At 37.1% G+C, this 70,553-nt stretch overlaps 5 protein-coding genes and 2 long non-coding RNA genes across 8 annotated transcripts; 1 reads left to right on the top strand and 6 right to left on the bottom strand.

Annotated features, from left to right (window-relative positions):
- The first annotated feature begins 1,096 nt into the window (after window positions 1-1,096).
- On the top strand, window positions 1,097-1,438 carry LOC137728614 (uncharacterized). The gene has a single exon (XM_068467346.1). The coding sequence runs from the start codon at window positions 1,097-1,099 to the stop codon at window positions 1,436-1,438; it is 342 nt and encodes a 113-aa protein (XP_068323447.1).
- A 366-nt stretch (window positions 1,439-1,804) lies between these two features.
- Window positions 1,805-2,379, bottom strand: LOC137728615 (uncharacterized). The gene is made up of 2 exons (XM_068467347.1): window positions 2,376-2,379; window positions 1,805-2,172 (listed from the first exon to the last, which is right to left on the bottom strand). Exons 1-2 carry the CDS (start codon window positions 2,377-2,379, stop codon window positions 1,805-1,807), a joined length of 372 nt encoding a protein of 123 aa, XP_068323448.1.
- Window positions 2,380-3,677: 1,298 nt separating this feature from the next.
- On the bottom strand, window positions 3,678-11,205 carry LOC137729558 (protein DETOXIFICATION 40-like). The gene is made up of 7 exons (XM_068468533.1): window positions 10,767-11,205; window positions 9,915-10,546; window positions 6,562-6,618; window positions 6,158-6,396; window positions 4,657-4,775; window positions 4,401-4,487; window positions 3,678-4,056 (listed from the first exon to the last, which is right to left on the bottom strand). Exons 1-7 carry the CDS (start codon window positions 11,091-11,093, stop codon window positions 3,991-3,993), a joined length of 1,527 nt encoding a protein of 508 aa, XP_068324634.1. The 5' UTR covers window positions 11,094-11,205; the 3' UTR covers window positions 3,678-3,990.
- A 4,306-nt stretch (window positions 11,206-15,511) lies between these two features.
- LOC137729676 (uncharacterized GPI-anchored protein At1g61900-like) lies at window positions 15,512-19,503 on the bottom strand. 2 transcript variants are annotated; one of them, XR_011068026.1, is made up of 8 exons: window positions 19,267-19,503; window positions 18,324-18,503; window positions 17,610-18,218; window positions 16,824-17,069; window positions 16,593-16,701; window positions 16,312-16,449; window positions 16,133-16,177; window positions 15,512-15,909 (listed from the first exon to the last, which is right to left on the bottom strand). XR_011068026.1 is itself a non-coding variant. In XM_068468680.1 (8 exons), the coding sequence occupies exons 1-8, from the start codon at window positions 19,310-19,312 to the stop codon at window positions 15,839-15,841; spliced, it is 1,347 nt and encodes a 448-aa protein (XP_068324781.1). In that variant the 5' UTR covers window positions 19,313-19,503; the 3' UTR covers window positions 15,512-15,838. The 2 variants fall into 2 exon arrangements, 1 of the variants encoding a protein (XP_068324781.1); XM_068468680.1 differs by having other exon boundaries at window positions 16,690-16,701.
- Window positions 19,504-21,550: 2,047 nt separating this feature from the next.
- LOC137728616 (uncharacterized) lies at window positions 21,551-21,931 on the bottom strand. Its single transcript, XM_068467348.1, has one exon. The coding sequence runs from the start codon at window positions 21,929-21,931 to the stop codon at window positions 21,551-21,553; it is 381 nt and encodes a 126-aa protein (XP_068323449.1).
- A 3,587-nt stretch (window positions 21,932-25,518) lies between these two features.
- On the bottom strand, window positions 25,519-29,492 carry LOC137727239 (uncharacterized). Its single transcript, XR_011067769.1, has 6 exons — window positions 29,340-29,492; window positions 29,064-29,121; window positions 26,675-26,735; window positions 26,345-26,565; window positions 26,023-26,126; window positions 25,519-25,913 (listed from the first exon to the last, which is right to left on the bottom strand). It is a non-coding gene; the product is annotated as an uncharacterized lncRNA (long non-coding RNA).
- Window positions 29,493-29,620: 128 nt separating this feature from the next.
- LOC137727240 (uncharacterized) lies at window positions 29,621-30,750 on the bottom strand. The gene is made up of 4 exons (XR_011067770.1): window positions 30,592-30,750; window positions 30,095-30,338; window positions 29,888-29,981; window positions 29,621-29,700 (listed from the first exon to the last, which is right to left on the bottom strand). It is a non-coding gene; the product is annotated as an uncharacterized lncRNA (long non-coding RNA).
- Window positions 30,751-70,553: the final 39,803 nt, after the last annotated feature.

Consider the following 70,553-nt stretch of genomic DNA (forward strand, 5'->3'; position numbering starts at 1 on the left):
AATTAAGTAAAAGGAAAATTAATGAAAATGACTTGAAAACTTTAAGTTTTAACGATAAAGATAAAATAAAAGGTAAAATAAATAGTACTAGAATTAAATTTTTAGTGTAAAAGTGTGGTTTTTCGTTAAAATGAACAGTACCGCAGACTTTTCGTTAAATCTTCCTTAAGTAAATGCATGAACTAATTCTTAATTTATGAAAAGGTAATGCTAATAAGACTAAATTTACAAACTAAATTATGTGTTGTCAATATAAATGAACACATTTATCAATTCTTAAATAATAAACTAATCATCAAATTTCATATCCTTTAATTTTTAGAATTTATAATTCAAAGCTTTATCCTTTTTGAAATGAGATTCCCCAAGTTTCCATAAGCATTGCTCTGATTTTCTTGATCATCCAATTAATTGAACCCACATGGTTTCACAGTGACAGGACTCCTTTTTCTAATTTTTAATTAACTCACATCCATTGGCATCTGATCCAAAACCAAGGGCCCAGATCCTTGGATTCCCCATTGATCTTGGATTTACATTACACTTGAATATTAAATCATAGTGGCACGCTCGCATGTAGTGTAATTCCTTAACATTTTCCCTTTTTAAATCATATGATCATAAATAAACAAAAAAGTTTAGTTTAACTGGTTTTACTAATATAGGTCTTACTCTTCCGAATATGTTTATACGGTATTGAAAGGTTAGTTTGGCGCGGACCTGGTTGTTCGCAAGGTTTCTTGCTTTACCTCATTTCTTTTTAAACAAAAAAAAAAAAAAAAAAAAAAAAAAAAACTGGTTTTTTAATTAATTCACACAAATGAGATGATGAAGAAAGGCCAGCTCAGTGCCTGCAATTTTTCTCTGCATTATTTTTGCACCGAACATTAGTAGTGCACATGCATTGCTTCATCAGCAAACCAACTCTTCAATGCTCTCTCTATAAATTAAAACGTCACTTAATTATAACCCATCTGAGCTCACATAAGCATAACTGATATTACAACACCTCTCTCTTGCTCTCGCTCTCTCTCACTCCCTCTCTCTCATCTCTCAATCAGAGTGAGTGAGCGGATATTTTTTTCCTTCGAAGAAAATGGCTGTGATGATGAGAAAGTCTTACGGCGGCTACTCGAAGTTGGACAGGGAAGATCCCGAAGATGTAAATCATCGACGGGCGCAGTTCCTGATCTACAAAGTGTTGCAGCAAGCAGAAACACGGCGAAGGCCTTCGAATTTGAGGATTCGAATACGTAAACTGAAGGTGAAGATTGGGAGGAGATTAAAGAAGTTGAGGAAGAGCATGCTTCTAGGTATATCTGCCGCCAGGGTTTGTGTTTATAAGCGAGTTTTTAATCAACTAAAAACTTGCATGACCTTGTTTGGCCGCGGAGATCAGGGAACTGTCAATGCAACTCTTCCAGTTTTGCTTACCTGATTTAAATAGTTTTAATCATATCTCTTTACTTTCTTCTCATCCATCTATTTTCATATAAATACCAAATTTCGATGGGCTTTTGAATTTTGTTCCCATATATGATATAAAACCATAGAGTTTACTTATTTTCTTATATAGAACAACTTGAGAATGTCATATGAGACGTATCTCAGTTTGGTTTGATTTAAAGCGATCTCATGGGTTAATTTCATTCAATCATCTGTGTTCGAGCGATCACCAAAAAACGTACATTAAACGGGCATGTAAATTTTTTTTTTGAAAGAAGCGGCACGTTCTAATTAACAAAAGTCAAACGGCAAAGTTAGAAATGAGGAAGACTCTCCTCCAGAATCAGGCCTGATATAACTAGAGGAGGATCCCCAATCCAACACAACTCTCATCAACCTGAAGAGCAATCCTGTCAAGACAATGGGCCACTCCATTAGCTTGGCGGTAAACGTGGGAAGGTGTGACTCCAGTGATCAATCTAAGCAAGGCCTTAGCATCTTCTACAGTTGGACCAACCATTCTCGAATTGCTAGAAGGCTCCAGCAACGGCGAAGTGATCTGGAGAGAATCATTCTCAAAGATAAAATTTTGGAAACCGCTTTCCGCCGTCCAAGCTAACCCCGCATGAACCGCCATAGCTTCAGCCTGCAAAGGGGAGAAAACATTGGCCAACTTTCTGACGAACGAAGCCAAGAAAACACCCTCTGAGTCTCTGACTACTAATCCTGCACCCCAAATGTAATAAAGTTTAAAACAGCGACATCTTTAAAATTTTACCTATACAAAATGATCGAGTTATACTAATCAGCAATACAATTCAGGAGGTCCTTTATCCTTCGTTTTGTACGTTTCGAAATGACATGCAAAGCACAAAGTAATTAGTCAAGCACCAAATTAAGCCATATATAACTTATTAATGTCCACTCACCCATCGACAAGAAAGATATTCATAGTTTGTGCAAAGAAGTCAACTTCCCCTCTAGACACTCCTCGCATTTACACATTATACATCCAATTCCAAGTTCCCATGATGCCTTGCAGTAGTAGTACTGCTGTCCTAATTAACTGTCCATTATTTCATATAATTTTGGAGAAGTGGCCACTAAATCCAATTAGCCAAATTAATTAGTGTCAGGAAAAATGTCCACAAATAAGTCAACTACGGGTTTCTAAAATTACAAGTTGGATTGTCCAGGTAGGTTCGGTATTTTCGCTTCAAATCACTGTGTTTCATGTTCAAAACACTTCTCTTTCTTTATTGTAATTTAGTGTATAATATCGTTTGTAATAAGAAAAAAATGTATATGTTTGGGTCTTTAATTATTTACCAATTACACGAATCCTACCCCTGGCCGGCGGCCCTGTTATAATTAACATGACATATAGATTTGGTAGGTATACAATTCTTAATGAAACTTGTGTTGCCTGAGGTGCTCCAGAAAATGCCAGGAGACCATGTTTTTAGATTATATTTTTAAAGATTACATGATGTGATGGTTGATGGTTAAATTATTCCTTTAATGAAATAAAGGAGTCCAACTATCAAAATATGGTTTAAGTAGATGGTCTCTTTCAGCATCATGTATCAGCCGAGATGCTCCTAATTTTGTTCAGACCCGTGAGAATCCCAAGTCTCTGCATTTAGACAAACATTAACGAGATTAATCCAATGGATATCAAATACTACACGTACGTTTAGATTGAATTACTGTTCACACACTATACCACTAAACCCTCAATCTCTTTTACCTCGCCACCCCCCAAAAAAAAAAAAAAAAAATTTGAAGATGTGCCAAGGGTTCGCTATTCTGTTAGGGAAAGGGGACTCTAGCGGATGGGTGATACCTGGAGTAACTATTTATAATACTATGCAATTTGTGTGGGGACATACTGAACGCAACCACTCCCTTGGTTGGGGGATGCGCCAGCCTGCCTTTCGTCGATACATAATTGAGTAGGACGATCACAAACTAACGAAAAACTTCTCATGGCGGTGTGGTGTGGTTTTTGTGCAATATGCTATCTGTTTGTCTTTTATCTGTATTCGATGTGCGAATGGGTCAAGCCCTAATTTCTTAGTGACTGACATTAATGAATCTCAAAAGTTACGTATTCTTCTGAACAAGACACCCATTTTCTTCTCCTCTATTTGTATCTGTTCATGAAGATTACCATTTCTGTAACTCTATATCTTTCTCTAAGAAAAGGGAAAATTGAATATGATCAGAAGTTGAAAAGCATGCATTAAAACAATTTGAATCCGTCCTTATTACAATGACATTGGGTGTGCCGAGCCAGCAATTATGACTTGTTGAAAACTCGTGACCTTATGGTATGTTGAAAGAACCTAGCTTGACTGTTGAAAAATCAGCAGCTAGCGAATCACGGATAAACATGTGTCCAAATTATGATTAAAAAAATCAATTATTTGAACATGTGTTAACCTATAATTCGCTAGCAACAAAAGCTGCTACTGATTTTTTTCAGCATCCAAGCTTTCTCCATGTTGAAAACTCGTGGCCTGTTGAAAACTTGTGACGCCATCAACTTTTTAGTAGAGGCTGCTTCTTGTCATCCCATTTCTCCACGCGACTTTTGGCTTTGTCCACCTGAATAACTCAGTGCCCCAAAAGTACATCTTAATTAAGATTTGTAAATGAACTATTGAGGAGGCTATCTTAGGGGCTTATCAAATAATCTGCACAAATATATTATAAAAAAATTTCTCTGAGCTCATTTGTTAGTATACAGCACACCAATCATGGGTTTTTACATATCAATATTTTGCGTCTCATTCATAATTTGAAAATGTACAAGTATAATAATTTTACATCGTAGTCACAATTCTAATGTAAGTTTTTAGTACTAACACAGAACAGAAATGTTATATTTAATATTTAATCTTCAAGCTGCCTATACAGAATGAAATGAGCATAGTGATTACTGAAATTACCTCTTTCTCCCAGTCAGTACGAAATGTTACCCACAGTAAAATTAAGGTCTGCATTAGAGTTCCTCCTATCATCCCCGACCATATTCCCTGTATAATACATATGTGTGTCGAAATCTAATTAATTCCTTTTTCATTTTTTGAGAAGATGTTCACTTGCCCCTGTTTCCTTGTCGAGCAAGATTATCTTTTGCTTCATTTAGCTTCTTATTTTGTAAAATATTATATATTCCGCAATAATTGAGTTGGTAAACTGTACCTCAGCACCAAGGTCGAACACAAATCCAAGAACACAGCCGCATGGAATTCCAACTACGTAATAACATCCCACATTCACATATGCCACAAATGCTTGCCACCCACACCCAACCGCCACCCCTACAATGATCACCATATATATTATATCCTTAATTATGTAAATACAAGTTCAATTATCATGAAAAATGATTTAAATACAGGTTTAATGATTACATACAAACAAGAACTAGTGTTAAATAATAATCACACAACATATTTTCAAACGCCCCGTGGTTGCTCCTTGTGTTTATTTCGGTTTTGAATAGTTTCTGACTCATCATGAGTGCTATAAAAACGGTCTCTCATTTCACATTCAAGATAAGTGACTTTCCATTAAGAATATCCAGCAACACCCTACTTGGACTTTTAAGTATTCCAAGCTATAAGAATCATTAAAAGCAAAGTTTAACCTACTCTCAATGCCAGACAACACTGTTATCAACACAAGACATGGGTAGTAGAATATATCTCATTTGTGCTACTTCGAGTTGTCATAATTTAGTTGTTCCTTTTGAACTTAGATCTTGAGATCTCCAGTTAATTGGTTGGGTTTCCACTATGATTACTCTAATCACAAACTTTTATGATTTTATCTCATTCTCCTTGATGATACAACATATGTAATCTCTAGTTGAACCTTTACAATTGGTACCATTAGGTTGACTATTTACAATCTAGAGCCATTACAAACTTCATATCCATGCATGAAAATTGATTTCACCGAGAGCAGTTTATCTCTAACATAAAGACCTCCAAACATATATTGAGACTTAATAAGTAATTTGCCTATATGTTTGGATAAACTCCCCCACATTTAAAGTATTTTTCAAAGTTCTATAACCTTTCAATACCTTAAACTAACTCACTCTAAGAGATATTTGAAACCCGTCTTGTAAACTAATTCACAACATTATCTTTTTCTAAAAGCAATTTTTTTTCTTCTTTTGAAGTGATCATTTCTCAAAGATAACTAATCTACTCCCACAATTCCCTCATTGTGATTGCTTTTAAGCCTAATGACTAGTCCTTTCTATGAGAAGCACTTCTAGCACCTGTTGCCTTTAGACTCTATACTTACCCAGATTTCTTAGTTAGGACACTAAAGACAACCACAACTTTCTTTGTAACATATATGTGCACTATTAGTATGATTATTTTGTAGTGCGATAGCAATGACAACACGGTGGAATATCTCACATTACATACTATTGTAATATCATATGTGTTCAGTAGGACTTGCCTACTTATAGAAATAGAGATGCCTTTTTTTGAACGCATGTGTTTATTTTTATGAAGTTTTAAAATTGCAACTCTTCATTTGGGGAGACATTTTTCCACCCAAAGACATTGCTTCGAATTTTTATTCAACTATTAATTTTAATATAATAACAAATATTAAATTTCCAACAATATGTGTGTGTGTGTGTGTGTGTGTGTGTGTGTGTGTGTGTGATAGCACTTACCGGATAGGACTGGTTGAATCCCATTGAGGATTAGAGTGACGGCCAAATATGGAGTGAGGTGCGAGACTGCCTTGGCCACAGTTTCACCGCTGGTGAAGGCATAACTGATTACGTCGCGGAGGGAGAGCACAACCACAGCTTCCAGAACAGCAAAAGCTAAGGACACCGAGGTTACTACTATAACCGAGAATGCTGCTGACTTTGGATTCCCAGAACCTAGCTCATTGCTCACCCTCACACTGCATACGTGCATGCATGTATTTTATTGATTAATTCCCCATCAATTAATTTGTAATTATAGATCTACTTATCCATCAATTAAAATTTTTAATTAATTATGGCTTAACACAATAGCTAGATTAATTAATCCAACCAATATTTTACAAAACAATATATGTACGTACCTTGCAGCTGCATTGAACCCGACTGAAACCATGAACAACACTCCATTTAACGACATGCTGCACAAGGGGAAACCATGCACCGTTAAGTAAAACCATGGACAAGCTAATCATGCATTTATACCTATCCCAAGAAATGGGGTTCGCTTTCATTCTTTTGCCACAATCTGAACTGTTTATTCTTGAAAAGCATTGAGCATATATGTTTCTAGGCGTGATATAAAGTTTTGGTAATGACTAATCTCAAATGAGAGAAGAACTTTCATTCTTTTGCAACAATACAAACTATTTATTTTTAAATCTCCAATAATAGATCATTCATTCTTACAAAGGAATTTAATCCAAAGTCTTTTACCAATGTGATTGTCACAATGTAACTTGAATATTTTGTATTTAGAACACTATGTTTATCAATTTATAAAGTGAAACTTTAAAAATAAACCGATTGAAAATAAACGGTTTGAAATCGATAAAATTTAACGAGGTAAGGGGACGTGTATACTATATGACATATGTACGAATTTGATTTGGCCACGCGGTTTTCTTATTACATGTACTATATAATGGACGATAACAAAATAATTTGTCTGCTTGTATGCATCATGAAACTATAGCTGCAGATTTATATATAGGAAAATTAATGAAAATAACTTGAAAATTTTGAGTTTTAACGATAATGACAAAATAAAGGATAAAGTGAATAGTACCATGATTGACTTTTTAGTGTAAAAATATGATTTTTCATTAAAGTAAACAGTACCGAAAACTTTTCGTTAACGTTCTCAATAATTGTCTATCAGCTATCTTGTTTAAATCAGTAAACTATAGCTGCACATTTACGGTAAAAGGCTTTTACTCTTTCTTTTGTACAAATTAAGTAATAAGTTTATAATGTGCAGCATTATGTGGACACAAGAACTTCATACATCACTTCAAAATGGAGTTAGGCAAGGAAGTAATATATATCCAACAGTCAAGGTTAGTCGGAAATGAAAAGTAACAAAGGAAGTTTAGGATCAACTGTTTCTTTTTAGTTTATGCATAGTAAAAATATTGCCGTTGATCCTAATTAGGGTTCATGTAGACATTGTATTATATGATCGGCAAGTAATTAAATATACTCCCCTTGTGGGATGAAATGGAATAGTTGCATGTAATGGGGTCTCAGCTCATAGCATATATTTCTTAGACATTTTTCTTACGCGTGATATGTATATTCCTATTTTATATCGCTCGTCACATCATGCTTTAATAAAATGAGAAAAAAAACAATAACCACACAACATGTAAGTTCTTCTTTCATTAATATTAGGATACGATGGGCGGAAGATGTCTCTATGTCGTTTGGAGCTGCATATGGCAGTTTCGAAAAGGGTTGAGCCGTATATGTTTGATTGATGTTTCTATTTGATAAAAATTTGGCAGTGACTCATGACATGTGTCCTTTTGTGTTAGGGAGAAGGTATATATTCCTTCACTTGTGGACTCGCTCTCCTCAGGGTGGCAAACCCAATTATGCTTGTCCACTTTCTTTTATTTTTTATATTCCTTTAGTCAAACCCAATTTTGACTCGTCCACTTACTTTTATTTGAATAAATTATACAAAACTTACTTTAATTAACGAATCAAAATTTTATAACTTATATTTTAAATATTGTAATGTTATATTTTAATTTATGAATTCGTTGCAATTCCATATTTTAATCAAAATTTTTGTCAATTTAACTGTTAAATGATGACATAACAGAAGCAGAGCCCACTCATTCTCCAACTGAAATATTAAATTAATTAAGTATTAATAAATTTTTATTTTTTATTTAACAATTAAAATTAATTAAAAAAAACTCTCTCCTCTCACTTGTCTCCCTCACTCACTCTCTGCTCTCATTTGTAGAGAAGCAATGGCAGCCATGGCTGCCGTGGGCATAGATCGAACCGGAAAAACGGTTCGCCTCGAACTGAAGATATGAAGAGATGGGTCAAATGGTTCACAGTTGTGGGAATCTCGCCGGATAAGTTGAATCCCTGCACCCGAATACCAAATACGGAATTCCGGTTCGTGGCGGCGGCGTAGGAGAGCGTCGGCTTAGGAGAGCGTGGCATGGCAAAGCTTGTTGGAGTCGCAGGAAGCGGGTATGGTGAGGTCTCGGGTCCAGTTCGTGCAGGTGGATGAGGAGCATGGAACGGGGGAGTAGGAGGTGGACCGGGTCGGATCGAATGTGTTATAGTTCCGGGTTTTGTTGCAGGTGAAGACAGGAGAGCTCGCTTCCGGTGTCGATAACCATCGAATTCCCACTGGGACGGTGACTATGCGGGTGACATTGTGGTGGAAAGGAAGCTTGTTCGGGGACTTTTGGGAGGGACCCAGATGTAATTTGTTGGGTTTTGAAGGGTACAATGAGTGATGAAGTTTGGAGTTCGGATTTAGTGAAGCAAATGAGGAGAGTGGCAGAGAAGAATAAGAGAAAAGATTGGAAATTTAGAGAGAGGTTTTGGATGGAGTTGCAGAATGTGCAGGGTTTCATGGTGGAATTAATATGGTTGATGGGGGTAGAACTGGAATAGTATAAGGGAGGCAGATTGTGGAAGATGGTGTTTTGGGTGGAAGGAGTGGGAGTGAAGGGTGTCTATGGCCACGGCAGCCATGGCTGCCATTGTTTCTCTACAAGTGAGAGCAGAGAGTGAGTGAGGGAGACATGTGAGAGGTGCGAGTGAGCGAGAAAGAGAGTTTTTTTTTTTTTTTTTAATTATTAATTTTAATTGTTAAATAAAAAATCAATAAATTCTTAATAATTAATTTAATATTTCAGTTGGAGAAGGAGGGGCCTTGCTCTTGCAACGTCATCATTTAACAGTTAAATTTGAAAGAAAATTTAACGAATGTATGACATTGCAATGTTTAAAACATGAATTATGAAATTGTAGTTTAATCCATAATTAAAGTAATTTTATATAATTTAAGCTTCTTATTTGCACTAGGTAGCGTGAAACCTAAGCTAAGACACAATGCAAAATCAATTTGACATTGAACTCACAATTTATAAGAATTAAATTTAATATTTTTCTACTTAACTGAAAAAATAGCAATAAACTATAATACTTGCTAACTTACAGCCCGCCATCTGGAGATCAACTTCTTAGATCAAATTTTGTAAATCATATAGCATAGTTTGTTAATAATTGTATTATTACTTAAATGCTGATTTACATATTTATTTTTTTATTAATGACACATCATATAATTTACAAATTTAATTTGAAAAATTAATTTATCTAGCTTTACACTAAATTAAAATGGATAACATTAGATATTAATTAATTGATGAAAGACAGAGTGGTGTTAATTAGCTCTTACCATACGGCCAAAGAAGTTAGGGCAAGCTCAGGATTTTTTAGCAACCCAGCAATCAAAACTAGCACCTGAGTGTACCAAACCTCCAAGCACAACATCACCGCCGATGCAGCCGATAGCTTGAAAAAATCCCACAACCCAGAAAAGGCTTGCACACTGAAACCCTGCCAAGTCAGCTTACACTGACTGCTCACCAAGATGTAAACAATCTGGGCTCCAACTATTATCCACCACGACAAGCTCAAAACAAGAGAAACACCTAGCAACCCTAAACCCAGCTTGTACACAGCAACCCAGCTCATCAATAAATGCACCCCAAAAGTAGCTGCTGATATGTAAGCACTTGGGGCCACAATTCGTTGTGCTTGGAGAAACTTTTGAATGGGAAAGTTTATGGCGTAGGCAAATATTTGAGGGATGAGACCGTAGACAAAGACGGCGGCGGCTGAGGCCACGGCGGTTGGTTCGCCGAGTAAAAGCAACAAGGGTTTTGCGAGGAGAAAGACTGCCAGAAGTGGGAGGCCAGTGAGGGAGAGGACTATGATTGCTCTTTGAAGGTATATGCTTAACATGTCATACTTTTGGGCACCGTAGGCTTGCCCACATAGAGTCTCCACTGCACTTCCCATGCCTAGCTGCAAGAAACAAGAACCAAACCAAAAAAATCATTAAAGAGATAAGAATGACCACACACGATCGCATGTTATGTTGTCATACTCTCATTCTAAAATATTTTTGCATGTGATCACTCGAGCAGATTGAAAACGTTCATCATCTGAATTCTAATCTTAATAATTGACATTCTAATATATAACACAAACCGTAGGGCACATAAAGTTATATTGATAATTGTACCATGAGGCCATAGGCCAAGAGTTGGATGCCGCTGTTGCCGAGAATGGCGGCGGCCAGCTCAAGATTGCCGAGGTGGCCGGCGAAGACACGAGTGGAAAGTGACATGGAGTTGTTAATGACATAAACCAAGACGGCGGGGGCAGCAAGGCGAAAGAGGAGCTTGAGTTCGATCCATGTGGCCATGCGGAGTCGCTTGAATGGGGGCAATTGAGTGTCGGACAGCACCTTCTCGAGTAGAGAGTCCACACCGTCTCCATTGCTGGAGGGTTCTGCTGCCGGTTCCGGTTCGGAGTCTAAGATGGGTTGGTGGAGTTGGTCTTGAGACATTTCTGGACGAAAAACGTGGTGGTATATGTGGGTAGCAGTGTGCCACGGGGAAGTATATGTTCTGAGGCTGCATTAATAATCCACGTTAGAGAACGAATTCATTTTCTCACACTTTTTCCGTGGACACCAGTGTTTAGGCTTCAATTAATACAGTGCGTCGACAAGTACTATGATTTATTAGTATTTTTTTTTTATTTTGTAAACAAATTACGATATAATTAGGGTTTTAGTTTTTCCAATTCGACGAAAAAAAAGAGCGTAATTGATTAGGTTTTTTAGGTCAAAGGAAGACGTCATAATCAACTGTGCAGATTTCTTTTTTCATTATTGGAAGAGAAAATTCGCTAAATATGAATCTCATCTCTTCTATTAACAAAAAGTTAAAAAAAAAAATGTTATTGGTATTCTAAAAATTTTATTCTACATTTCTCACACGTGTATTTTTTAAATATAAAAAATTTGAAATATAAAATGAGATTTTTAAAGTACCAATAACAATTACTTAAAAATACGGTGTAAATACAAAATAGAAATTTACAAAGCAAATGCGGAGAGGACGTTGGCTATGAAAGATTTAAAGTTAATATGTCGGAGCGGACAAATTTCTTAAAGGTCATGGTCCTCGAACCGACACGATGATAGCATCGGAGAAAGTAGGTGTACAGTGTACTTCACTTACTATGTGAACGGGTGAAAGAAGAATCACCCATGAAGGGCGATCACTGTAAGGCCCCAGCTCCGTCATTCTCTCAATAAAATTCGATTTCTATCAAAATTATTGATATAATAATCACTTTTGAACTAAATTTGTTAACAAATTATGCTATAAAGGGTTAAATTTTTTTTTTTCCCACATTAACAGTCTTTTGATTAAATTATTAACACGAGAACCGTTTATCTATTAGGCCTTTATAATAAATGCATGATCATATCTCTATGCATGCATGGCGTAACTACATATTTGTGATCATATCTATTAGGCCTATTTAATTTGTAGTTTTTAAATTTAAATAATAAATTATGTTTGACCTTCGGTTATAGATGGTAAAAAATATAACCTTACACTTTTCATTAAAATATTAATTTCTTGGAATATCAAAGGGCTAAAACGAGCTCTCTGACCCTTCTTCAGTTGGAGATGGTCTAACAGTCTGTATAGAAGTACCTCTGATCATCCCACTCCATATTTCCTGAAAAAAGAAATATATAAACTGTAACTAAAAACAAATACAAGAGGAGAAATGGTAAAGAAAAAACGACATTAAAAGTTGAAACAAACATGTGTACCTGAGCTCTAAAGGCAAACCCATGTTAAAGTTTCAAAGGGATGGGTAGCTATGCAACATTAATAGTATTGGTACTATCTCCCACTAAATTATTTGTGCAATCATTAAGTATGTAGCTTTTATATAAAAGGCAACGATCCAATTAAAAGTGAAATAATTTAATATAAGTTATTATTTATTTTGTAAGATAACTAACGTGGTATATTTTAATTTTTTATACAAAAATATTGACATAATTAAAAGTAAAACTATTTAATATAAGTTATAAATTATTTTATGAAATGACCGATGTGAGGTACTTTGCTTTATTCAACCCCGGAAAGCCAGTGATGTAGTTGGCATCCCGCGTTAACTATGCCAAAAATGCTTTGCCGTCGATGATCCACACCGAACACTCACTCCTTTATTTGCATCCAAAAATGAATTAAAAATCAAATGAAAATTAATGAAAATGGTTTGAAAACTTTGAGTTTTAACAATAAGAACAAAATAAAGGGTAAAATGAATAGTACCAAGATTGATTTTTTAGTATAAAAATATGATTTTTCGTTAAAGTGAATAGAATAGTATGGGAAACCCTTTCGTTAAAGTTCATTTAAATCAAATCCAAGGAAAAGGCGTATATCCGCTGCAACCGAAAATAATAAGAGAAAAAATTAAATTAATTTGGACCACGTACGATTTTGATGTTCTAACTACTAGCCCAACATGTGATGCTGAGTAATAGGAGAAGATCGATACCATCTAATTAAGTAATTAAGCAGCCACAGGACAAGATTTTGCATCATCAAGTACCACCTTCTTTCATAGGGACAAATAGATAAGAATTAGAGAATTTTAACGAAATGCTCTTCCGTACTATTTATTTTAACAAAAAAATTATATTTTTACACTCAAAAATCAATCATAGTACTAGTCACTTTACCCTTTATTTTGTCCTTATCGTTAAAATTCAAAGTTTTCAAATTTTTTTCATTAGTTTTCCTTAAGAATTAAAAGGAAGATTTCAAGCGAACAAAGTTCTCTATTTTGTGAGAATGAAGGAAAGGACGTATATTATACCCTTTTTTATTCTTTTTTAATTTGAAAAGAGAGTGACTTTTCAATCACAAAAAAAGAAAACATTTCCGTACGTAATAAGTCAATTATCGACCAAAAAAAGGATAAGAGGTGGATTGTCTACTCTCACATTTCCATACTCTTCCTATGTTCTTCTGTTTGTGTGGTTACGGTTAAGTTACGTCAACATTTTATATTTTTATTACTTTTTGTTTTATTATTTATATAAAAATTTAATATAAAATATTAACGTGACTTAACCGTGATCACACATCACATAAGAGTATAAGGAGAGTATGGAAATAGGAATGCGGACAATTCACCTCCAAAAAGATAAGTACTCAATTAATAAGTCTTGCTTTAGTGATAAACATAAGCTGACAGAATATTTATCAAGTGTTGTAGGGTAGATTCTCCCAATCAATCAAGTTAATCAAACATGCATACAAGGATCAGCTGCATATTACTGAAGTGAAAGACATGCATGTACGTAAGGAAAGTGACTTTCGTACTTTATTTTGTTGAGTTAGATAAGTTAAAAGAGTAATGTTAAAAAGATTAAATTCGTAGAAATATTTTTTTGTAAATTAAATGACATAGAAGTAATGATTGAATTATTACTTAAACGTTGATAAAAGAGAGTATGATTCTCTCCCTTCTTAGTCTCCCTCCCCTTCTCCTCTCATATTTGAAGGGTTACGGTTAAGTCACATTAACGTTTTGTGTTAATATTTTAATAGTAAGAAGAAGATAAAAAACAATATGTGAGAGGAGGGGAGAAAAGGGGATGTAAATAGGAGGGAAGATAATCATACTTCTGATAAACGAGCTCATTTCCTATCGGTGACATATTATTTAGTTTGCAAATTTTGTTTATAATTTAGTCTTCCTAACATTACTCTAAATTAAATAATAGATAAGGTACATAAACAAAAGAAAAAGTACAAAAGAAGAAAATGGACATGCAAAAATTTCCAGGAGGATCCTCTAATCATGTCCATTTATCGTATATCGTGCAATCAGTTTTCATCAGATACTATTCATATTTAATTTAAAATGATTTCTGATTGCACGATGTACGATGAACGGACACGATTTGAACATTCCAAAAATTTGTTCCCATGTGTTTAACGTGAAATTCTACTAACCTAACAAAACAGGTTCAATGTCGTTGAGAACGGTAGATGCATGAACCTGTTGAGAATGGTCGATATTGTAGGACCAGGCCTCTACTTATTTTTTTTTTTCTTTGTTCTTGTTTTATATGGCATACATCCATCTTATTCTTAATTTATACTAATTATTTTCTTAATTTTTGCTTTTCATTCTCTATTAATCCGCTAATTTAGGTCGAACACAGAAAATAATTAGTATTAAACATCAACGATGTAGAGATAAAAAATTGACGACATAAGTGTCATATATTGAAGACATTAAAAAGCTGAAGTTTTCAGAAATTACGAATTAAAATTTGATTAGTTTGGCCAATTTTCTGTGATGGAATTATTCAAAGTATTTCTCTTGGAACTGCTATGTACGTTTTCGATTTTCTATGTACTATATTTCACTCATGATTTGGCCTGGTTGACCCAATCATGACATTGAAGATGAGACTGATTCTCCAAAAACTCCAGTTCTCCAAAAACTCCAGATCTAGAGGAGTTGAAGATAGTGGAACATCGTCCAATCATGTCGCTTTTCTTTGAGAGTTGTCCATCGATAATGGACAATGTTTGCTATGTGCTTATATAGTTTTGAGCTACTTCTCATATTACCAATTAATTTTATGATGGAACCTCAATTTCATCATGGTATCAGAGCAGGCTGTTCTCGTGTAAAGCCAAACGGGCACACGCGCTCCACATCACCCAGTTGTTGTCCACCTGTAAGCTTAAAATCCACCACACGTGCGGGAACGTGTTGAGAGTTGTCCCAATCGGTGAGGGACAAAGTTTGCCATATGCTTATATGGTTTTGGGCTTCTTTTTATGGTAGAACCTCAATTTCATCATGTGCCACCACTGTAAGCCTAATCCACCATGAAAAACTACAACGTGAGGAGATACATGCAAATTTGGTGGCTGAGTTGGTTCATCACTTGTAAAACAAGATTGTATTTTGGCTGCAATCTAAATTTACATGCAATCTTTATAATGACGACGGTTACAACTTACAATATGATCAACCACGCGCGATTTCCTAAACTTTTTTACAAAAAAATTATTTCAGAAGCAAGCAAGAATCATGAATCTGTAGGATTGGAAGCACAAACTTGAAGTCAGATCGCCGCAGATATAGTTTCACGACAGTCTTGTGTCCATTAGCTGATCTGCATAAACAACGAACCATTCACGAATTCTCCTTCAAGGACTGACACGTTTGCCTCGAGCGAAAAGTTAATTACAGAAGCGTCATAAGAACCATCGCGGAAGCAAGGAGTAGAGAAAGCATCACGCCATCATGGTATAGACCTGGAGAACATCAGAGCATATGCTTTAGCCTTTAATGTGCGTGGTATAAGTGTCGGCATACACTGGTTTTGTATGTACATAATGCTCAAACTGTTCTGCGACTAGTTCCTAAGTTTTGTTCATAAGGATAACCACAACTTTGAATGCCTTGCATACTCCAACTGGGGACCGCTCAAATAAGCGAAATCATCATCGATGAAGATTAATGAATGAATTTACTCACCACTTTCAGCAGATGCTGCTGCAGGAAGTGCAGGAATCTTGACATCTGAAAGTCCAACAAAGTCAGGCAGAAATCATGAGCGCACTACTAAATGAAAAATACAGCCTCATAAGAAAATACAGCAAAATGCAGGGTACTCCATGGAAATGAATAAACAGAAACAGCTTGCTTGCACACACGTTTACTGCAAGATGAAGCTGCCCCTTGAGAGGTGGGCCAGGGAGCTGGAATGTTATCATTCAGATCACAAAGGAAGCTGACACCTGAACTGTCAAATGTGGCATCGGAAGGCAGGCTCGGCAAAAGACATCCAGACACTATCATGCAAAAGTACAAAGAATGACCAGTTTACAAGATTAGAACAAGAAAAAAGCAAAAGCACTGGTATGAAATTATTGACAACCCTACCATCATTGGCAAAGTCAAAGTAGTTATTTTGACAATAAATCAAAAAATGTACCCCTTTCTTTCAATACAGTAAAACATTTTGATAATGCTAAGAATTTCTTCGATTATACTAATATAATTGGATAATACAAACGAAATAAGTTTATTACCTTGATTTCCAACTGAGTTGAACGAATCCATCCCAATAATTTTGACATGCATAAAGCACACAATATATATTAGTACCATGATAGGTTACATATAGTTAGCTAACAAAAAAACACGACAAGAGGAACGTGCTAACCTTGAAGCGAGAAATCCTTCAGGCTTATATGACATAGGCTATACACATTTTTGGTAATATTTGATTTTCGTAACTTCATTCCCAGTGATGCAGCACAATCCAAAGCTTGCAAGTTGGTTATTAAACTCTGCTTTTGCAAGTGGGCCACATAGCTCTCCATGGCAGTACAACATGCAGTCCGGTTACTTATCCCATTCCCACAACCCATTGCAACATGCTTCATGTCAGGGAAAACCAGGGGACAAGCTGAAGGCAACACCAGACACAATACACGATCAGATACTCCAATCGAGGAGTGGCATCTTCAAGTAAAATCAAACAAGTATAACACACAGAGAAAAACACTTAATAGTATTCTTAATCTTCCTCATTCTTTTTCTCTCTCTCACACAAAAAAAAATCATTTAATAATCAACTTTCACAATACGGGAGTAAGCCCCGAATATGAGGAAGGTATACAGCTAGAATTCCAATGATATCTCTTATATGACTATAATCCATATTCATAAAAATGGCAATCCACCTGTAGAATTTCCAAGAAAATCCCTTCAAATACAGAAAGAATGAGACTGATAACATCATAAAAAATTTGAGAGACGGTTTACAAGAAGATATATGAAATAATATATACTCCTAGACCACTGGTACTAATTCATCCATACAGTTCTAGGAGACAACTCTAACAAACTTCTAGATAAATGTATGAATATCCCATGCTTTGACCTGTTAATATAGTAAGTATAATTTTCATTTTCTACGTAGCACCATGTTTTACCGTAAACTCACCCTTGTTAATCTTGCAATTAGACAGTCCCCTTAGAACTTCCTTGGCATGAGAAGGACTGAGTTTACTTGCCAGCCATCGGAGGACAATACTTTTGCAGCCATTGATTTTACTTGATCTATCTGGTAAGAGATCATGAGCACCATCTGTGCTCAAAACATCAGAAGCTTTTGATGCAATCCTTGTAGCCGCATCTAATATAGCATTCTCACACGTTTGAGCACAGCATTCCTTCACAGGGTCAATCTTCTCACAAGCAGCAAGCAACTTGGAAGTATCAACTGTATCCTCAAACTCATTAACACCAATGACTGGGCAAGATGCATCAGTCAGATTTGATGAATGAACTGAACATATTCGTGCAAGACTATCATTTGCACCCTGGGCCACCAAAATCTGCTCGATATCTGATAGGCAGTGTTTAGCAGTTGTCCCATTTAAAGCCAGAACATTGGTCTCTTTACTAGATTGACCAATGAGAATTGTGAGAGTGGCTTTCAACTGTGGACAACACATTACATTAGCTAGCAATGGTGCAAAAACGGACCAGCAATCAATTGAGGTCACAGTCATCAAACTCTCAGCAACACTGAAGTTTAGCCTACAGAGTCCTGCACACACAGATCAACGAGAAAAGTATGGAACTTATGAACCAAACCACAGAATGCCTAGGCGAATTTAGTTTAACTTGAGCAAATAAGGAGGGAGGGAGGAACCTGATAATTTTGGGACGGTGGTATTAGTATATGGTGCCAATGGTGAAGGAGCAAGAAGGGGAAGAAAGGGTTGAGGAGTCACAGTAGGAGAGATCATTGGTAACATAGAATCTTTTTGTTTAAACGACAAGACTGGATCTTTAAGATAATCTATCGTGCTGCAACAACATACATGGAGACCTATAAAGTGAAAACAAAGGACATTGGTAAGTAATAATAAAACAGAGAAACTACACAAATCACAATCAGAAAAGTTTTAGACGCATAGTTTCCTTATAAACTTTAGGGAGTAGTTCTAAAGCAGTAGACAAACTAGTCCGGCACCAAAGGCAACTAATGAATTTTAGTTATAAATCCTAGAACTATTTAACAATGTGCATTATAAACCTTAAGCCAAAGGTAAGTATGTTCCTCCATAAACACAAGTAGCATCAATGAATCAATAATGTAGCAAAATGGCAATTACGGTGAAATCTTCAATCCACAATTTTGCGCTAATGTATGTCCTACAAAGTTGTATAAGGGCAAGCCTATACTACTCAAACAGCAATCAAGACCCTAACACAACCTGGGATATCTTAATTCACTCTAAACAGTTGCTCGAAACAGCGCTATGCCTTACATTAAGCATTAGATTCAAAGATTGAGAACAACAATAGGACTTCAATATTCTGATACCAAATGCACCATATATTCTTTGAAAGCTGAAATCAAGATCAAGAATGTTTCACAAAATCTGAGGTGCACACCATACCAAAGATGACATTTTTAGGAACACGAATTCCCTGCCCAGCTAAAAAAGCACGAATCTTTCACAAAACCCAATTGGACTAATACAACTAGAGCAATTATAACCAAGACCAAGAAGGCAAAACTCGAACTATTTGCAAAATTAAACAAAACCCAGTAAAGAAATCAACAAAAGAATAAGTTAGAAACTCACTCAGGAACAGGATAAAGACATGGGCAGTGAGCTTCAGAGACGCCATTTCCTTCCCGCCTTCAATTTCCTTACCCTCCAAACAGTGAAACCATCACAGAGAATGTGAGAGAGAGAGAGAGATAAACGCAGCGTTTTCAAGCTTCAGGCTTGGAGTTCAGAGAAGGGTTTTGCAGGTGAGGAAATGGAGGAGGAAACATTGTGGGAAGAGAAGAGGAAGAAAAGGCGAGAAATAGGGAGAGGGGGGGGGGGGGGGGGAGCAGAGTAGGAGAAGCCATGAATGAGTTTGGAAGTGGGGTGGGGCCCTCAGAAGCAGTAATAGCTGTCATGAGTGGGCCTCACATTGAGCAGAAGACTCAGGTAGGAGAGCACTTGTGCATTAACGCCATCCATTGCCTTTTTCTCCCTCCCCACATAAAGCATCTCGTCGGATCTTCTTTGTGATCTTTGTGATGATTCAAGGATTAAGCAATCACGGTTGTTTATTATATATCGTATAATCAGTTTTCGTTAAATATTATTTATATTTAATTTTAAATTTTAAATTTTAAATAATTTCTGACTGCACAATACATGTTGATCGACCATGATTGGTTAATCCGTCAGATCCACTCAAAAAGGATCCGACGGTCCTTCTCCGTTCCCCCACCCCACTCGACAACCACAACTGGCCAACACCTGCTTTCTACACCAGCCATTTGGCACATGTGACACGTGTGAAAGTTCCGTGCGTGATGGCAGTCGTTCGGGTTATAATTAAAGCGGCCATCGCTCTGAAATATCTAGTGCTCATTTGTGTAGGCAATCAAATTGAGAAGCTGTAAAATATCAATATTTTTTATTAAAAATATTATGATGGTGTCAAATTTTTTACATGTTCATCATTGTTTCAATATTTTTATTTTACATTATTTAATATACAATTAGGTTGTATTTTATTTTACTTATAAGTGAGAGTATCTGCATTTGTATGTAAAAAATCTTAGTTTTGAATCTTATAAATAACGAGTTTAAAATTAATTTATATCTCACATTTCTTTAGTGTAAATATATCATTGTATTAAAAAAAAAAAAAAAAAACTTTGTGCGCATGGTATTATTACATACAAACTTCGATAGTGCATACCTACTAATTTAATTTAAAATGGTGAATTGGGTTTCTAGAGTAAAGTTCAAGTTTGGTATTGGGTCATTTTTAACTTTTATTATGATTTATGATCCGTTTTATAGTTTGTTTGGAAAAGCAAAGAAAAATGATTAGCATAATAGATGTGAAGAAGAATCCTAATCAATCCTAATGATGTGGATTATGCCGTTTAGGTAAGGAATCCACACCTTGTCTTCAACGATAAGCATTACATGATTAAGAAATTTAACGTTGATAAAAATATAAAAAAAGGTGAGTTTCCAAAAAAAAAAAAATATATATATATATATATATATATATATATATATAAGGTGAAACATCAACTTTCACTAGTCATGAAGAGGCCTCCTAGAGCTGAGAGGTATAGACTAGGCTGCCAATGAACAATATCCTTCCAAGTGACAAAATGAAACGCTTGGATTAAAGTTTCCAATATCCCTCCAACCAAAACATATTAGTATTTGGAAAAATTTGCTCATATTGTATATAGACTAATGCTAGGCAGACCAACATTTTATACCACATTTGTAAATTATATGTTGCATCACTAATAAAAAATAAACACGTTAATTAATACTTAAGTAATAATTTAATTATTAACATATACGTCATATGATTCACAAAATTTAATTTAAATAAATGTATCATGTCCCAACCAAACAAAACATCAGGTGAAGGATTGCTTGAGCCTACAAAGATATTGGACTTGGCGGCTCATAAAAATTTATTTTTTGAAAAGTCCCTAAAATCAAGATTAAACTTCAACACGTTGCTTGACCACATCATCTGTAAGGTAATGCTTACAAACAAACAAGATTCTATGCATTTAGGTTTCATACCCTGCTTGACACTTGTGAGAGTTTCCTTTCGAATGATGTGATTATGATGTCCTATTGAGGATTTTCTCCCAAATCACTAGGTATTTAAAAAAAATTAAAAAGTAAATAAGAAAAGAAATATTCATCTTCACATGTACATAGACCATAAAATATAAAAAATTTGAATCTCAACATACAAGAAAGTATGAATTAAAAAAGAATCGTAACAAAAGAATTTTAATTTCAGACCTAAATTCTATCGTCTAGAGGTCTTTCTGATCATGATCACCGTTCAAACACGCATGGTGATATGAATGATGAACTAATTAACCTCCGGAATACTTTGGAGAACAGGCCTCCAGGGCCGATGATGGTCCAGCTCATCGCGATCATCATAGTACTGATCATGATCGTCAAGGCCGTTGATCCCGAGCCGAGCGAATAGCTGTTCCACAGACGACAGACCCTGCATGTTTCCTCCTCCTTTTACCAACTCCTCCAGCTCCTTCTTAGTCATCTTGATCTTCACTTGATCTCCTCCAGTACTACTAGTGCTAGTAGAAAATGAAGGTGTTGAGGCTGCAGATGATGAATATGATCTTATCTCGCCAAGAAGCCTATGCCTTTCTGGGTTGTGTGCCATTTTAGCATCAGGCTCAAGCTGAGAAACATCAATCCAGTCGTCGTCTCCGGCCCATACCATCGCGGAATCGCGTCTCAAACAGTTTCCCATTCCAGCTACGGGTAGCTTATAAAGCCGAACAAGCTTAAGAATTAGGGTTGTTGAGAAATAGGCCCTCAAAGTGAGCTGAAAGAATAGAGAGTTTAACGATGGGGGAAGTTTGTGTCATATATAGGAGCCCTAGCAAAGTTGTGAAAGGTGGGTGGGACTTGGTCGAGACCTTTACAATATTATTGTTATAATATTACACTTGCAGCCTCCAGGAAATTGTATGCAAGAACAATATTATATTCAAGGTCGATTTTTAGTTGGTTCAATTTAGAAGAGTAGTGAAGAGGACAAAGTCAGCGGCTCGGCTTAATTTAGAAGCTCAATTTACAAGTTGAAGTAACGTTTGATTGTGCCACCTTATTTATATACTTTAATGGCATGATTACGTAAAGTAATTGGAACAAAAAAATAGAAGTGGATTTTGATTATGAAGTATTCCGTTTTTCACCAAATATTCGAGACTAAAAAATTAGTGGGACCCACATAATTTTTGGATCTAATTCTAAAATTTGGAGGAAGTGGATTTCCTGCAGTTGGGTGAGAATTGAATTTCCTCGTTATCAGGGAAATCAAATTGATTTTTTTTTTCTCCCCATTATACACTCATTTATTTCTAAAATTCAAGATTACCCTTCGGATTAACCCACAAAATTGGTGTCTTGTCTAAAAAAAAGAAAAAATCAACAAAATAAAAAGAATTAAAGTTTTTCTCACAAAGTTAAAAAATAAGATAAAGTTTTTCCAAAATAAATAATAAATGAAAAATGATTAGCAATTAAAATAGGTTTTTAGAATAAGAGCATTTTTGTAATCACATTGAATTTCATTCCGATTCATATTAATTAGTAAACAACTCATTCTGATTCGTGTGAATTAGTAAATAACTTATATGGTTCAGTACTATTCATACTTCGATTTTTGAAATTTTTGTGAACGGTTTCAATAGGAATATGATTCTGATCCTATTTCATATCAACTCCTCCTTAATTCAATTCCTCTCATTCTGATTATGGATTAGTAAACAAGCCATAAAAGTATAAAAGTGAGACATATCAACTTTTGGTGTTTTTTATTAGTATACTTTCAAAGTGAAACATATGAATCTTCGATCATGTACTCCTATTATAATATGTGCAATGGCGCCCACGTGACTCGAATTCTCAATACCTACAAAATATCTCTCCAAATTGGTTATTGATTAATTAGTGTGGCTTGTCAAGATTTCAGACACATAAACCAACAACTCATTACTAATCACATTCGTACTCATCGTTAACATGCGTATTACGTACTAGAGTTTTATCATAAAGATCTCAGTAAAATTTTATCAGTAGCCGTTGATTATATATTGCACCTTAATTTTGTTAGATTTCTAACACGTTACATTCTTTAATATGTCTAACAGAGTTTATTTGTACACATTATTTTATCATCCTAATTATTTATTACACTTTATTCTCGTTATTATCCAAAAAAAAAAAAAAATCAAACAAGAGTGTAAAAGGAGAAAAATGGTATATGCTTAAGGAAATTATTACTAGTACTTCAAAAATCTTATTCTACATTCTTCATAAATGTATTTTTCTTTCTAGTTATTGAAAATTTAAAATATTAAATAGAATTTTTAAAATGCTAATAACTGTTCTCATACTTAATCCCTATATCTAATATAAGTGTGGAGGGTAGGCTGACTAGCCGAGAGCCGGCTGGATCGTGATTTGCATGGCTTCTACGAATTGAGAAATATTTCTAGATTAACTGGAATGGTCAAACCCTGCAGCAGTTCGAGGGGACTTTTACCATATATATACTTGATCTCTTCTGGCTAGCTTAGCCACTTAGATTTTCAAATTCAACGTGTGAATTGGACTTTGGAATGGCATATTTGGGATCGGACGAGAAGTGTGAACATAGATGTGCAAATGGAATCTTTGACTTGGGAATTTTAATAAATCAATAAATTAATATATTTGGAGCAACAACTTCACCAATTCTAGCTAATTAGTTGGTCCAATTCGACAATAGCATAAATTGTTCGTACATGTGGACATATAAGGGTTGTTAACGCCGAGCATTTTTAGGCCTGAATAATGGTGCTGGTTGGAAAGAGTTTCTTAGAAAGCTCAAGAGAAATTTTAGAAGCCCAATGCTCAAGAAGCTTACAGGAGGATATATTCGAGCACAGTAGCCAACCGCTCATGAGCCTAGCTCGATCGAGAGAGGCAAGAATTTCACGCCTGTTAAGAGTATGTTGGCAGACTGACAACTTTGTGACACAAGTTCTCAAAAACAGGTGTACTCAGATGTCAATCACGCCACGTGACAACCATCATTCAGTGACAAAGATATAAGGCAAGACGCAAAGGTAGTGGAATGGTGCTTGGGTAGTAGGGTTGGATAACCAAGGCCGAACGAGGTGCTCAACTCGTACCATTCTGACATGACGCACTAATCAAGCTAAGCATCAACCTATAGTCGTCAATGTAAATTTCAACGAAATAAAACCTTCTAAATTAAAGTTTCAGTAAGAACAAAATAATCATGGATGATTGTTGAACAAACTGAACTTCTGATTTGGAAAAGCACTTAGAAACTAAATACTATAATATATGATGGTGGTTTGAATAGCATGTGTAGTCCTAAAGACGAAGGGGATGAAACCAATTAGATTGTCAAACAAGTTGAATGATCTTATGTGGAAAGGCATTTAGAAACCAAATATTGAGGCTATTAATTTCGTCACTGTTACAGGAATATCACCGAAGATACAGAATTTGCATAAGAAGGAATATTAAGGTTTTAAACCCTAAAAATTGGTTTTACATAAAAAAATTTAAGCATGTTGAACATTGACCAAGGAAGCCTTCCATTTTCTTGTTCAGATTTTATAATTTAAAACAAATAGTTAATGACAATCTTCTCGTCTCTTTCTGTTTATTTTGAACTCATTAACAATGCTATTTTTTTTTAAGAAAACTAATAAAAATTATTTGAAAATTTTGAGTTTTAATGATAAAGTCAAAATAAAGGGTAAAGTGAATAATACCATAATTGATTTTTTTAGTGCAAAAATATGGTTTTTCGTTAAAGTAAATAGTACCGCGAGCTTTTCGTTAAAACTCTTTTTTTTTCTTTCTATTTAATGGACAATGGTGTATAGGAGGCTCTATTTGCAATGGGAAAATTCCTTAAATCTTTTAATTAATTGAGATTTATGTTAATTTATTTAGAAGTCATTGCCACGTCACCTATTAATTCAATGATAATCATTTTAACTTTTAGTTTCGACCAATAGATGTATAATATTTGTCCATTGATCCTAATCATAAAAAAGTAGAATTGTAAGTAATATTGGTTATATTTTTGTGTATGGCTCCCTAATACACGCCAATCACACTTTTACTCTTATTTTCCTTCTCCTCCCTCTTCGAGTACAACAGATTCCCGACAGTACATTTGTTCAAGACCACCAACGAGCAGTCACCACCTTCCACCTTCCACCTTCTTCTCTCGCGTCCCCCTTCTTTCTCCAAGACCACCAACGAGCAGTCACCACCTTCCACATACGTAAAACTTGTTTATTGCTGATTATCTTGGTTGTATTATTTCAGACAATGACTAGGTTTGGTGCTATATTGAAGTACAGTGGTAGATGGATCGACACCAAATACATTGATGGTCAAGTGAAATCAACGGTTGCACCAGATAACGTTACTTACGAAGAGTTAGTGCATATCATACTTCAACGATTAGGTTTTGAGCGAGAAACTGTGAAATCGAAGTATTTTATCAGTTTCAAGTCTTCAAACCACGTACTATCTAAGCAGCTCAGATCATTGGCTCAGAGCTCTTCAGCGGGTCCAGCCTCCTTTCTCTTTTCCAATGTAGGTGATTCGAACAAACCCGTCTTTGTCCCTGTTTTTCTCATCGACTTCGGACATCAAGGTAGTACCTGCGCGACATTGGAACAGTTAGAGTGACTACATCCGGACCTATGTTGGGACAATGACGTATATTATTACTTCCGGCCTACAACAAAAACGTGATGCAGCTATGCTCACCAATGGGAGACTCGGTGTTCTTATTCCATGGAAAATCATGCTGAATCCTTAACCGAATAAAATCAACAAATTCTTTGAGAGGCATATCACGGTGGACATTGTATCTGCAGTGAAAACATAGGACAGGTGACAGAATACATGTGAGAACCCTTCATCCAACACAAGCGTGTGCATCTTATTTCTTCCCTACTTCCTCCTATTTGTTTCTGACAGGTTTCGTAACTAATAATGTAAAAAAAAAGAGGGGTGGGAGTGTCAAATCCTATTCCATTATTGCAATACAAATCAATATAATCAAAGCAAAAAGGAATCAGAAACAAACTTTGTCATATCAATATCAGGAATGTCACTGCTTGCATCCTTCTCCACACTCACCTGCACAAAGGCTCAAATTAGAGCATCCTACGTATTAACTCCACCGAAGGCATAGGAGAAAACGTACGTATCTAATAAAGTGAAAGTCTTACGGGTATATGATCTGGTTCCCTTGCCCTCAATTCCCAAGCATTTAAATACACTGGTGTGTACCTCCCCGGGTAATCCCTGAACAAATATCCAAAGCATAGTTGAAAAAACAGCAATCCCATTTCATTGTAGCAAATACAAATCAAGATAATCTAAAGCACAAGGGAAGGGGCAACTAATTAACTACCTGTATGCATAATGGTTCCAACAGACCAATCCACCTTGAAATCTGAATCTTCCCGATTTTCCTACAAGCATAAATGAAAAGGGAATAACCCTTATTCTAGTTTCCATCGCAGCAAAAAAAAAAAAAAAAAAAAAAAAAAAAAATCGACAACTAACTTCCCCCTCTTAAAATGTTAGGATAAAAGGGAAATGAGCAATCCTGACCCCTTAAAATAAGGCCTGCCCTCTAACCATAGCATCATTCAAGTCAACTACAGAAAAACTCATCACTTTGAAAACAAAAGCAGATTAGATCCAAATTCTGATTCTTGCAATGATTGTTTAGTTCGATAAGTCAGCTACAATCCTTTACAGAGTGATCGAGAGAGGTTTGAGGTGCAGATAGCTGGACAAGTGATATTACTCTGACGAGATTGAGACTTATAGCTACAGCCTACAGGAAGGCTGGGGGAGCTCTGTGTGTCTCGAGGTAGAGATCATTCTGTAAAGGACGGGGCTAAGACTGTAACTTTGATACAAGTAAATCAAAGTCACAGTCCCTTCCTTCTTTCCTCTACAGAGATGTAAAATTAAATGTAACACTTGCTTCTTACATTACATTGGTATGAGCTTATAGTATTTTGTTCATATTTCATGATGCTCACAAATCTTCGTGTTTTTTTGTCACTTTCAGTCATGGAAAATCAAAAAGCAGGGCCATGTTTAGGGAAGGCCTATGGCCATAGGAGGAGGAGGGACAGGTTTTGCTCAAGGGGAAGGAAAAGGCCGAAGTGGTAGACAACCGGGTCCCCGCTGCCCAATTGTATATGGCCAGTGGCGCGGTAATGACATTGATTTGATGAGGAAATATCACGGGGCGGTGCCTGGTAGTTTGAAAGATGTCCTCACATTCCCTTTGTAGGATTATGTGAGTGTTGGGGACATGATTTCGCACATACGGAGAGTTGTTGATGTCCATGGGAATCGGGCATTGACCGTGCTACACCAATTTACCCTTATGATCATGCGGAATGGCCAGAAAGTCTGATAGACAGTAGAGGAAGCTAGAATAGCTGTGTGGGATGATTTCCACCGGACTGTCCAATCAGTAGAAATTGTTTTTCGTGTTGCACGAACAGTAGAGGTGTGCAGTCATTGCTCTGCAAGGTGTGCGGGTCTCGAGGTAGAGATCACTCTGTAAAGGAAGGAAGGAAGGGGCTAAGACTGTGACTTTGATTTAACGGCTTAGCCCCTTCCTTCCTTCCTTTACAGAGTGATCTCTACCTCGAGACCCGCACACCTCGCAGAGCAATGACTGCCCTCCCCTAGCCTTCCCTGTAGCTATAAGTCTCAATCTCGTCGGAGTGGTAATATATCACCTGCCCGACTATCAGCACCTCAAACCTCTCTCGATCTCCATCTCCTGCTCCCTAAAGTCGAATCTGGTTTACCAATTCGGTTAAGGAGGGAATCTCTCTCCTAGCCAGTTGCCTCACATGACCGTGGATATTGACCTCTACTGTTCGTGCAACACGAAAAACAATTTCTACTAATTGGACAGTCCGGCGGAAATCATCCCACACACTGTCTGGCCATTTCACCTCATCATAAAGGTAATCCGGTGCAGCACGGTCAATGCCTGATTCCCGTGGACATCAACAACTCTCCATATGTGCGAAATCATGTCCCCAACACTCACATAATCCTGCAAAGGGAGTGTGATGACATATTTCAAACTAGCAGCCACCGCCCCGTGATATTCCCTCATCAAATCAATGTCATTACCTAGCCGCTGGCCATTTACAATGGGGTGGCGGCGGCGGGTACCGGTTGTCTGCCACGTCCACCATGCCTGCCACCTCGGCCTCTTCCTTCCCCTTGAGCAAAACTTGCTCCGGGGGGGGGGGGGGGGCACCAACCCCCCCTCCTCCTCCTATAGCCATAGGCCCTCCTGAACATGGCCATGGCCCTGCACATCTGCCTGCTATTTTATTTTGACTTTCCATGGCCGACAGTGACAAAAAAACACGAAGATTTGTGAGCATCATGAAATAAGAACAAAATACTATAAGCTCAAACCAATGTAATGTAAAAAAAATGTAAGAAGCAAGTGTTACCTTCATCCAATCAATCTGGGAAGCAGCGAGCAAGTCCAGAACATGGCCATGTTTTACAATCATTGTAGTGGATGCATCTGCACGGGAACAAGGACAGAGATTGACTAGTACAGAAAATCGAATTATTAATAAAGAAAATCATAAAACAGAGACATGCACCATGTAAGCCAGAACATTTCTAAAACACATGCTGAATTTGCAAAACAAATGGACAAATGGGGCTGCCAAACAGATTCTTAAAACATGATATCTGAAACGCAACATGTTATATCTGAGAGAGAAGTTGAGTCATACTTAGAAGAGGCTTCACTCCATCCCTCTGCAAATTCCTAATGCAATCACACTCATTATCCTGAGGAAGCAGCAGAGCCCAAAACAATAACCAAATTAAAAGCCAAAACAGAAGAAAACAAACAAACAAACCTGACCCTGGTTGATCAAATGTATTGCAATCAAAGGAGAGACAGAGTGCCAAGTTTGGTATAGCGTTGCAATGGAACCAGGGTGCAAAGCTACAGAGGCAAATACAACATAAACCTTAACAACAAACAGTTGAAGTTAAAGTATCACCTCAAGCGGAAAGTAAGCTGGCTTCTTTAGTTTCGCAACAGTGATGCATGGGAAATCTGCTGATTCACACACCGGTAGGTTTTTATAGACGGCAAAGTATTAGAACATGTAATTTCTTCTCCATTACCATACTGCTCTTGTTTCGATTTCAGAAAGAACCTAGACATAAATGTTTTGCAGTAAATTCTTAGATTAAATCAGAAACCAGAAATTGAGATGATCTTTTAAGACTACTTCACAGATGGCATGAATGACTGACTGAGGAAAGAACAACAGTAAGTACTCACTGTTTTGCTATATTCTGCCTTGGGATGATCTCAAGAACCCTCACTGCTTCCAATGAAGAGGAATCAAAACTGATCTGTGAAACAGGAGAATGATTATAGCTCAATTTTGGTTGCAACTCTAGACCATGTAAATATAATATATCAGAAAAATATAAAAAAAATAACAGAAAAGGGGATTCAGATGGGGCCAACAGGTAAACTAATAAGAAACTCAACCACAATTGCTTTCATTGGGATTATAGTCTCAAGGTTGACCTGCACCTTTAACGTTTTGGAATGAAATTGCTTCTCAACTCTCTTCCTGTCTCCCTCACTCCCAACATGCTCAGAGCCCCTCCCAGGGCTTGCATTCTTCCTAGATATTTGTGCAAAAGGAGCAATGAGACAATGTCCTTATTCAATCAATGAGACAATGTCCTTATTCAATCAAAGAGCAAGAAAATGACATAATAAACGACATGTTAGTACCTGAAATGGTTGATCACCGCCACAGTAAGCAATTATTTCTCTCCATAGGACTTGTTCACCAATCCTTTGCCCTTTTGTTCCATTGTCAGGCCTTGCCATGGGAATAAGTTTTGGAGTTGACGTATTCGCAAATAGCTCAACAGGCTTTTCTTCTGCTACAAGTATGACAACATTAGGAGGAATCATGGGTGGAGGTGGAGGAAGTTCAACTCCTTCAGGATTTAAAAACTCCATTTCCCAAGACCTGCTCAACCACAAAGCCCATTCCATCAAAACTTTAATACAAATAATTGCCAGAGAGTGAGAAAAATTTGCATTCTTAAAGAAAAGATGGAAGATTTCTATTAACTTTTCTAGTATCAAGAACGGAGGAAGGAACACAACAAAAGCCTCAAAATTTCTAGCAGCCTAACTAAGCATACATTGTAAATGGCAAGACTCTCTGTTAAAATCTGATAAGAGAGAGAGGTGGCGGTGGAGAGAAAGAACCCACTAACCTAAAATTCAGAACGCACAGTTGACTTTCTTTGCACTCTGATAGGGAGAGAGGTGAAGGCGAGAGAACGAACCGACCAACCTGAAACCCATAATCCACCACCGGCTCTCTGAGAGAAAGAACCCACTAACGTAAAACCCAAATGCCCCGCCGCTAGGCTTCTTTGCAATCTGATAGAGAGGTGAAAGCGGAGGTACAGGTAGAGAAAATGAGAGCAAAATGTGGTAGTACAGTTGCTGGGACCCTCGAGGCTTTGTCTGTAGTGGGAGGGCAGGGGTTGTATGATGGCCAAGTCCTAAGTCTAAATTACCTTAATATTTTTTTTAAATGTAACTTGATGTAAAGGGCTTTTGCAGCAGCAATTTTTCAGGCAAATTTTCTAATATCATGTGTCATTATATACAGTTGCGAAGTTAAAAAACTATATAAAAGAGGCCTTTAAGTCATATGATAGATTGCAATATAATTAATGGGAGAAAAATTAAAAGTTTTATATTTTTGTATTGACATGGAAAATTTTAATTAAATAAAATGGCGGAGCTTTATATATTGTATGAAAAACCTAGTCTTGAAATGATTATATAATAAATCATAACTTGTATAAGTTTTGATTAAAAAAAGATTAACATATTAGATTCGAACAAAAAAAAGTAAAATCTTGCTTGAGACTGTATGAGCATTTGTTCTATATCAACTGGCTAAAAAATAGGGTATGATTATTATATGTAAAACAGATGGCAATTATAACAAAAAAAAAGAGAGCTTCGTTTTAATATGGTAAAAAATAAGGCAAATTATGAGGGTATTTTTATTATTTCAGTTTAAAAAAAATCTGAAAAATGTTGGCGTACCAGCAACTCTCGAACCATGGGTTCTCGGAATTGCAAAAACGGACTGACCAATGAGCCACATGCTCATTTTTACTGAAGCTTGCAGAAATTAATATACAAATGGCTTAAATTCCAGGATAGGCCTAGACCTATGCTAGGCTCTATTTAGCTCCATCACTGACTAAAGTAGTATAGAAGATATAATATTTTTAATGTCTCTCAACTTGTATTATGACATACGATGTTCTAATTGATTGTGTTTTCTTTATACTAAAAAATCTCGTCGTCTACGCAAAAGTAACAGAATCTTGAAACTAAATTCAGGTCTAATACAAACGCAAAAGTAACAGAATCTTGAAACTAAATTCAGATCTAATACAACGACATGGAAGAGGACGAGAATGAGGACAAGTCTACGCTCTAACGGTCAACTCTAGACTTTCGTGCACGGACTTGATCCTCGTCTAAAATATATCTCGCACTTCGTCCAAGCGTTTTGATCATTTCCTAGCACCACTCGAGTTGGTCGGTTCTATAAGATGTGGTGGTTTCCATCCCCATGGTTTGAGAACTTGGAAGCTTTTCCTCCTGCTCCTGTTGCCTGTTACCTTTCCTGTGTTAGAATTTTACAAGTTTGTAATACGTAATAAATGCTCATGCATACTGTCGATGTAGGAACCTATTGTACAACAAGTATCCCAGATTACATTTGTGTGACTAAGTATGATACCTGAAGCAGCCATGTTTGAAATAAAATATAATTCTTCTTCTCGTTTAAGATCTTATGTTCCAAAGATGATAGAACCCTTAATATTGAGAACAATTTCTTCACGAGGAGGGAAGACATGGGTAATATTATGCAGAAATAAAACAACAAACCATCAGGACAGTCAACTTCCAAATAGAACTCTCCTCGTCCTTCCATGTCTGCAAATATTCAAACAACGGATCAATTATGTCGACATATAAGTATAAAATCAAGAGCCAACAAAATTCAGAAAATTAGGGTTTTCTTTTGATAGCTGAAGAATTGATTTTGCTCGAGAGAACTGCGTGCGAAAAGTAACAATTAACCGAAAGAGGGAGAGAGAGACCAGGCCATACCTGTTTTGCTTTGCCCTTCTCTTCTTTCCGATATTCCAAATCGAACCGTCGTCTTCCTTCTTCGTTTACGAATTACAATTTACAATCTATCTTCCCTCTATTTATAGTGTTCTTTCTTCGACCGACTCCTACAAACGGCGTCGTCTGGCTTGCTGTTGGGTTGGGCCCTTTCACTTTCTTATCCGTCGATCCGATGATAAGATATATTTGTAGATCGATGATATGATGATCGATTGTAATCTTATACTTTTTCAAGCAGTCAATTCCATTCTTCAGTTACCAAAAGAAAATCCTAATTTTCAATTTTTGGTAACTCCTTCGGTGTTTGAAATTTTGCAGACATGGGACTCCTACGACGGCCATTCGTTGTGAAGGTTTCATATCCTGGTCCTGACTTTGCTGCTGGTTATGATGGTGTGTTGATTTATTTGTTTTATATTTCTTTCATTTCGTTTTTGGTGTTTTATTTGTGTTGTTTATGCAAATAATATCCATCTTCTGTTGTTTTATGTATCTTGTGGGATTTTATTTTTGACCCAACTGTTTTGCGCTGGATTGGATGGAATTGTATCTACTTAGTTTTTTTGTTTTGAACTTTCAAGCATCAGAGTAATCTGGGTGGGTGGGTGTTTGCATTGTTTTTTTTTTATTTTTCTTTTCCAGTTAATTATTTAGTTTTGCAAATGCCCATGCATGTGCCCTAGTTAGTATTTCCTACCCCCGTAGAGTAGATTTGGTCTCTCTGTCGCGCTCTCTCTCTAGTTCATTCCTTACAGATTTATGTTCGAACTTTCAGTGCATCATCCGGATTATGCTGGCGTGCTCAAGGAGGCAGGGAGCTCAAGTGACGGGAGCATGGTCAAGTTAGTCTCTGCAAATACCCTTTTCAGTTGCTGTCTGTTATCTTGATTCGTATTTCTCTATGCTACAATGGAATTGGAAAGGATTTGGAACAAGATGCATGCATGCTTCCTTTTTTCATTTATTTCTGCCTTTTTTGTATGTTCAAAGGGAGATGACCTGTTGAGGGTTGGACCCTTGGAATAGTGTGTCGTACAAAGGGGCGCTGGTAAGGCACACTTTAGCTGAATCGTTTATAAAAATGTTTACTACCTACACATGCGGGATATGCACTATGTTCTAATTTTGACCACCCTCCCGCCTCTCCTCCACAACACACACCCCCCCCCCCCCCCCCCCAACAAAAACCAAAAAAACGCTTGCAAATAAAACTACGGTTGCCAGAGTTCGCATAGAATGTCCTGCTTCGTTAGATATGACAAGGTTAGTTTCCAATTCCCTCGTGCCTTTATTATCTTAGTTTGTGATGCAGCAAATGGGATAAGCATTTTTGTTGTTTTCATCCATGCTTTTTGCTACTTTCTCAGGAAGTTTGTGGAATGCCGCGAACCGCCTCCTATAAGTGCTTGGCAATTGAGGGCGACGCGTAAACGCCGAATACCAGTAAAATTTCTATTGCATCAGACACGTTTACTTCCCTCCTATGCATTCAATCCAGTGGAGGTCATTACCACGTTCTAATTTGAGCCTTCCATGCAGGTGAGAGTGGTTAAGGATGCAAGGAGTGACATTACTGAAATTGGAGAGACAAAGTTAGTTTCCTATACCTTTGTTGTTTGATTATCTTGATTTTTATATTGCTACAATGTAATAAGATCGTATATTATGTAATATCGTCAGTTATGAAATCCATGCCAACATATCGAATCTAGTCGTGTGTTTTCATTTACAATCAGGCATTTTACCAAAATAAAAACAAATTCTGGGTCGGGGGTTGGTGTGCGGTGGGGGAATTGTTTGAGTATGTTACGTTAATTTATAGGATTGGTCTTGATTGTATCATGGTTTGCACGAATTGGTTGCCAATATTGCAAAGGCTCGTATCATTGTATAATAAGATTTGCATACAGAAAGGAGATCGCTGGTGTTATCTTTTTTTTTAAATTGAAAACAAAGACAATTGGCATTTGCCAAGTTTTTTCGGACTCTTTTTTGTTTTTTTGTTGTTTTCTTTTGTTTTGAGCTAGATATCTTGTTCCCAAATTAGTTGTCGGCCCTGCGGCTGTAAAACTCTAATTCTTGCACTGTTGAAGATGCCTTGATGTCGGAATTTGATGCGGATAACATGGGGATGATGGATTTCTTTTCACAACATACACTGGAAAAAGAGAAAGAAGTCGGCGAATCATTTGATGTGTTGCCAGTAAGATTTCTACTGAACAAGATACCGTTCACTTCCTGGTCCGTTGGTGGACATACCTCTGTTTTTAATTTGAGCCTCTATGCAGAGGACTGTGAAGAGTTACGTAATTCCTGGCAGGGTCGATAAGAGAAGTGACGTAATTCCTGGCAGGGCCAATATGAGGAAGTTATATGTCAACTCCACTGTGCTAATTTGTTTGCTGCAGAGGAAAATAATTGTTCCCTTTTCATTTATGCTTGTAGGAAAGTCGGAATGCTTATGTTTTCAAATCGGATTCATATGTTAGACCCTTGGAACCATTATGCACACAGGTAGTTAACTAGCTAGTTTCCCCTTCCCTTCTGCTCTAGTTAGCATGATTTGTATTGCTACATTGAAACAGGATTGCTGTTTTTTCATGTGGTGGGAGTCTTACAATTCATAACTGAAAAGATCATTATAACCTTAGATTTAACGAAAAAGATAACATACTTGACAGAAGACCCAATTGTGCAACACGGAGTTATATTAAAGGACGGGAGAAACTAATGTAAGAGTTAAAGGACAAAAACTAAATATGAAGTAAAGTTCGGGACCTTAGCTACCAAGCACCCATAAAAACAAACAGAAAATGCTTTTTCTTTAAATCAATTATTTTTTAAATGTTTTCCCTTACATACGTGGAAAGCTTGTTCTGTTGTGACAATCACAAGGCTTTGGTACACTTTCTTTCAAATGTCGTTACAAAACTGGCGAACTGCATGCACCACTTGATGGAGACTATCATTACGGGACTATTGGTAATGTTAGGAAGATCAAATTTTCAAATTAAATTTGAGGTTTTATGATTTTATGTGACAATTTAATTAGGTACAAATTTTTTGTTTGAGTTAACTTTTTAAAATTAATTTGACGTTACGTTGTCGTAAAATATTTTTATGAACATTTCAACAAAAAAGTTCAAATTCTGATAACAAATTATTTTTCTTTACAAAAGAACGCAATTAGAATAGCTACATTATTGAATTATGTCATACCTATGTCATTTCTTTATTGTTGAATTATGTTATGCCTCGTGATCAGTTATTTGCATGGAGAAAGATATCATTCAAATCAGGAACATTGTTATAAAAAGAAAAAAAGAGAATCGCGTGTTCAATTTTTCCTTGGGAATCTTTTTTTTGTTCAAAACCGTTAGGGTACATTTGTTGCATTAGATTATCTCGGACTAAGCTAAATTCAAGAACTAAACTAAAATGGTGTAAACTAGATTAAGTTAGATTAATTTAGTGAAGCGTTTATCAGAATAACAAGCACAATAATATTTTTTTTTTTCTTTTTCTTTTTCCTTTTCCATTTTCTGGAACACACACTCTCGACTAAGCTCTCCCTTTTCTCTTTTTTTCTTTTTTTCTCTTGAAAAATTATCCTCACAACCCATAATCATCTCTACTCGAACAGGTTCTTCTGATAATCCCCTATGTGGAGCCTTTATTACCACATCTTCATCTTCATCTTCTGCACATCTTCACAAATTCGCTTAAATCACAAAACCGAAAATCATAGCAATTGCAAACCCCATATTCGAATCACAAAACCTAGATTCAATTGCAAATTCGCTTGAATCACAAAACCCAACTTCGCTGGAAGTGCAAAAACCCATATTCGAATCATGAAACCCAGACTTGAAATACAATTGGAGGTCTAACTTTAATTTGGTTTTATGCAGGTTTTGACTTGTTTTGTGCATGAATTCTACATGAACGGAAAAAAGATTAAAAAAAAAAGAAAGAAACCGAACCGAACAAAAACTGAAAACAAAAAAAAAAGTGAACCAAATCGAAAATTCAGTTTGGTTTCCGTTTTGGCAAAAAACCGAACCAATTCAAACCGAACCCACCCCTAAATCCCATACTCGAATTGAAAAACCAATTTCGTTCGAAGCTTTGCACCATTTGCAAAAATCAGTTTCCACTTTATTTTCTGTAGAAATCAGTTTTCACCCATCAAATCTAGTAAAATATATGATTGAGAGCGCAGGAGAAGGAGGTAGCAGGCCCTACAGAGGACGCGATGCATTTTTCGAGATTCGAAACGAGCAGATGAAGATATTCTGGGTTCGTGAGTGTAGGCGATGACGACGCGAGCAGATGAAGCAAGTGGAGAGAGGAGAGAGCACGCGATGCAGAAAGAGAACGGGACTCAGAGAGAGGACGCACAACAAAGGTCTTAGCAATCCCATGGTTTTCGAGAGTTTGGCTAAGACCTCGTAGTGAAGAAGATAGTCCACGCGAGTCCCATTTTATCTAATTAAACTTAGTCAGTAACAAACGAGATTACACTAATGTATAATCCAATTCAGTCCAATGAGAGGTAACGAGCACAAACAAACGTGAAACCAACAATCTTATGACTCTTATCCATTTAAAAAATATTAATTAAAAATCATTATCTATTTTCTTATTTATTTCATATGCTGCTGCTATAGGGCTCAAATGTAATTGTCATGATAGCACATAGTTATACATGCCACATGCCCTTGTAATAATTAGTCAATAAAATATACCATATACCACATGATAAGGTAATATTTACCTTATCATGTTATTTCTTGTTTCAATTCGTTTGAGAATGTCAAGAAATATTATGGTTTGGATTAATGTCGTTGGTCCAAAATTTTATCAAAAATTCAACTTCCGTCCTTCTTGAGAGTGTTTTATGAAAGAGAACCTAGGATTGATGTATTTCTTTATAAAATTTAGAACACTATTTCGGGAAAAAAAAACTTTTGTAATATAAACGGGAAATTAGTTAAAATGATTCCCCTTTAATATTTGGTCACTTTTGATATATATTGATTGTGACATCCCGTCCCAAGTTTCATTTTAACGTACGTGTGAATTTACGATTTTACCCCCTAGTTCGTTACTTTACGTGTAGTTTTGTGTTGTGTGGTGTTGTAGGACCACACACACACTCATACACTCTCTTTCCCTCCCGGGATTCCCTCATTCCCTGTCTCTTCTCTGTCTTCTCTCTCTCTCTCTCTCTCTCTCTCTCCCCGAGTTCTTCTTCTTCTTTCTTTAACATACGGACCACACACAAACATACTCAAACCATAGCAAATCGAGGAAACCAAGGGTGTAGTTGTGCTGGTGAGGCTGAGATGAGTCCAGTGGTGCCATTTTCAGGTAAGGACTTCGACGTTTTCACGTCGATATCGCCATGTCCGTTTTAGTTACTGTTCATGCAAGATTAATTTAGTGAGTTTTTGGACATTTGAAGCTTATAGTTGTGTTTGTGAGGGTCCCAGGAGTTTGGGAGTAGCTCGTTGGGTGAATTTGGACGTTAGGATCGTTGGATGTGGAGTTGGCCGAGTTTTGGAGATTTGGACAGGTATAATCTCGTAATTTTAGGCCTTAAAACTTGTTGGGACATGTTCTACTAGCTCTAGGGTTGATTTTGGTGCAAGAAACGTGGAAAAAGGTGGAAAAACGAGCGAGAAATCGTGATTTGCAGGTTTTCTGGCGACGGCGCCGGCGTCGGTGACTGATTGGAGAAGGAGACGGAATATTCCGTCAAAGTTGACGGAATATTCCTGACGCCGTTAACGGCATCTGGTTAGGTTTAACATAATATTCCGTTAGTTCAACGGAATATTCCTGACGGCATCCCTTGACACCGTCAGTGTGCATGGCACGTGGCCGCGCGTGGGGGGCGCGTAGGGCCGTGCCTTGGCCGGTGCGTGGGGGCGCGTGCGGCGGAGGAAAAATATTCTAAAAATATGGTTGTGATCCTGAGGTTGTGTAGAGCACGTTGGTATATTCAATTGTCCATTTTGAGCAATGTATGAGAAGTTATTACGAGAAGTTGGTTATGTGCTTTTAAATTAACGTTTTCGTAGCTATTTCGCGTATAGGTGATTCGTATTTCGAGGACGAGCGTGCACACTCGAGGCAGGGGGGCTACGACCCTTCCACTTATCAGTGAGTGGGCTTTTGTTTTCCGTATATACCTATATACATTTAAATTCCCAGAAATAGATTAAAAAGAGTTAATTGATTTATGCCATGCACTTTACTATTATCGCTCACGCATCATCACATGCATTAGTAGCGGCATACATTTATATATGTGTATTTGGTGTTGTGGACGTACAGGTAAGTGCCAGGTAAGTGGTATTCATGTTGTTATGCAGTAGTAGTTTGAAATGCTTAGAGAGCTCATAATCTGCACCCCCGGTGTTAGTGCTCCCGCCCGTGGCCAGGGTACAGTCCTTCACGTGATGTTCACCCGCACCACACGCTCAGCTTGGATCCAAGTTAGGTGCACAGTCTTGTCGTACAGACCACATTAGGTGGTTCTGACTCGTAGGTGACCCGCGATTATTCGCACAGTCTTCACGTGATCGTAGCACTAGAGCGTATATATTACACCCAGTCTTGTCGTACAGACCACATTAGGTGGTTCCGACTCGTGTGCAGATTCAGTTATTGAGTTGAGATTGGAGCTCTATATGCAACCGTACAGGTCACGTTAGGTGACTCCCGGCTGCCAGATTATATGTTATTGATATGAGTTATGCTTGAGCACTTACATTTATTATGAGATTCTGATGTGGCATATTCTCGAGCATGAATGGCATATTTTGGAGCATGATTGGCATATCTATACATACGTATATATGTTCATTTTCTGGGAAGTATACAGGTTTTACGGCGAGGGGTTAGAATGTATTTTGCTAAAGAGTTTTCAAAGAGTTTTGTTTTGCCCACTCACGCTTTTGGTTTTGCGCCCCTCCAGGTTCTAGTGGTCTAGCAAGTTCGGTGGTTTTTCCCAGAGGGCGTCCCGGCATTTCTGACAGACACTCACCATTGTAGGGTCACCTTCGGGTGTATTTATGTCGTATCTTTCCTTTTGGACTGCTGTAGATTTGCTCTGAATTTGTGTCTCACATACGTTAGCACTTGTTTTAGTACTTTGTATGCTAGTTTTTAATTATTCGTACTTTTATATTACTATCTTCATAGCTTCCGCACGCGCACATGGCTACGTCACCTTCGTGTGACGGCCAGCACGCCCTGATCTCGGTCGGGGTGTGTCAGCTTGGTATCAGAGCCTAGGTTTGGCAGTCCTGTGTCTTTGTGAGTATTCTAATAGTTGGTGTCTTCTGTCAGAATCATGCCGCCTCGTCGGGAACCACGTCGTTCTTCTGAGTCTAGCTTCCCCGATGTTGCTCAGTTGAGGGAAGTTATTGCTACAGCCCTTCAGTCAGTGATGCGCCCTCCCCAGAGGACTCCTCTGGAGACTATGTATAATCTGAAGTTGGATAAGTTTAAAGGTAGTGAGGGTCACGAAGGGGCAGAACGGTGGTTGGAACACATAGAGAAGACTTTCCGTGTGTTGCATAACCAGGGGAACCTTCCTATGGAGAGGTGGGTCGAGACAACCTCATGGTTTCTGGAGATGGAGTCTGCAGCCTGGTGGGAGCAGGAGCTTCGTAGGTTGACTCCAGCTCAGAGGACTGATTGGAATGTTTTCAAGGATGTGTTTCAGAGGAGGTTTGTGCCCCCTGAGTATATTGATCGTAAGAAACAGGAATTCACCGAGTTGAAACAGCGAAAGATGACGGCTAACGAGTATTATCGTAAGTTCACTGATCTGTCTCGTTACTATCCTGACGTCGCTGGTAATCCGGCGGAGATGCTTCGTCGTTTTCGCTTAGGCACTAGGAAGAGATGGCGTTCTATGGCGACTACTACTCACTGTGAGTCCTACCAGGATTTTTACGAGATAATATTGAGGATTGAGGACTCAGAGAATATGTCGAGTGATAGTGATGAAAAGAAAGATGACAAAGGAAAAGGTCAAATATCGCTTGGGCCTCGCCAGACTCAGAACTTCAAGAGGGGTGGTATTAGTTCAAGTTCGTCTAGTGGTGGTTTCAGTACCTCTGGACAGGGACGAGGAGGCAGGTTTTATGGAGGCGCTCGAGGCCAGAGACAAGGTGATGGTGGCCGAAGCCGAGTTCCATTTTGCCGTAGATGTAATAACCGACATTTCGGCGAGTGCAGGCGTGGTAGCGGTGGTTGTTTCACGTGTGGACAGGTGGGACATAGAGCGGTGAATTGTCCCCAGGGTCAGCAGCAGAAGCCGCAACAGACCTTTATGCCGCCACCTGCACCGATTCTGCAAATCCAGGGTCCGAGTAATTATGGTCAAGCAGGTAGAGGTGGTGCCTACCACTATCAGGGTGATGCTGTTCCTTATGCTCCGGGACAGTATCAGTACCCCCAGGACCCGTATTCACAGGGTAGTTATCCCCAGTATCCTGGCAGTTACATGCCGTATCCTCCAGCCCCAGCGGGTGGTTCTCAGTGGTACCAGGGAGGACAATATCAACAGGGTGAGATTGCCACTAGTAATGCAGGGTCTTCGAGACAGTTGGGTCAGCCCAGTCAGGGGCGTGGAGCTCAAGGTCGCGGTGTTCAAGCGAGCAGAGGTCGCGGCGGACGACAGCAGGGCCAGGGGCGTATTCACAATATTTCCCTGTAGGATGCTCAGAACAACCCGGACTTGATTATGGGTACGTTAAACATTCTTGGTTATTTTGCTAGAGTCTTAATTGATTGTGGAGCTACACATTCCGTTATTTCTCATACATTTGCTCAAGTGACGCAACCTCGCCCCACACCTCTAGGGTACGATTTAGAGTTCGCTATGCCTAGAGGAGAGAGATGTATGGTAGATTGTATGTACCCAGGATGTCCAGTGATAGTAAAGGGTGTTGTTATGCCCGCTGATCTTATCCCGTTAGATATTGTCGATTTTGATGTGATTTTGGGCACAGATTGGTTGCACTTCTATCGTGCCAACATTGATTGTTACGGGAAAGTAGTTACGTTTCACCGTCCTGGATTACCTGAGGTTACTTTTTTGGGTGAGCAGAGTGGGGTAAGACATGGCGTTATTTCGGCTTTGCGAGCGAAAAAGTTGTTGTCTAAAGGTTGCTAGGGGTATCTAGCTCATGTGGTGTTAGATGAGGCCGTTCCTAACAGAATTGAGGATGTGAGAGTGGTCAGACACTTCCCCGATGTTTTTCCCGAGGATTTACCTGGTTTACCCCCAGATCGAGACGTGGATTTCACTATTGAGTTGCTTCCAGGTACTAATCCTATTTCGTTAACTCCTTATCGTATGGCTCCCGCTGAGTTAAGGGAATTGAAAGTTCAGTTACAGGAATTAGTGGATAAGGGGTTCATTCAGCCTAGTACTTCGCCTTGGGGCGCTCCAGTGTTGTTTGTGAGGAAGAAAGACAGAACTTTGAGGCTGTGTATTGACTATAGGCAATTGAATCGGGTGACGATTAAAAACCGTTATCCATTGCCTCGTATCGACGATTTGTTTGATCAGCTGAGAGGTGCTTGTGTATTTTCTAAGATAGACTTGAGGTCTGGGTACTATCAGCTAAAGATTAGTAGGGATGATGTTCCTAAGACGGCGTTCAGGACTCGTTACGGTCATTACGAATTTCTGGTTATGCCGTTTGGGTTGACAAATGCACCAGCTGCTTTTATGGATTTAATGAACCGGGTATTCCAGCCTTACTTGGATAGATTTGTTATTGTCTTCATTGACGATATTCTGGTGTATTCTAAGTCCAAAGCGGAGCATGTTCGACATCTTACTTTGGTGTTGAAAAGGTTAAGGGAACACCAATTGTATGCTAAGTTTAGCAAGTGCCAGTTCTGGTTAGATCAAGTTGCGTTTTTGGGGCACATCATTTCTGCTCAAGGTATTTTGGTAGACCCTCAGAAGGTTGCAGCTGTGGAAAGTTGGGAGCAACCACGAACCGTCACTGAGGTGAGAAGTTTCATTGGTTTGGCGGGATATTATCGGAGATTCGTTAAGGATTTTTCGGTAATTGCCTTGCCACTGACGAGGTTAACAAGGAAAGATGTTAAGTTTGAGTGGAATGATAAGTGTGAGCAGAGTTTCCAGCAGCTGAAGCATTGTCTCACTCATGTACCTGTTTTGACACTTCCGGACGATAGTGGTGATTTCGAGGTTTATAGCGATGCTTCCTTGAATGGTCTGGGATGTGTATTGATGCAGCATGGTAGGGTGATTGCTTATGCTTCGCGGCAGTTGAAACCCCATGAGATGAATTACCCTACACATGATTTGGAGTTGGCTGCTATCATCTTTGCGTTAAAGTTGTGGAGACATTATCTTTACGGAGAGAAGTGTAGGATCTTTACAGATCATAAGAGTCTTCAGTATCTTTTTACTCAGAAGGAACTTAATCTTCGTCAACGGAGGTGGTTGGAGTTGCTCAGCGATTACGATTGCACGATTGATTATCACCCTGGTCGTGCGAACGTAGTGGCCGATGCACTTAGCAGGAAGTCACAGGGCCGTATTAATGCGTTGTACGCTAGTCGTATTCCTCTTTTGGTGGACTTGCGTGCTACGGGAGTAAGGTTAGAAGCAGAAGATCGAGAAGTGGCGTTACTTGCTAATTTTCAAGTTAGACCAATCTTGGTTGATCGGGTGCTTGAAGCTCAAGTAGCTGATGAGCAGACTCAAGAACTAATTCGAGCTCGAGATCAAGGAAGGAAGCGAGATCTCAGAGTTCGTGATTCTGATGGCATGTTGATGTTAGAGGGTAGAATGTTCGTGCCTAGTAATGCGGATTTGAAGAAGGAAATTCTCGATGAAGCACATATCTCGGCTTATGCCATGCACCCAGGAGCGACTAAAATATATCATACCATTCGACCATTTTATTGTTGGCCGGGTATGAAAAGGGAGATAGTCGAGTATGTAAGCAGATGTGCTGTTTGTCAGCAGGTTAAAGCAGAAAGAAAGAAGCCGTTTGGATTGTTGCAGCCGCTTCCCGTTCCAGAGTGGAAATGGGAAAATATCACTATGGATTTTTTATACAAGTTGCCGCGTACACATAATGGCTTTGATGACATTTGGGTGATCGTTGATCGGCTCACTAAGTCGGCACATTTCATTCCAGTGAGAGAGAAGTACTCTTTGAGCCGGTTAGCAGAGTTGTTTATCTCAAAGGTTGTGAAGTACCATGGTGTCCCTGTGAGTATTGTCTCGGATCGTGACCCACGATTCACATCGAAGTTTTGGGTAGCTTTTCAGGAAGCTTTGGGTACGAGACTACTTTACAGTACAGCATATCATCCACAGACGGACGGACAGTCCGAGAGAACTATTCAGAACTTGGAAGATATGCTGCGAGCTTCGGTGTTACAGTTCAGTGATGCTTGGCACCAGCGGTTAGATTTGATGGAATTTGCTTACAACAACAGTTTCCATTCGAGCATTGGCATGGCGCCATTTGAAGCCTTGTATGGTAGATCTTGTCGCACTCCGTTATGTTGGTCAGAGGTTGGCGAAAGAGTCTTAGTGGGTCCAGAGATTGTCGAGGAGACTACTCAAAATGTTCAGGTAATTAGGTCTAACTTGAAAGCAGCTCAGGATAGGCAGAAAAGTTTAGCAAATCGGCATGCTACGGACATAGTGTATGAGGTCGGAGATTGGGTATTTTTGAAGCTTTCACCGTGGAGAGGTGTTGTGCGGTTTGGAAAGAAGGGGAAGTTGAGTCCCAGGTACATTGGACCATACATGGTCACAGAAAGAGTTGGTGAGGTAGCTTACAGATTGGAGTTGCCTCCGGAGTTGGCTAAAGTGCATAACGTTTTTCACGTGTCTATGCTCCGACATTATGTTGCTGATCCGTCGCATGTGATACCTCCTCAACCGTTGGAGATTAATCCAGATTTGACGTATGACGAGGAACCGTTAACGATTTTAGATGGGAAAGAAAAGGTTTTGAGGAACAAGACGGTGAATTTAGTGAAAGTTCTGTGGAGGAATCATTCAGTCGAGGAATCGACATGGGAGACAGAAAATAGGATGAGGGATTTGTATCCTAGATTATTCTTTGACCATTAGGGGTGTATTTAGTTATTTTGAATTTCGGGACGAAATTCTATTAAGGTGGGTAGGTTGTGACATCCCGTCCCAAGTTTCATTTTAACGTACGTGTGAATTTACGATTTTACCCCCTAGTTCGTTACTTTACGTGTAGTTTTGTGTGGTGTTGTAGGACCACACACACACTCATACACTCTCTTTCCCTCCCGGGATTCCCTCATTCCCTGTCTCTTCTCTGTCTTCTCTCTCTCTCTCTCTCTCTCTCCCAGAGTTCTTCTTCTTCTTCTTTCTTTAACATACGGACCACACACAAACATACTCAAACCATAGCAAATCGAGGAAACCAAGGGTGTAGTTGTGCTGGTGAGGCTGAGAGGAGTCCAGTGGTGCCATTTTCAGGTAAGGACTTCGACGTTTTCACGTCGATATCTCCATGTCCGTTTTAGTTACTGTTCATGCAAGATTAATTTAGTGAGTTTTTGGACATTTGAAGCTTATAGTTGTGTTTGTGAGGTTCCCAGGAGCTTGGGAGTAGCTCGTTAGGTGAATTTGGACGTTAGGATCGTTGGATGTGGAGTTGGCCGAGTTTTGGAGATTTGGACAGGTATAATCTCGTAATTTTAGGCCTTAAAACTTGTTGGGACATGTTCTAATAGCTCTAGGGTTGATTTTGGTGCAAGAAACGTGGAAAAAGGTGGAAAAACGAGCGAGAAATCGTGATTTGCAGGTTTTCCGACGACGGCGCCGGCGTCGGGGACTGATTGGAGAATGAGACGGAATATTCCGTCAAAGTTGACGGAATATTCCTGACGCCGTTAACGGCATCTGGTTAGGTTTAACGGAATATTCCGTTAGTTCAACGGAATATTCCTGACGGCGTCCCTTGACACCGTTAGTGTGCATGGCACGTGGCCGCGCGTGGGGGGCGCGTAGGGCCGTGCCTTGGCCGGCGCGTGGGGGCGCGTGCGGCGGAGGAAAAATATTCTAAAAATATGGTTGTGATCCTGAGGTTGTGTAGAGCACGTAGGTATATTCAATTGTCCATTTTGAGCAATGTATGAGAAGTTGGTTATGTGCTTTTAAATTAACGTTTTCGTAGCTATTTCGCGTATAGGTGATTCGTATTCCGAGGACGAGTGTGCACACTCGAGGCAGAGGGGCTACGACCCTTCCACTTATCAGTGAGTGGGCTTTTGTTTTCCGTATATACCTATATACATTTAAATTCCCAGAAATAGATTAAAAAGAGTTGATTGATTTATGTCATGCACTTTACTATTATCGCTCACGCATCATCACATGCATTAGTAGCGGCATACATTTATATATGTGTATTTGGTGCTGTGGACGCACAGGTAAGTGTCAGGTAAGTGGTATTCATGTTGTTATGCAGTAGTAGTTTGAAATGCTTAGAGAGCTCATAATCTGCACCCCCGGTGTTAGTGCTCCCGCCCGTGGCCAGGGTACAGTCCTTCACGTGATGTTCACCCGCACCACACGCTCAGCTTGGATCCAAGTTAGGTGCACAGTCTTGTCGTACAGACCACATTAGGTGGTTCCGACTCGTAGGTGACCCGCGATTATTCGCACAGTCTTCACGTGATCGTAGCACTAGAGCGTATATATTACACCCAGTCCTGTCGTACAGACCACATTAGGTGGTTCCGACTCGTGTGCAGATTCAGTTATTGAGTTGAGATTAGAGCTCTATATGTAGCCGTATAGGTCACGTTAGGTGACTCCCGGCTGCCAGATTATATGTTATTGATATGAGTTATGCATGAGCACTTACATTTATTATGAGATTCTGATGTGGCATATTCTCGAGCATGAATGACATATTTTGGAGCATGATTGGCATATCTATACATACGTATATATGTTCATTTTCTGGGAAGTATACAGGTTTTACGGCGAGGGGTTAGAATGTATTTTGCTAAAGAGTTTTCAAAGAGCTTTGTTTTGCCCACTCACGCTTTTGGTTTTGCGCCCCTCCAGGTTCTAGTGGTCTAGCAAGTTCGGTGGTTTTTCCCAGAGGGCGTCCCGGCATTTCTGACAGACACTCACCATTGTAGGGTCACCTTCGGGTGTATTTATGTCGTATCTTTCCTTTTGGACTGCTGTAGATTTGCTCTGAATTTGTGTCTCACATACGTTAGCACTTGTTTTAGTACTTTGTATGCTAGTTTTTAATTATTCGTACTTTTATATTACTATCTTCATAGCTTCCGCACGCGCACATGGCTACGTCACCTTCGTGTGACGGCCAGCACGCCCTGATCTCGGTCGGGGTGTGTCATTGATGACACATTAACAACATCAACGACACAATGATGACATAGCAACAAAATGCTAAAAGTAAATCATTTTATCAACTAAATGTCACAAGTTGATTATCTCAACCAAAAACTCTATATAAAACAACCCGCACATGAAAAGTGACATATAAGACAACCATTTTTGTCTACCATGACCAGAGGCCCCAAATAGCCATATACGAGCATTGTCTAAAAATAAAGATTTAGGGTAATTAGCAAAAAGCAGCTATAATTACTGCTCACTTGTTACAATTTTACAACCACATCTTGTTATGTTATATATGCTACTCATGCTTTGCTTTATCTTTCTCCCTCTAATTTCTTGGTTTAGTTTTTTATTGTGTTGGGATTTTTAAATTATAGCTTAGCCTTGGCTTAAGTGCCAAAAATGTAAAATGAGTCACATATAGCTTATAGCGCTTAGCCCAATCCGGGACGGGTCAGGTTAGGTCCGGTTTCAGTGATCAGATTTGCATTATTCGGTCCGTCTCGTTTCCTTTTTAAGCGGGTCCAGTCTGATCTTTTCAAATTTGGGTCCTACCCGACCCATGCCCCCTATTTTGGATCTAGGTCCAAAAACATAGGTAGTTTTTGGGACTTCAGTTATCCAATTACATTTTGATGTCAATTTTGCCCTTTCAGATAAAAATATTTAATTTCTTTTAATTTTTTATTTATCATTTATTCAGTTTTTAAATTTTGAATATTTAAATACTCAAACTAAAATATTATCTAGTAACTACCTACTATTTATGAAGAAAACAAAATCGATATAATCTAGTAACTACATATTGTATAGGAAGAAAGATGCTTTATACTTGCAAAACAAAAATAAACTACCTATTGTATTGGAAGAAAAATGCTGGGAACCTACATGGAGGTATATTATATCATATTTATATCGTTCTGCCATGTAGGTTCCCAGCATTTTTCTTCCAATAAAATAGGTAGTTTATTTTTGTATTGGAAGAAAAATGATGGGAACCGATATAAATATGATACAATATACCTCTATTAAATGAACGAATTTGGAGGGAAGAACACAAAAATATCACCCATGAAAAGAAGAGACAAAAAAGAGAAGGATTGATTCCATGATCTAACCGAGGGAATTGTTTGGAAGAAGGAAAAAAAGGAGGGACGAAACGGACTGGGGGTTGAGGTGATTATATGGCTATAACTAATCCTACAATTAAGGGAATAGTTAAACCACAAATAATCCCATAAGAAATTTTATGTATTTACTACAATTGGTAAGACTAATAAGTAAATATAGTACAAACCACAAATAAGCATATATGAAATCTCAATTATTAAACCTATTTCAATGAAGTAGACTAATCCTACTAATGACCCACAAAATTAGATCTATATATGCATGGATTTAACTGATGCGATTATCACTCAAACATTCGCTATTGGACCTGGTGGCTAATAATAAGTTCGATCATCCCAATACATATCGCGATATTCTGACATATAACTAATCAAGAAACCCTATCTTTATTGCAAACGGTATCAAAAAACCGAAACATAAATGGAACACAAGAAAATTATAAATTATCACTCCAAAAGGCTTCTTTTTTCTTCTTTTTTGTCTTTTTATCTTTTCTGAAGTTCCACAGAGTTATTTTATATCATAGTAATCCAATGATCAAGTTCAAATATCTATTTTCATATCCCCATTTATCATATATTATTTACATACATGTAAGAAAAATTAGTGATCATACAAGCATAACTACACACCGGGCTATGTTTAAGTGTTTTTCTTATACAAGCAGTATTTATTCTAGACTAATCTAAACCGCGAGAAAGAAAATTCAAAACCGAGTACATAAAAAAAGCACATAAACTCTAACTAATATGACTGCGACTAGTGCCAGCGTTTGCGGCTAAGTTCAAGCGTTTGAACTAATTAAGAGGTTCCTTTTCCCACTTCCTCTCCATCTTGCATTAATTTTACATGGTTTTTCATGTGCAAAAGGTTCCTAATTCTCAGCCAAGAACAACTACTTGAAGCAATATAGCTCTAAAAGTAGTACTGAATCAGCTTAGAACCATGTTTTTTCCCTAAAACCTATTAAGAAAATGGCCAGCCCACTATTTCAAGTTTTTGAGATTAAACTTGCCACAAGCATCTATCATCAAATGGAAGAATGCAGACTCAACTCCACCATACCCATGGGCCACCTTTGTTTTCTCTCTCTACTCTCTCTCCCTCTCCCTCTAGAGAATTAGCCAAATTGCAATTTGGCTACACATCACCATTCCCTTTAACAATTAATATCTTTGAGGTTTGACCAACTTAATGGTCATATAAAAATACATGTTTACTAAGCCGCTGTTGCCTTGGCACATGGATAGAAGCCACAAAACCCTCCATGAAAATTACAGTTAAATTTATCTGTAAAGCAATACGTAAAAAGGAAGGAATGCAGTTCAAAACTTTTGCCTTTTGGAGTGATAATTTGTAATGTTGTACAATATATAGATACATATATTTTACAGAAACAACAAACCTAATTAAATCCAAAAACCACAATCCACAATGAAAGTGAAAAACTTGGGGAGCTGAAATACCAAAAACCCACCTAATTCAAAACCTAAGTAAAACCCTCAATTAAACCCCAACTACAAACCTGAATTAAACCTTCAATTAAACTCCAAATTAAACTATTAATAAAACCCAAATCAAATCATCAATCAGGAAAGATAAAAATACAAAAGGGGGTTTAAGAGGTGTACCTGGAGTTAGTGAGTGAGCGAGTGGAACCCAGAAGCATAAAGTTGCATGAATGCAAAACTCAGAAGTCCAAATTCCAGACAATAATTAAAGAAAAACAGAAATATACAAAAAAAAAAAAAAAAAAATCCAAAAGAAATCAAAACATAAATGTAATCAATAAATAGTTAATTAATTAATTAAATAAATACAATACCTGAATGCCCCGTTTGAACGACCCGACTCAAGAACCCGATAACCCATCACGGCAAGACCGGACATTTTAGAACTGACTGCACAGTGGAAGGCCTTCCCTGTGTGTCCTGAGCAGAACGGAGTGAGTGGTGGTGGTTTTGTAATGATGCTTCGCCGGAAAATGGGGGCGTTGGTGCGCTCGGTGTTTACAGAGAAGAGAAAGAAGGAGCTCCAGGGAGCCAGTAGTTGTTTGATGGAGTTGAGACTCGCCGGAGTGGCGAGTTGTGATGTGGACCCGGTTTTACGGAAAAGGTGAAGATGGTGAGGGTTGAGAGAGATGGAGAGTCTGACAGAGAGTGAAAGAGAAAGGGTTAGAGAGAGGTTGAGTGTGACAGAGAAGATCGAAGAAAAAGGCGCCCGGATGATCGGGACGTGTGTGCTTACTTCAGAATGGCAAGCCCGTAAATAACCCAATGACAGATTTGTAAATAGTGAAATTCAGTCCAAAACACTGTTCATTTGAACAGTGCCAATTTCTAACCTTACTTTTTTTTTTTTTTTTATTTGATAAACGGGAAATACAAAATCCAGGCTAAAAAGCCAAACAACAAGGAGAGCCTACCACGAGGCAAGCGAACATGAAAACAAAAAACAAATAAGGACAGCAAAGGGAATTAAGGAGGACAACATAGCCAAACGGGAAATACAAAACATAGCCACACTATGCTGTCGCCCTAACAAAAGAAAAATTAAGAGAAGATAAAATAAGTATACGTGTAAGTGGCAAGAAAACGTAACGACTTGAATCCACGTTTATAAAACTTATGCTACTAGCTATACATGATAACCTATACATGACTATTGAGTCATAAATGAAACAATCATGTTATTTTCTTATGTTAGATGAAGCAGATGAATTAATCCATCACGATCATGTCCTTAATTTTAGTTTTATATATTATTTGTTTATATTCTTTTTTTCTAAGAGACAAGTTTATGAGTTTAGATACATTAGAGGTTATTTTAGAAATAATAGGCTAAGGAAATAATATTACAATTGTTTGACTTTTTACGGCGGGCGAGATTATAATGTGAGTGAAAAAAATAAGACACTTGTTTCGGTTGGTGATTTATAGTTCAGTACCCTCAAAAGATAATTCTAAAAATATTTAAAAACTCGTTAATGTGTGTCATTTGCCCAAGAAATTTTCATAAACGTTTATAAAGATAATTATAAAAATATTTAAAAACTCGTTAATCTAAAAATGCAGATTTGAAAGTTTCTGTCTTTAGAAACCAGTATCATACTGGCCTAAATCTCAGGAAGGACATAATTTCTAACAGTATGCATGCTTCCCCTCTCATTTCTTTCTGCTTTTTTCTATGGCGGTGGCAAGATACACTTTAGAAATGCCCTAATTAGTCTAATACGAAGAAGGCACTCGGACTTGGTCGCTTAAGAGGAATACGATATTAGTAACTTGAAAATAGTCAAAGTGATACAATTGCCCACACGGAAATAAGCAGAGTTTGCATCTTTTATTATAAACACCATTAAAGTGAGATTTGCTAAAATCGTACTCATGATATTTATAAGCCTAAGGAGAATAATGTTTTGACTTCGAGGTGTGACAACTGAAAGTGCCAAGACATGTTTCTCCGAAAACGGCTATATTGATACTTTAAAGGCATAACATGTGAAGATATATAGATAGATAGAAGCTATCTTCATAGGGAAACTAACTTCACGTTCCTATTTCTTAAAACTACATATACTATATAGCAGCTCAGATCACTTGACTCGTGAAAAGTTCTTCTGTTCCTTCCTAGTCCACCATCTTGCGCTCGCAGTGAAGCCTAGTAACTGCCGTCAACCATCCTTGTGGCTCATCGTAATCCACAAATGCTTCCCTGGTATACACGGTTAAGCCATTGTTACTGGCATGCATCACATAATCCTCCTGGCCGACGTGGCCGTCCTGATTGTTTCCCGGCAACTCCAGAATGCATTTATCCAGATGTTCTAAGGACTCGAATTGCTTCCTAGGATAGAAATAAGTAGCCCCATCGATCTCAAACCGTACATCTCCAACTACATTTTGCCGATAAAGTGCTTGTACACATTGCAAACGGTCCCTCACTGCGAGCCACCCTTCTCTTATTGCATCCTCCACCCTCATTAGAGTGTTTTGACGATATCGGCCTTGCCCTTGCCTCATGACAAAAAATACTTCATGTAGTGGGCTGACTCCTTTATGGCCGTCTACATCTTCAACACTCCGAACGTGCTGCACAAACGACTCAACAGAGCTGTAACAGTCCAACTCGAACGAGATGATGTATGAGATCGAGCTCATCCTGATTATAAATTTGCTTCATTAGATCAACTACTGGAGTGCTTCTACCTCGCCTCTGGCCATGTTGTAGACGCTGTCTACCTCTGCCCCGTGTAGGCCCTCCTCTTCGACTCCGCGGCCACCCCCTTGAGCCAATTGGGCTTAAGAGCAGCATTACGTGCAAAAACTGAAATTTCAATCACCTCGGGCGATCAGAAGCAGAAGGAAGAAGGCCGAGCAATCTGGCACACGTAAAGGAGCTCAGAATCTTCTCGCCGACCTTTGACAAATCCATCGCACCCCCTTAATAGGGACCAAAAACGAAACCCCAGAGCTCTCAGTGCCCTCGCTCAAATCGCCATTGAACACAAACAGATTCGCCAAAACACTGCAGAAGGGAGACAGATTCAGCTGCATTTCAATTCGAACCATGGAAAATGACTAACCCAATTTTCAATCACTTAAAAGTAGATCGCGTGAGAGAGAAAGTATACCGTCGTAATAAAAAAAATCATGCAATCATGATTTTCTATCAGAGCAACCAGGAAGAGAATAAAATCCCCTAAAATCCCCAAGAGCAGAGAAAGAACTCACCGAAATTGAATCGAATGGAGAGAACGAACCATTGATGAGGAAAGTGGAAAACCAAGGAGAGGGGCGACGTATGAGTGAGTTTTGGGATGTGGGTTTCGGATTTCTCGTTCAGGGGAAATGGGGAGGATTCTAGGGTTTGGGGAAGCAAAGAACAGGGAGAAATAAGGAGGAGCCCTCCGGATACCAAAAAAACGAAACGATTTCTAGGGTTTGATGGGGTGTTCAGGCTGTCGGACTTGCTGGGGAATGTTTTTTTTTTTCGAAGCTCGCATTGATACGTGTTTCTTCTGCCTACTCATTTTTCTGCTTTTTGTTGTCCATTTCTTCTGCCAACTCTCTACCGCCGGCCCAGTATTGTTGACTTTGGAATATTCATTCGTTTAATGAATTGATTGATTATTGATTCATTATATAAGACGTTTTAAATTCAAATTTCTTCACCTGCAAAATAAATATAATTACGTAATACAGTTCCACATATTATCACGCATGCTACAATTTGTGTAAAGAAAAATTGAGACGGAAAGAAAGACACGTTTCTGAAATCATGCACAGTTTGCTTTTATTCAACTTTTTCTTAAGCTTTCAAAATAAAAAACCAAATGTAAATTGAATTCCATATTTTCAGCCATATGTTTCCTCATATCAAAACAAAACTGTCGAATATGACATCTGATTCAAATGAAATTCTGTTGTTATATATATGAGTAGGATTCTCTTTCTATTTTTTTTTCCCTCTTTCCCCTTATCCTATTTGAACGGTCCAAGTTAAACCACGTCAACATCTTATATTAATTTTTTGGGGAAACTTGATATGAATCCAATTTTGTGAGTCATTTTTGAGATAAGTCCAATTATATTCCATGTCAGTTTTTTTCATTTTCATACCAATTTACTCCTAAAATTACTTGTAAGTAATCAATATTATCCCTTGATTTTAGGATTAGTATTTGTGATAAGTTTTACCTATTTGAGGTTTAAAGAATAAAATTCCCTTAATGATAGGATAATTGTTGGAATAAAATTACTTCCTGTATATCTCTAAGTCAGGATACGCCTCTTCATTTCTTCTTCATTTATCTATTATTTCTTTTTGGTTTGTTATCTAAAACCTTTTTCTTAGTTAGGATTTATCATTTGCCTTGCGAATCTTTTTCTTCTTCATCATTGTTCAGTTTTCCTCTTCTCTTCTTAGGCTTCCACTATATATGAAATTTGATTCTGTTTGATCAAAGAATGGAGGTTGGTTGGCTTCTTTCATCAAATTGCTGGTTGTGTTCAAATTAGTTAATTTCATGGTCAAAATTGGATCTTCATTTGAGTTGTATTTTTACTCAAATTAATTGGTTTCATGGCCGATATTAATCTAACTGTATCACAAGATTTTGTTATATAACCTACCTCTATTATAGGTAGATTATATTTTTCTATTTCTATTATCTATCTCTATCACAGATTGCTTCTATATGTTTTCCTATATTACATAGTAATTTATCTTGCTTATAGGTAGGTAAATTGTGTATTTGTACCTTTCAGTTCGTTTATCTACCTATTGATTAAATATATTATCTTCGTTTGATATCTTACTTATAGGTATATGTACATTTATGTATTAGTACCTTTTAATTAGGTTGTATATTTTTGCAACTTAATCTGTGATAAAAATATTTTATTTTATTAAAAGGGTAAATAATTGAAACGTTTTTTAAATGTTTAGTGGATTGCAGATGTTTAAATATTCAAAATTTGAAAACAAGGGGTAAAATAGGTTAAAAAAATAGTTAAGTGGACTTAAATCAGAAATTTCAAAAAATTGGACTAAAGGTAATAGTACGTCAATTTTTTGGACCTATATCTTAATGCCCCTAATTTTTTTTATAGGAACAGAACAACAAAATAAGAGAATGCGGATGAGATGGAAGGGGATGGAAAGAGAAAGGGAGAAAATCCTAGTCCCATGAAAATTACAGTTAAATCTTCTGTGTAAAGCATACCTAAAAAGGAAGGAATGCAGTTCAAAACTTTTGCCTTTTGGAATGATAATTTATAATGTTGTACAATAAATAGATCCATATATTTTGAATAACGTTTCTTTTCCGATTAATTGATGTTATATATTGTCAAACTATGAATATGAACTATAAATTTAATTAACTCGTGTCTAAATATTCTAATAAGCGTATATGCAACTCTGGGTGAAAAATGTTAGAGCGTGCAAACAGGCATAGTTTTCACTGTTAACTGCCCTTTCATTATAGACACTATAATTAACAAAAGAAAACAACATTGAGAGAAGGAAAAATAAGTATACATGTAAGTGGCAAGAAAACGTAACGAGGTGAATCAACGTTTATAAAAGCTATGCTACTAGCTATACATGATAACCTATACCTGACTATTGAGTCATAAATGATAAACATGTACGACCGAATATTCAAATGTGATTTCTTCAAATATAAATTTTCAAGAGTGATTTTACTTTAATTTCAGTATGTAAGACTTGATCACATAAAGATAAAGTGATGTTATTCTCATTTCAATGTTCACCTATTTTTTAATAAAATTTTTAATTACAAGTATGCATGTTTGTAAATTAACCAATAAAGACCTTAAAAGATATAATAAAAAAATGATAATAAGTTATATTTTTATGCAGGTGTTTTTTTAATTTGTACCAGTTCTATAGAAAAAAGTGTGTGATGTAAAGCTTTTTCTTAATATGAAACAATCATGTTATTTTCTTATGTTAGATTGTTATTTTCTTATGTTAGATGAAGCAGATGAAATTAATTCCATCGCGATGATGTCCTTAATTTTAGTTTTATATATTATTTGTTTATATGTTTTTTTCTAAGAGACGAGTTTATAAGTTTAGATATATTAGAGATTATTTTAAAAATAATAGGCTAAGGAAATAATATTTCAATTGTTTGACTTTTTATAACGGGCAAAATTATAATGTGAACGAAAAAAATAAGACGCTTGTTTCAGTTGGTGATTTATAATACTCTCAAAAGATAGTTCTAAAAATATTTAAAAACTCGTTAATCTAAAAAGGCAGATTTGAAAGTTTGTCTTTAGAAACCAGTATCACACTAGCCTACCATACACAGTCTTAGGAAGGAAAGAATTTCTAACAGTATGCATGCTTCCCCTCTCATTTATTTCTGCTTTTTTATGTGGCTGTGGCAAGATACACTTTAGAAATGCCCTAATTAGTCTTAATATGAAGAAGGCACTCGGACTTGGTCCTTAAGAATACAATATTAGTAACTTGAAAATAGTCAGAGTAATACAATTGCCCACACGGAAATAAGCAGAGTTTGCATCTTTTATTATAGACACAAGATTAACAAAAGAAAACAACATTGAAATAAGGAAAAATAAATACTTCCCATAAGGGAATTAAGTACATGACGGGAACCATTCAAGTGAGATTTGCTAAAATCGTACTCATGATATTTATAAGCCTAAGGAGAATAATGTTTTGACTTCGAGGTGTGACAACTGGAAGTGCCCAGACATGTTTCTCCGAAAACGGCTATAGTGATACTTTAAAGGCATAACATGTACGTGAAGATAGCTAGATAGCTTCATGTTCTTATTTCTTAAAGGGAAGTGTTATTGGCATTCTAAAAATCTTATTTTACACTTCTCACAAGTGTATTTTTATTTTTAAATATAGAAAGTTTGAAGTGCCAATAACAATTCCCTTCTTAAAACTACATATACTATATAGCAGCTCAGATCACTTGACTCATGAAAGGTTCTTCTGTTCCTTCCTACTCCACCATCTTGCGCACGCAGCGGAGCCTAGTAACTGCCCTCAACCATCCCTGTGCCTTCTCTTTATCCACAAATGCTTTCCTGGTATGCACGGTTAATCTATTGTTACTGGCATGCATCACATAATCCTCCTGGCCGATGTGGCCGTCCTGATTGTTTCCCGGCAACTCTAGAATGCGTTTATCCAGATGTTCTAAGGACTCGAATTGCTTCCTAGGATAGAAATAAGTAGCCCCATCGATCTCAAACCGTACATCTCCAACTACATTTTGCCGATAAAGTGCTTGTACACATTGCAAACGGTCCCTCACTGCGAGCCACCCTTCTCTCATTGCATCCTCCTCCCTCATTAGAGTGTTTTGACGATATCGGCCTTGCCCTTGCCTCATGACAAAAAATACTTCATGTATTGGGCTGACTCCTTTATGGCCGTCTACATCGTCAACATTCTGAACGTGCTGCACAAACGACGCAACAGAGCTGTAATCGTCCAAGTCAAATGAGTTGATGTATGAGAGCTCATCTTGATTATCAATTTCCTTCATTAGATCAACTACTGGACTGCGTCTACCTCGCCTCTCGCCATGTTGTAGACGCTTTCTACCTCTGCCCCGTGTAGGCCCTCCTCTGTCGCCTCCGCAGCCACCCCCTTGAGCCAATTGCGCTGCTCTAGGGGCGGCAATAGGGGCTCTTCCTCTCCTAGCTCTCTGGAACTGGTCTTGGCGTTGGCCTCCCTGGCTACTGGAATGTCTCTTAAAATTTTGGTTCTGCATGAGCAAGTCCTGAGCAGGGCCAGGTTTTACAATCATTGTAGTGGATAAATAGATAAACCGTATGAAGAACTGAGACATAAAATGAACATAAGAAAATATGGAAGAAAATTTTGAAAATTAAAGGACATGAAAGTTAATAATTGGTTTATTACTTAACCATTGATAGACATGCTCATTTCTATTGGTAACACATCATTTTATTTGCAATTTTAGTCTTCAAATTTAATATTTCTAGCATCACTAAGCTTTATATAGAGTGCAGTCCTTGGTTCGGTTAAACCAGTTCTGCAGCAATGATACTAGAAAAAGGCCGTTTAACGCTGTCTGCATTTTCTTCCATATTATTAACTTTCATGTCCTTTAATAAACCAGTTAATAAACCAATTATTACGTCATCTATTCTTTAGCAGTGCCAAGTGGCAAGACTTTTGTTCCTTAGATAAAGGAGTTAGGAGATTCTACCATACATAGACTTCACGATGTGCGCGTTGAATTTTTCCTTTCCAAAACTGTAAAGGACTAAACCGACAGTCTAATCCATTTGTACACTATTAATTAAAAATCATTACTTTTTTTTTTTGGGTAATGGTAGGAAGATTAAATTTAAAGACAAAATTTACAAACTAAATGATGTGTCACCAATATGGATGAACATATTTATCAACGTTTAAGTAATAAATTAATCATCAACTTTCATGTTCTTTAATTTTCAAAATTTTGTTTCCAAATTTAATCTCCTTAGCACCCTTTCCTTTTTATCTATAGGGCCCATAAGTAATTGTCATGATAGCACAAAGCTATACATACCACATGCCTTAGTGACCCTTGTAATTAGTCAACAAAATATACCACTTACTGTTAATGAGATGATGAGGAATATTCAGTAATCTAGTTGTAGTGCAATTTTGTGATTTTAGAAACGATGATGTGTGATATATGGCTGCCACATACCATGTAATTTCTTGTTTCAATACGTTTGAGAATATTGAGAATTACGGTTTGGATTAATGTCGTTGGTATAAGCACGTCCAAAAGTTTATCAAAAATTCAACTTCCTTCCTTCTTGAAAGTATTGTATGAAAATGAACCTATGATTTATGTATTTCTTTATAAAACATTAAAACACTATTTCAGAATTAAAAAAAATACTTTTGTAATATAAATGTCAATTAGTTAAAAGGATTCACTTTTAATAAGTGAAAATTTTAATTACATATTTTTGAATCAATTATTCAATTTTGTTTTTAGATGAAAATTTTTAATTCATTAACTTTTGTGATAAAGTTATATATATATATATATATATATATATATATTGTAATACAATTAATTTGTGTTATAGGTAGATTATGAACAAAAATCTTTGGCATAGGTAGATAGACAATTAAATGTATATTCTACCTATAAATGAGATTGAAACTTAACTACAATAAACAAAAATATAATACATGCAAGTAAGATAATTCCCAAAGATGATTTACGACATAATCGTGATGGTAGGTTTGGGGGAGGGGGAGGGGGAGGGGGAGGGGTGAGGGGACAAAAATAATTCCCAAATGATCCCCGGTTGGTGGGTTGGCCGGGGGACCATGATGCATGAAACTTTCTATTTAAAAAAGGGGTGTGCTATTTACACATATTTTTTACTTCTTTCACATCTCTTGTTAATTTCTATTATTTGATCTTTTTTAATTCATCCTATCTGACAGGTCGAAAATTAAAAAAGTGTAAAAGAAGTAAAAAAGAGTGTGTGGATATCACATCTTTAAAAAATCGTGATTTGTAGGCCAGCAGACAATCTCTGCAAAAAGTGTGTGTCTATATATATATATATATATATACGCGAAAAGCCAAAGGATAGATTGAAAGTCTCTGACACTGTTAGAAAGGAAACAATTTATATTCAACAACCATCGATATTACTTATTTTATGTTGATCTGCATAATGACGGAGGAGAATGGAGGAGAAAGGTTCCTAGTTGAGAACAATTGTTAGAAAGACGAAGACTAAGAGCACCAGTTTATCTGGGGATGAGAAATGAAGGAAAAATAAAGGGTTTAACTTTTGGGTATTCACTGTGAGTTAGTTCCAAATCCAGAAGAAGAAGAAGACAGGGTGAGGAAGAGAGGGAAAATATTGTTCAATTGTAAATTCATACATGTGAAACCCATAACTCGAAGAACTGGAATAAACCTGGAGAGAGCTAGAAACCAATCCACCAGAATGAACAATGAGTTAGTTCCAAATCCAGAAGAAGAAGAAGAAGAAGAAGAAGATAGGGTCAGCAAGAGAGGGAAAATATTGTTAAATTGTAAATTCATACAACATGTGAAACCCATAACTCGAAGAACTGGAATAAACCTGGAGAGAGCTAGAAACCAATCCACCAGAATGAACAATGAGTTGGTTCCAAATCCAGAAGAAGAAGAAGAAGAAGAAGATAGGGTCAGCAAGAGAGGGAAAATATTGTTAAATTGTAAATTCATACAACATGTGAAACCCATACCTCGAAGAACTGGAATAAACCTGGAGAGAGCTAGAAACCAATCCACCAGAATGAACAATGAGTTAGTTCCAAATCCAGAAGAAGAAGAAGAAGAAGAAGATAGGGTGAGGAAGAGAGGGAAAATATTGTTAAATTGTAAATTCATACAACATGTGAAACCCATACCTCGAAGAACTGGAATAAACCTGGAGAGAGCTAGAAACCAATCCACCAGAATGAACAATGAGTTAGTTCCAAATCCAGAAGAAGAAGAAGAAGAAGAAGATAGGGTGAGGAAGAGAGGGAAAATATTGTTAAATTGTAAATTCATACAACATGTGAAACCCATACCTCGAAGAACTGGAATAAACCTGGAGAGAGCTAGAAACCAATCCACCAGAATGAACAATGAGTTAGTTCCAAATCCAGAAGAAGAAGAAGAAGAAGATAGGGTCAGCAAAAGAGGGAAAATATTGTTAAATTGTAAATTCATACAACATGTGAAACCCATACCTCGAAGAACTGGAATAAACCTGGAGAGAGCTAGAAACCAATCCACCAGAATGAACAATGAGTTAGTTCCAAATCCAGAAGAAGAAGAAGAAGAAGAAGAAGATAGGGTCAGCAAAAGAGGGAAAATATTGTTAAATTGTAAATTCATACAACATGTGAAACCCATACCTCGAAGAACTGGAATAAACCTGGAGAGAGCTAGAAACCAATCCACCAGAATGAACAATGAGTTAGTTCCAAATCCAGAAGAAGAAGAAGAAGAAGATAGGGTCAGCAAGAGAGGGAAAATATTGTTAAATTGTAAATTCATACAACATGTGAAACCCATACCTCGACGAACTGGAGTACACCTGGAGAGAGCTAGAAACCAATCCACCAGAAAGAACAAATGCTAGAGCTATTAGCCTATTAGGGGTTTTTATTTGCAAACAGTAAGAGAGCTAGAGAGAAGCAGAATGCAGAAAGAGGAGAGCTCAAGGGCTTTTACAGCTCAAACTGAGTGAGCTGGCAGGTCCTGCTACAGTTTTAGGAACATGCGCAAGAGAATATGTTCATTGTGGAAAATCTTTCCAGGAGCAGGAGGGTTGCTTGGTCGGGTGGTCGAACTTATTTGTGAAAATTAATCTACAATGTTTTTAATGGATATTTTTTAAAATTTATTTAGTTTGATTTTACTTTACACTATTATTATCATTATCGTTTTTCCCTCTATATTAACATGAGACAAGCACCCTATAATAGCCTTATGAATACAATTAAAGTTACGTGGTGAATGGATGTATGAGTTGTTAATTCACTTGTTTGTTATAACCTATTTACGTGGTGAATGACGGCACAACCTCAAAAACAGTGTTTATGATGCTCTATCCACTTCCACTTGGGGCCCTCTGACCAACTACCTAATACTACGCAGGCTCATCAAACAGCGCTTTTTAGCTTTCTTTTGCTTAGTGCTTGCACTAAGGGCTTATGGAAAGTATTTACCTTGGTATTCTTATCTTCTTCTTCATTCTTTTTCTTTTCCATAAAGTAATGATGCGGTGTTTTTTCAGTTAGGACTTAGGAGTTAGGACGTTGATTGGTTGAAGGATAAATTTATCTGGGCATGTGAGCGGAGGATTTGGATTCCCTTGGTATTGGCACGTTCAGTGTTTTCCTTGTTTTTCTAATCATTTCTTCATTTTTTTGCTTTTCCAGTTTTTTCTTATTTATCTATCTTTTCCTGATTTGTTTAATGTTATTTTACAAAACTACATTTGGAGATGATGAATCAATTTTTCACATTAGTTGTGAAATTTTTTTTTAAGGACTTTTATGTCTTATTATCTTCTGGCGAAGCCTTGTAACTCCAAAATAAGGTCCTAACTTCCAAACGGCAACAATTTGATTTCGTTTATCATTATCATATATTAGCCCTCTATGGGGACGGGTAAAAATTAATTTAAATTAGAAACACCTACTTATTAGAGAGCACCAGCGCTGGTGAGCAGCATTAAAAACAAGAAGAAAAGAATTATCTCCTACGTCTAGAGTTTCCTAAAAAAAAACAAGAAGAAAAGCTACCATTAGAGAGGACCACCGCGTGTGGGGTCAGCAGAATAAGAAACAAGAAACCAACCCATTAGAGGCATGAAACTAAAACTGGCCCTACAGCATCTTAGTACGAAATTATTTACCACAATCATCGAGTCAAAATTTTATATTTTAAAATACCCAATCAATATTCCAATTGAGGGCCCTCGATTCTTTTTTATTCGTCAGCGCCATGGTTCAGGTTGGGAAATCTGGATCCTTTAAAGATAAAGATGTCAAGTTATGACAGCTCATATGAGCAACTCCACCCCTATCTACTTTGTGCCAGCACCCAGCCCATTTATCCACTTAATTGAACAGTAACAGACTCAATGAACAGTAATAGGCCAAAGCATCTCCACCCCAAAAAAACATATGCTGGCACCTAGTCTAAAAATGCGCTGGCACAAACGATCTCCACCCCTACAAAATGCGCTGGCACCCAGTCCATTTAAAATATTAAATAATTTTTTTATAAAATAATAAAAAAAAAATAGTTTTAATTTCGGATAGGATTTTTAACCAATCTCGTCACGCCACGTGTCATTATCCGAACGTACTATTTTTTGAATAGATTTCCGCTAAGATTTTCAACCAATCCCGACAACCCACGTGTCACTTCCTGTTTACAATAATTTAGGCAAGATTTCGATAAGATTTTTAACCAATCTCGTCACGCCACGTGTCATTATCCGAACGTACTATTTTTTGAATAGATTTCCACTAAGATTTTCAACCAATCACGTAGTGCCACGTAGTGCCAACATTCACACAACGTAACATCTTCACTGAGCTTCCACGAAGTCATTTTTTTCTCTCAAAGTGTACAAAATATTCAAATGTAGAAAGTGTAGAAAGTGTAGAAAATATTGAAATGTGGTGTAAGGTGGAAGATGAGGGTTAGGTATTTATAGAAAAAAAAATTAATTTTTAAAAATTTTTCTGTATTTTTAAAAAAAAAATTTACATTTTTTAATTAATTTTTAATAAATTTTAATGTTGTAATTAATCGGGACCGTTGGATTTGAAAAATAATCAAATCCAACAGCACTCATTACGCCACGTGGCCAACGGTCAAATTTCTGACCGTTGAACCTTTTTTTTTTTTTTTTTAAATTTTTGGTGAAATAAACGTGGACCGTTGATCTGTGATCGGACGGTCCAATTTAAAATTCAAATTCAAATTTTTTTTACCGTTGGAAATCCAACGGCCTAAAAAACTAGCCGTTGGAAATCCAACGGCTCTGAGGAGGCCACGTATCCTTCACCCCGGACGACTGCAAGTTGCCCTGCCGCGCGGGCCCCACCGCCTGCAGCGCTGTCGGCTACTTGCCTGGCCTCCGCATGTTGTGCACGCGCCAGAAACAGACCGGGGAATGGGTCTGTCCATTTTGGGCTGGGCTCTTGACTGGCACGGGCTGGGTGCCAGGCAAGTTGGCGGGCTGGAGCACTTTCCCTGCATGCCGGGCTGTTATTTGGACTTGGTGCTGGGCCAAAAAAGCTCCGGTGGAGCTGCTCTATAGTGTAGGATATTATTTCTGTTATGGTTGTAATAATAATTACCTAGATTTGTTATGTTTGTTAGAGAAAATCTTGTGCATAGCTTCAACTATATATATGTACTAATAAACACATTTGTAATTAAGAAAAAGAAAGTAAATGAGAAGAGGAATATTCAGTAAAACAAGTCTCTTAGTTTTCTCTGGTTTCTTCATCCTTTTTGTGAGAGTTTTAGAAATCTTTGAATCATGTTCGTTAATTGTACATTTTGCGATCATAAATTATTTAAATTTTTTAAATTTTTTTTATTTAAAAATTGAACACAAACAGTAGTTAATGAAAACTGATCATATGATGTATAATGAACGAATACAATTCACAAACCTTCAAAATTCTCACAAAGAGAATTCGGAATGTATCCTGTTGGTAGGTTGGGAGTGGACCATGATGCATGAATTTGACATGCAATTGTTACTCAACCATTGCTATATAATTGTTCGGTCTTCTGACCAAATGGGTAATGTTAGTTATATCTCAATTTCTTAGACAATATTTAAAAATTATGGTAGTGGTTCTGTTCTGTTGGTGATTTATGAAACTTTCTATAGATAATTCTAAAAATAAAAAAATCGTTAATTGTAGGCCACCACACAATCTCATGCAATATAGGCAAAAAGTAGGTGCGGACAAATTTTTATTTGTGACAATAAGTAGTATATCACATGTCTTAATTGAAATTGTGGAAAATTTTATTTTTAAGTTATTCACTTGTTAGCACATATATCCAACCATTTATATAATGACATGTGATATACCATCTCATGTATCGATCACATTGAAAAATCTGTCATATACTAAAGTGGCCTGATATTGGACAGGAAACAATTTATATTCAACAACCATCGATGAAAAGGACCACACGAGCACAATCATTCAGTGAAGAAAGAAAGCAACATTTTTGCTCAGTATTATTATTACAGTGTATGATAGTTATATACGTAATTATTTGTCACGTGATGTTTTATGTAATTTTAGTTAATTTTCATATTAAATGAACATTTTCAATTTTAAAAAAAAATTAACCTAACATGAAACAAGCACCCTATAATAGCCTTATGAATACAATTAAAGTTAAGTGGTGAATGGATGTATGAGTTGTTATATCACTCGTTTGTTTTAACCTATTCACCGTGAACTTGTGCCTACATGAATGACGGTACAACCTCAAAGAGAGTGTTTATGATGCCACACCCTTTTATTTGTTATCTAGTGAAATCAAACTAAGTAGACCTTAAAAAATAAAGAAAACTAATGAAAATGGCTTGAAAACTTTGAGTTTTAACAATAAGGACAAAATAAAGGGTAAAGTGAATAGTACCATAATTGACATTTTAGTGTAAAATGTGGTTTTTCATTAAAGTGAACAGTACCGCATATTTTTCGTCAAAAATATCTATTAAAAACTAGTGACTCATCAAAGAGAGTGTTTATTTTGTGCTGTTTCAAAAATAATGTGGATTATTTTGGTTCTGTTTCAGAAATAGTGTGAATTATTTTGGTTCTATTTCAGAATTAGTGTGGGTTATTTTGTTGTTGTGTCCAAAACTAGTGTGTATTTTGTTCCTTTCCAAAAATAGTGCGAGTTATTTTAGTTCAATTTCAAAAATAGTATTTGTTATTTTGTTGTAGTTCTAGAAATAGTGTGGATTATAAAGTCTTTAGATTCCTGCAAATTGTGCAACTCTTTATTTTTTTCTTTACAACTTATGAAATTTATGCATCTAATACTAATAATAATAAGCTATACAACTTATCTTCCCCAATTATAACCAACTATACTCTTTGCCATTTTTTATTGATTTGAAAACAATTTAATATTTTTTGTGGATTTTCAATGGCATTTTTGTTAATGGAATTGTGCTAAAAATCGGAGCAATGAAGAGGAAAAGCAGACGGGCGGATATAATTTGATGCTATGTAGATTGTCTGCATTTTGCACTTAAGTGGAATTATCTCTGGGGATTATTTGTCATTAGTTTTGTAAAATATTTTCATATTTTTCTTTTTAAACTGAATTAAATTGAATTAGTAGTTAAAAGTTTAATTATTTTGATTACGTGTTATTCTGTTGGTGCAGTGATGGTGTTGCTCTAATATATGTCTGGACATATGACATTAAAACAGTGATGTCATATGCAACCTCTCTGAGCTCCATTTGTAATTTGTCGTTAAAAAAATTGAGAACTTTAGATACCGTTTGGTACGTGGGACGAGACAGAACAGAATGGGACAAGACGTTCCGTCCCATGTTTGGTGTGCCTAAAACGGATGGAACGAGCTGTTTCACGGGACGAGTTTTGAGTGAATTTTTGTTCCACCTCACCCCTCTGGAATGACTCATTCCACATCTGTGGAACACAAAATTATAACATCTCCGTCTCCTTCTTCTTCCTCCTTGTTTCCATCCGAGGACATCTTTGCTCCCGCTCCATTCCGTTCCTTCCTGTCCCGTCCCGTCCCGTCTGCATACCAAACGATAAATTTTTGGTACTGTTTACTTTAGCGAAAAATTATATTTTTACACTAAAAAATCAATTATTGTACTATTTATTATACCCTTTATTTTATTTTTATTGTTAAAACTCAAAATTTTCAAACATTTTTCATTAGTTTTCCTAAAAAAATTAAATCCAACAATTTCAAATTAGTCAAAATTATTTATTTATTTAGTTTAAAAAATATATACATTTGAATAGCATCTTTGACAAATATATTGGGTCGTACCAGACAAAGACGTGTCTGAGTGATGTGGGTCAGAAAATCAACTCTTGTCCTTTTTTATGAATGGAGGAATGCGGTTATGGGCAAAATATGAAACTTATAACTTGGACTATTTTAATTGGATTGATTTAGTGTTTAGTTTTATCTTAATTATTAAATAAAGTTATTATATGATTTTTGTTTAACATTCAAAGTTTTGAAGTAATTTTCATTAATTTTTCTTATAGTAACTTCTTAATCTTGCTAGCTAGCTTACGAAATTAGGGCTGGAATTTGTCAGCTAGCAAAGTTTTGAAGTTATTTTCATGTAATTTGCAGCACGTGTCTACAGCCTAGGGCTGGGCAAACGGGGCCTGGACCTGCGGGTAGGGGCGGGTCCAAGCGATTCGGGGCGGGTACGGGGCGGGTCCTGTTTTTAAAATTCTGAAACGGGGCGGGGCGGGTCGGGTCCATGTCATGTGCGGGGCGGGACGGGTCCTAATTGCTGAGAAAACGGGTCCCCGACCCGAACCGTTTCCACCTTCCAAAAATCCGTTGATTGAATCTGATCCGTTGATTTAATCTAATCACTCTGTCTCTGCCTGCCAGACTCCCACACCACACTCATAGTCGACTGACTCGACTCGACACCCCACTCCCCAAATCTCCTCTCCTCTCTCGTCTCAGACCTCGCTCGATCGTCTCAGAGTCAGACCTCACTCCCCAAATCTCCTCTCCTCTTTCGTCTCAGACCCCTACTGAGTACTGACTCGACTCCCTGAGACTCATAGTGAGTCAGTGACTGTCGACATCACCATCGCAGGATTGTCTCCTGAGTCCTGACTCTCCTTCAATCCTCCCAATCGTGAGTTCCGACCACCACCACACGGTCGACACCAACCTCGCCGTCGAGAACACTACCATCATCCTGCAAATTCCTAGGTAATTTATGAATTAGGGTTTCTGATTTGGGAATTTAGGGTTTTTGGGGCTATGATTGCATAAGCTTTTCGATTGATTATATGGACTGCTGCGATTTGATTACTAGCAGAAACTTGTTTATTGGTTTTGAATTTTATGGATCTGCTTATAGATTGTAGATTTTAAGTTGTTTGGTTAAATTTGCAGAAATTTAAGTTGTTTGTAGATTTTAAGTTGTTTGGTGGTTAAATACTTTGGTATTTAAATTTGCAGAAAATTTTCGAATTGTTACAATTTTTGAACTAAAATTGGTAATTGAAGCTGCAATCTTAATGCATGCAAGCTGCAATCTTAATGCATGTAAGCTAAAATTGTTAATAGCTTCTTCTGGGTTTAAACTTTAAAGAGGTTGTTTTAGACATTTAATTTATGGGTTTTGTTGCTTTGTTTGCCAGATCCTCATGGATGAAGCCACTAGTTACAGCATGATTATAGTTTTCTATTGAGTAGAATCATCATTTCTAGGTGTAGCGCCTCTTTTGAGCTTTGATTGTGAAAAGGAAAATTTCCTCTGTAACTTGTTAGAAATATTGTATCTAACACTTGTGGCTTTTACTTGTTCGTTCACGCCTCATTTTGTTATTTCGTTGTGTTGGATTGTCGGTCCATATTTTACTGGTACCATGCATGAAGAGGCTTCCTTATTGGTAATGTAGGTAGGAAATGGTATGCTATGTTGAGGTTGGGGTTCTTGTCTTGTTTCGTTATGTATCTAAAATTCGTGAGTGAGTGTGAGATGAGTGAGTGGGTGTGAAATGGTTGGCCATTCATGTCTGATCTTGGTTTTCAACACCCCTAGGCGTTTGAACTCAGATTTCTGTCTTTAAGTATATCCATTCTTCAGATGCTTACTTAAAGCCAAGTTAGTAAAAAGGATTCAATGTTAACGGTTGATCTCATTTTCTTTTAAACAGTTTGATTTGGATTTGATTTAAAAATGAAACAACGCTTTTGAGCATTTCATCTCTTGACTTCCTAAGGTTAATCTTGTTACCCGACATACTAGAAAGTTCGACTTATAAAAGATAAATACAATAAAGGTCACAAGAGCATCAACTGTTTACTTCTTTTGATATAGTTGCCTTGTATCATGCTTACTTCTTTTGTCTAAGCTTAATTATGATGCAGTGGAAGAGTTAAGTTTTCTAGGCATGTGCTTTCACCTTCTATGTATGTAACAGGGACTTTTGTTGGTTTAAATGGAAAGGAGACTCATTAGCTTTCCTAAATTCTGTGAGACGGGAGTTGTTGTTGTGTTAAACTTGGGGAATCTTGAATGCCATACACTCAGTTTTGGGACTCAATTCAGCTCATAACAACAAGACTTCCGAAGACATCCTTTAACAACATTTGTGTATGAAGTTTATTGTATTTATTTCTTATTGTAACACTTGCTTGTAGAATATCTTATATATGTACATTTAGTTCTGTACAATTTTTTTTTTTTTTTTCTTTCAAACAACCAAAAAAAAAAAAAAAAAAAGACCCGTGGACCCGGCCCGAACCGGCCCGTTTCAACCAGGCCGGGTAATGTCCGGTTCTTATATTAAAAAATGTAATCCCCGGCCCGACCCGGCCTGTTCCCTTTGAACTTAGGTCCGGTCCGGTCCCTTCAAAATTGGGCCCGGCCCGGCCCGTGCCCAGCCCTACCACAGCCTACAAAACATTAATTCCTTTTCTTCATTCAAAAACAAAAAGACGTATATAAACGTCAAAAATATTAAGTGTTACGAAAATAAATCCCAAATTTTGTTATAGATTCGTTTTAATTAGCTTGATTGCAAAAGACCCATATGTACCAAGTTTCGTTGCACTAATATTAGATCGCATAAGAAGTTCCAAGAAGCAATTCAAGATCGAAGTTGACGATGAGGAGGTGCATAATCTCATTTTATTTTTATGGAAGAGTTACTTTGCTAGCTAGCTTTTCAGTACTCTTGCATGCTATTAAAGTTGTTTCATATTTATCGAAAATGATATGGAGCATCACCTGGAGATGTAGCAAACAACAAAGTTTATTTATTGATTTTTTTTTTAACAAATGATATTATCTATATTAAGGGTGAGGGGGTGGGTTTAACCTCACACTGGACTAACAATAATATGGTTCAAATTCTTCTTTAGCGAGAATCGAATCTGAGACCTCTCGCTTACAAGTGAAAAGAAATACCACTAGACTATAGTACACGTCCAAGATTTTATCAAAAATCCAAGTTCCTTCTTGAAAGTATTTTATGAAAAAGAACCTACGATTGATGTATTTTTATTTATTTATAAAACATTAAAACATTGTTTTCGAACCAAAAAAAAAAAACACTTTGATAATGTAAAGGGAAAATTAGTTAAAATGATTCACTTTTAATATTTGGTCACTTTTGATATATATCGATAGCATATATATAACGCATCAACGACACAACTATAATGTAACAATGAAATGCTAAAAGTAATTCAAGATCGAAGTTGACGATGAGGAGGTGCATAATCTCATTTTATTTTTATGGAAGAGTTACTTTGCTAGCTAGCTTTTCAGTACTCTTGCATGATATTAAAGTTGTTTCATATTTATCCAATATGATATGGAGCATCACCTGGAGATGTAACGGTAGCGCAACCAACAAAGTTTATTTATTTATTTATTGGTTTTTTTTTTTTTTTTTTTTTTACAAATGATATTATCTACATTAAGGGTGAGGGGTGGGCTTAACCTCACACTGGACTAGCAATAATATGGCTCAAATTCGTCCTTGGCGAGAATCGAACTGGAGACCTCTCACTTACAAGTGAAAAGAAATACCACAAGACCGTAGTATACGTCCAATATTTTATCAAAAATCCAAGGTCCTTCTTGAAAGTATTCTATGAAAAAGAACCTACGATTGATGTATTTTTTTTAATTTATAAAACATTAAAATACTGTTCTCAAACCCCAAAAAAAAAAAAAAAAAAAAACACTTTGATAATGTAAAGGGAAAATTAGTTAAAATGATTCACTTTTAATATTTGGTCACTTTTGATATATATCGATAGCATATATATATAACGCATCAACGACACAACTATGATGTAACAATGAAATGCTAAAAGTAAAATCATTTTAGCAACCGAATGTTATATATAAGTTGGTTATTTCAACCAAAAACTCTATAAAACAACCCACACATGGAAGAGTGACATACTAGACAACCACGTGGCTCATGTGGCCCATGTACGAGCATTGATATATATCGCTACTAGACAACCACATGGCCCATTGACGAGCATTGTCCAAAAATAAAGATTTAGGGTCAGTGACGTACAGGGCAACCATTGTTGACGACCATGGCC

This window comes from Pyrus communis, chromosome 3, assembly GCF_963583255.1.
Source record: "Pyrus communis chromosome 3, drPyrComm1.1, whole genome shotgun sequence".
NCBI classification, from domain to species: Eukaryota; Viridiplantae; Streptophyta; class Magnoliopsida; order Rosales; family Rosaceae; genus Pyrus; species Pyrus communis.

Bases quoted from the DNA above. Each gene is read 5' to 3' on its own strand.
- LOC137728616 (XM_068467348.1), bottom strand. From the start codon at position 21,931: ATGGTATGGGCCGGAGACGACGACTGGATTGATGTTTCTCAGCTTGAG.
- LOC137729558 (XM_068468533.1), bottom strand. From the start codon at position 11,093: ATGTCTCAAGACCAACTCCACCAACCCATCTTAGACTCCGAACCGGAA. The intron at 6,619-9,914 runs GTAAGAGCTAAT...CCCCTTGTGCAG, and splicing joins CTAACTTCTTTGGCCGTATG to CATGTCGTTAAATGGAGTGT. The intron at 4,488-4,656 runs GTACAGTTTACC...TGTATTATACAG, and splicing joins TGTTCGACCTTGGTGCTGAG to GGAATATGGTCGGGGATGAT.
- LOC137729676 (XM_068468680.1), bottom strand. From the start codon at position 19,312: ATGGCGTCTCTGAAGCTCACTGCCCATGTCTTTATCCTGTTCCTGA. The intron at 17,070-17,609 runs GTGAGTTTACGG...TGTTGCCTTCAG, and splicing joins TAATTGCAAGATTAACAAGG to CTTGTCCCCTGGTTTTCCCT. The intron at 15,910-16,132 runs GTGAGTAAATTC...GATGTTCTCCAG, and splicing joins AGCAGCATCTGCTGAAAGTG to GTCTATACCATGATGGCGTG.
- LOC137728614 (XM_068467346.1), top strand. From the start codon at position 1,097: ATGGCTGTGATGATGAGAAAGTCTTACGGCGGCTACTCGAAGTTGGAC.